Source organism: Pristis pectinata, chromosome 3, assembly GCF_009764475.1.
Source record: "Pristis pectinata isolate sPriPec2 chromosome 3, sPriPec2.1.pri, whole genome shotgun sequence".
Taxonomy (NCBI): domain Eukaryota; kingdom Metazoa; phylum Chordata; class Chondrichthyes; order Rhinopristiformes; family Pristidae; genus Pristis; species Pristis pectinata.
This window is the reverse complement of record NC_067407.1, coordinates 76,242,825-76,303,772: the sequence shown is the minus strand read 5'-3', so window position 1 is coordinate 76,303,772 and position 60,948 is coordinate 76,242,825. Positions and strand designations below refer to the sequence as shown.

At 44.3% G+C, this 60,948-nt stretch overlaps 1 protein-coding gene across 1 annotated transcript; it reads left to right on the top strand.

The window, feature by feature from the left end:
* The first annotated feature begins 10,117 nt into the window (after positions 1-10,117).
* Positions 10,118-44,703, top strand: LOC127568581 (solute carrier family 22 member 3-like). Its single transcript, XM_052012504.1, has 11 exons — positions 10,118-10,735; positions 16,232-16,335; positions 16,419-16,573; positions 28,349-28,517; positions 28,614-28,731; positions 31,292-31,398; positions 33,712-33,926; positions 38,573-38,681; positions 40,900-41,012; positions 43,595-43,694; positions 43,790-44,703. The coding sequence occupies exons 1-11, from the start codon at positions 10,325-10,327 to the stop codon at positions 43,848-43,850; spliced, it is 1,662 nt and encodes a 553-aa protein (XP_051868464.1). The 5' UTR covers positions 10,118-10,324; the 3' UTR covers positions 43,851-44,703.
* The last annotated feature ends 16,245 nt before the right edge of the window (positions 44,704-60,948 follow it).

Here is a 60,948-nt window from a genome sequence, read left to right as displayed (position 1 = left end):
AAACAAGGTAAAAAATTTTAAAAGAGCCTTTGACACCGTCTTGGCCTTAATATTTCTAAGGGGTATTGCCTCTGGAAATCTAGAAGTGGCACACATAATGGTTAACAAATACTGATTTCCAGTCTTAGACTTTGGTAATGGGCCAACACAGTCCACAATCACCTTCGAAAAGGGTTCACCAAAAGCAGGAATTGGTTTCAACGGAGCCACAGGGGGTTTTTGATTTGGTTTACCTACCATCTGACATGTGTGACAGGTTCGACAAAACATCACCACATCTTTTCTCAAACCAGGCCAATAGAATTGTTTCAAGATCTTCCCTACAGTTTTATTCACCCCAAAATGACCACCCAAAGGCATACTATGGGCCAGGTTTAAAATTTCATCCCTATAAACTTTTGGAACAACAACCTGATGAATAACTTCCCATTCCTCATTAACAGGAACATGAGGAGGTCTCCATTTCCTCATTAACACACCATTTTTGACATAATATCCCATTGGCACTTTTTCAATCTCCTCACATGAGAGTGCTTTTTCTTTCAATTCTGTCAACTCAGGGTCCTTTGTCTGTTCCACCATAAAATCCTTCCTCGACAAAGACAAATCTTTAAATTCAGGCTCACTATAAGGATGTTGATCCTCCAGTGAAGACAGAAAAGTCTCAGATAAGGCATCATAATTTTCTTCCTGTTTAGGACTGTCACAAGGAACCACATCAGACTGCACCGGACTGTCTGTCTTGGCTAATTCTTTAGCTCTAGCTCGAGTCACCGCACATGATGGGTAAACATCTGGATCATTCTCAGACTCATCAATCCTTGGTTTGGTTGTTAACCGTACCACAGGAACAATTTCTCCATCTGCAAGGTCATTTCCTAATAACAAAGAAACTCCTTCCACTGGCAACCTAGGTCTTATCCCTACCTTGACTGGTCCTTCTACGAACTTTGACTTTAAAATCACCCTGTGTAAAGGGACAGATATGGTGTCATCTGTAACGCCTTGCACTAGATTTACCTCACCAGTGTCACTTTCTTCACCAAAATTTAAAACACTGTCCAGCAAGAGAGATTGGCAAGCCCCAGTATCTCTAAGAATTTTCACTGGCACCTGGGGTGACTCATCATTCAGTGAAACAAAACCCTCTGACACATAAGAACAGAATTCCTTTCTCACCTCCTCCAACTTTTCCGCTTTTACCTCTTGCAAGGACTGATCTTTAACAGCATCTCCTAAACCTTTTTGATTTTTAATTGCCTGAAAGCAAGCATTAGGCACAGCTTCCTTCCTTTTCTTCAAAAGGGCACAATTAGATATCACATGGCCAGGTTTCTTACAGTAATAACAAGTACGCTCAACAGGTTTCTCCAGCCCTGGCTTCTTTTCATCCTTTCCTTTTTGATTACCTCCCAATTTAATCTCCGGTTTACCTGGATTGTCCTTGTAACTCTTTTGAAAGGTTTTAGGTTGTCCCCATTTGGATTATGGGTTAAAGCATAATCATCTGCCAACCTAGCAGTTTCTTGTAAAGTTTCCACTGCCTTTCTCATAGACTGCTTTACTTCTGTAAGGTTTAGCTTTGTAGCAATCTTTATCAAATCATCCTTTTTCGCCACCTCCAATCCCTGTAGGGTTGGTGACTCCAAAAATGCCTTAATATCCATTGCTGCTGGTTTCCACACACACAAGCCAATTAAAAAGAATTTATCAAACCTCCCTCAAAAATCTTTGGATTGAATCCCGAACAAATCTCGTCAATCTGGGGAATGATCCCAGACGACACTCGTTAATCTTTGGATTGGATCCCGGACGAATCTCGTCAATCTTGGGAACTATCCCGGACGAGCCCCCAATTTTGTCACGAACCAGCAACAAAAGAAACACACTGAGCATGATTCAGTGTTAAAAACTATTTTATTAATCACTACTTATGATAATACGTAAAATAAAAGTAAAAATGTTAGTATGTTAGACTTCAAAAATGTTAAACCTTGAACGTTAACCCCAAACCTAAACTCTTTGTGTGTGTGTGTGGGTGACAAAGTCCAAAACTCCCAGTTCCGGAATGGTTCTTAAAGTTCAGTTCCGCAAGCCATAAGGTGAAACATGAGCAAGGGCTTCTTCAACAACCACCGTTGTCTGAAGATAAAACGTAGACGTAGAGAAACATAGAGAGAGTAAATACGAAATCCAAATGTTCCACGATGGAACCCCAGCGACACTTCAGTGTTTACTCGGTAGTGACTTCCTCACCCCGAAAAGCATCCGAATCGTGGTCGTCCACACACAAATACCTGTTTCCTTCTACAGGTCAGCAACAAAGTGAACTCCACCGGATTACTTCCAACTTCCATACATGGATTTCAGTGGCAGACACAGTTATTGTTTCTCATCCATCGATAGAGAAAACAAGCAGGCTGGTGTCTCTCTCCCTTCTCTCTCTCTCTCCTTCTTCTTCTTCTTACTACTTCAACAACGTCATTACATCCTTTATCTTCTATTGACGTAAGCACGCCCCACACACACAAATACACACACTCTCTATCTTAAAGGGACTTTCACTGAGTCCGTAACAACATACTTCATTCTATGCAGCATTTTTATGTAAGGAATATGAAAATGAGCTAACGAACCTTACTCTTTATGTCTTAGTGACCTTCATTCAATAGATCATCCTTCAGAATTTCCACCAGCTCCAGCAACATTCCACCACCAGACACATATCCTCTCCCCCTTCCAGCATTTCGGAAGGATGGTTCCCTTTGCAACTCCCTGGTCCACTCTTCCGTCCCGCCTTCCACTCCCTGTCTTATAGCACTCCCATGCAGCCACAGGAGACGGGATGCCTGTTCTTTCACCTCTTCCCTTCCCACCATCCAGCAACCCAGGCGAAGCAGCCTTGCACTTCTTCCAATCTAGAGTACAGCATCTGGGTTTTCACAACATGGTTTCCTCTACATCGGAGAAACCAAACGCAGATTGGGTGACTACTTTGCAGAACATGTCCTCTTGGTCCACAGGAGTGACCCTGAGATTCACATCACCTGCCACTTTAATTCCCCATCCTACTCCCACTCTGACCCATCGGTCTGTGACCTCCTGTACTGTCACAGTGAGGCCCAACACAAGCTTGAGGAACAGCACCTTGTTTTCGGTCTGGGCACGTTGCAGCCCTCTGGACTTGATTTCGAATCGTCAAACTTTAGATCACTCACTTTGACTATATCAGAACCAGCTGGTTTTGCTGTAAGGAATCTATGTGTAAGATAAGCTCAGCTATTCCCCCTTCATCAAACTGGAAAAGTTTTCTAATAAAAAGATGCTGGAAAGTTTATCTTGTGTAAAGTTAAAGTCTTTTGCATTTAAAATTTCTTCACCTCGTGGTCTTAAACAGCATGGAGATGGAGTGGTGACATCTTGACCTGCTATTTGCAACAGATCACATTTCTTTATCACCCTGTAAACGACACATTAACAATTCATCCCCATAGCAACACTAGCCTCACCTTATCACGGAGATTGGCTTTGCCCTATCTATCCTTCCCCCCCATCTTCTCTGCAATGGAAAACTGCCTTTTTCTTCTGCTCTTTCCCACTTCAGATGCTGAAACGTTAACTGCTTCTCTCTCCGCTGATGCTGCCTGACCTGCTGAGCGCTTCAGCATTTTTTTCTCTGGTTTGTGTCCATGTGCGGTTCCACAGGTGAGGGGCAGTACTGCCTCACCATGTCACATGGGGAATTCTGGGCTAATAATACTGGGATGTTCAGAACATCGAGCACAGAACAGTGCAGTACAGGAGCAGGACCCTTGGCCCATAATGTCTGCACCAAACATATACCAAATTAAACTAAATCTCTTCTGCCTGCACATGATCCATATCCTTCCGTTCTCTGCATATTCATCCATCTATCTAACAGCCTCTTAAACACCACGATTGTTGATGTAATTTATCCAATGCCTTTTACCGCCATAAATATTTTACAGGTGGTGAATATTTCCAAAGTCATTGCTTAAAGGAAAGGAAGTGGGAGAGCCAGGGTGTCGTATCTTTTTAAAAATCTAGGACCACTGTGTAGACTATCTCCATTATTTTAATAAATAAACAAGATATAAAAGAGAGGTACTTAAAAACAAATTCAATTTTGATGCCACATGAAATATTATGCAAGGGTTCCAATTTGGGTCTAGTTCAGATATCTTTTGACTTCCTTTTAACCTGCAGTTGAGTCACGCAAGGATCAACCTTGGTTCAATGAGTTGTGCAGAAGGGCGTTCCGGGGCAGCGAATGGTGGAGGACAATTAAAGAGCTAATTTGCGGAGGAGGCACTAGGAACATCCCCATCTGCAATGATGGTGGGGATGGGGATGATGGTGGTGGGGCCCAGCATTTAGGTGAGAAGACTGAAGCCTTCATGGACGTGGTCATCCAGAGGTGGCGAGAGGGAGATCCACCTCCCCTCCTAAGATCCCCACCAATGCACAAGCCAGATCACTTCAAATGATAACGGGAATCTGCTGGAGCAGGGATGGTTAAGGGGGGGATTTAATAGACGCAGGCAAAATAAAGGGGGACTTTGATGAAGTAAGGAAGGGGAGACTGTTTTTGCTGGTAACCAGAGGCTGCAGCTTTAAGATAATTGTAAAACTGGAAGGGAGAGAACAATTTTTTCAAAGGGGCGAGATGTGAGGATGGGGACGGCTCTGCCTGCAGGATTTGAGGGAGCAAACTCAAGAAGGAGTCGGATAAGTAACTGATGGGGAATTGTTTACAGGATCAAGGAAAGGGACAGGGATTGGGACCAGTGGAGACTCCTTCAAAGGATAGCACAGGCACAAAGGGCTGAATTGTCTTCTTCTCTGGCCTAAGAATCCATGGGTTTGGAGGTTAATCTGGACAAGTATTAGGCATTGCACTTTGAGAGGTCAAACACAAGTGTACAGGAAATGGCAGGACCCTTAGGAGCATTGATGCACAGAGGGATCTTGGGGTGCAAGTCCATAGCTCCCTGAAAGTGGCAACATAAGTCGATAGGGTGGTGAAGAAGGTGCATGGCATGCTTGGCTTCATCATTTGGGGCACTGATGAAGAATCAGGAAGTCATGTTGCAGCTGTATAAAACTTTGGTCAGGCCACATTTAGAGTATTGTTTGCAGTTCCGGTCACTGCATTACAAGAAGGATGTGGAAGCTTTGGAGAGGGTGCAGAGGAGGTTCACCAGGAAATTGCCTGGATTGGAGAGTATTAGCTATAACGAGAGGTTGGACAAACTTGGATTGTTTTCTCTGGAGTATCGGAGGATGAGGGGTAACCTGATAGAGGTTTATAAAATTATGAGAGGCATGGATAGGGTAGATAGCTGGGGTGGAAATATCAAATACTAGAGGGCATAGCCTTAAGCTGAGAGGGGGAACGTTTAAAGGAATTTATGAGGCAAGTTTTATACACAGAGAGGGGTAGGTGCCTGGAATGCGCTGCCAGGGGCAGTGGTGGAAGCAGATATGATAGTGGTGTTTAAGAGGCTTTTAGCCTCTGATACTGTTCTTGAATTAGTTCATTACAGACACAGTGGCCCGAATGGCCTCCCTCATTGCTGTGAATTCTCCACAATTCTGAACAATATTCAGCATCTGCATATCAAATGGAATAACACTTTGGAAATAGATCACAACTCATAGCTGCCTCTATGTCTGGAGTGTCGGAGGCTGGGGGGAGAAGTATATAAAATTAGATTCAGATTCATTTTCAGATTAGTCTGATGTCATATACACCAGGGTGCAATGAAATTCCTTGCTCGCATGAAGCTGACAGAGTAAACAGTACACGTGGTAATAATAAATACCACAATAATGCAGCGATGAATGCAAGACAACAGAATGGTGCAAATGTTGTGTGATCTGAAGTGGTGCAAAAGGAAATTATGAGAGGCATCGATAGGTAGCCAGTGTCTCTGTCCCAGGGTGGAAATGTCAAATACCAGACTGCATTTGTTGTCACTTGTCACTTGTTCTTGAGTAAGACCATGACATCCAGTCTACAATGTTGTGATCTGTATGGGAATGGCCGATTAGACCAACCTGGGCTCGAAGGTGACAGAGGAGCAGGGATGCTGTAGCATCAGTGGTTCTTGATTTCTGAGATTCTCTTTTCTCCTTTGCTTCCTCATTTAAGTGAGCACTGCTTTTTATGTGGGTAAACCAAATGGGATGATCCCTCACCAATTTTTATTGATGCACCATAGAAAGCATCCTCTCTGGATGCATCACGGCTTGGTATGGCAACTGATCTGCCCGTGATTGCAAGAAACTGCAGAGAGTTGTGGACACAGCTCAGCGCATCACGGAAAGCAGCCTCCCCTCCATGGACTCTGTTTGCACTTTCAGCAAAGCAGCTAACATAATCAAAGACCCCTCCCACCGCAGACATTCTCTCTTCTCCCTCCTCCCATTGGGCAGAAGATAAAAAAGCCTGAAAGCATGTACCATCAGACTCAAGGACACCTTCTATCCCGTTGTTGTAAGACTATTGAACAGTCCCCTAGTACGTTAAGATGAACTCTTGACCTCACAATCTACCTCAGCATGGCCTTGCACCTTATTGTCTGCCTGCACTGCACTTTCTCTGCAACTGTAACATTACATTCTGCATTCTGTTATTGCTTTTCCCTTGTACTGCCTCACTGTACTGATGTGATGAAATGATATGAATGGATGGCATGCAAAAAAATGTTTTTCACTGTATCTCGGTACTTGTGACAATAATGAACCAATTTACCAGTCCAGTCCAGTGCTTGCTGTTCCCAGTGGTATGTGTCAATGTTGAAACTCTCCAGGGATGTCGTAAGAGAGTATTTAAATCTCTTTTTCTGTCCACTGCGTGATTGTTTGCCCTCAGCCAGCTCTCCATAAAGCAGCTGCTTTGGTACTTTGTCTTCAGACATTCTGCTGACAGGTCCCATTAGTGCTGCTGTTAGGGATGTGAGTTCGATCCCGACATTGGGTGTCATCTGCATGGCTAGAGGGCAACGCTTTATGACGAGAGGGGGGAAAGTTTAAAGGAGGTTTACGAGATAGCAGTAGGTGCCTGGAGGACACTGCCAGAGGAAGTGGTGGAAGTGGATATGACAGCAATGTTTAAGAGGCATTTAGACAGGCAGGTGGACAGACAGGGAATAAAGGGATATAGGCCATGTGCAGGCAGATGGTTGGCACTGTCACCGTGGGCTGAAGGGCCTGTTCCTGTGCTGTACGTTTCCATGTTCCATCTCACACTTCTCAGGGGCACATGCAAGTTTGAATTTTGACCCACATCCTTTGCTGGGACATCTGCAGTTTAACAGTCAACAATCCCATGGTGAGTGGATTAGCAGTTGGGCGCTGAAATTCACTGCAAAAACTTGCAAAGTCCAAAGACAAAGAAGGTCCAGGAAATGCTTAATACTTGAGGGGAGTAATATCATGTACATGGAAAATGAAAGGTATCTGGGATCTTGACTGACAATAAATTGAAAGTACTATGGCAGTGCTTGTTGGTAATAATTAAAGCAAATGAGATATTCATTGGATTAAGTGTTCAATAATGAGCCACTTGATAACTCACAGCTGGAGCTGTACTTTGAAAGCTCAAGTCAAGACGAGTCAAATCGAGTTTGTCACATGCACAAGTACATGTAAGCACAGGTGCAATGAAAAACTTACTTGCAGCAGCACCACAGGCACACAGTATCGTATAAGCAGTGTTCATGAGAAAAACATGAATTAAACATAAATTATACACAATTTTTACAAGAAAGAACACAATTAGAACAAAAAATAGTAAAGCCCATTGTAGTGCAAAGTGATCAAAGTGGTCAGTGTTAGTAAACTGTAGTGATTAGGGTTTTGCTGGTTGGTTCGAGAACCGAATGGTTGAATGTGCACAGTTCTGTCACTGTGTGAAAAGTGATAGTTGGGTGATTGAAAGGACTGAGGGACTGGACTATGAGGAGCAACTTGCATCCTATCCGAATATCCTCAGTCCCTTCAATCACCCAGCTTCACTTTTCCTGCATCCCATTTCTGGGTCCATCCACTTGGTACGGTAACTGCTCTGCCCGAGACCTTAAGAAACTGCAGAGAGTTGTGGACACAGCTCAGCACATCATGGAAACCAGCCTCCGCTGCATGGACACTTCTCTACACTTCTTGCTGCCTCGGTAAAGCAGCCAACATAATCAAAGACCCCACCCACCCCGGACATTCTCTCTTCTCCTGCCTTCCATCAGGCAGAAAATACAAAAGCCCGAAAGCACGTACCACCAGGCTCAAGGACAGCTTCTATCCTGCTGTTGTAAGACTATTGAACAGTCCCCTAGTAAGTTAAGATAGACTCTTGACCTCACAATCTAACTCATTATGGCCTTGCCCCTTATTGTCTGCCTGCATGTCCTCTGTAACTGTAACACTTTATTTTGCATTCTGTATTGCTTTCCCTTGTACTACCTCGATGTACTGTTATAATACAACTGCTGGTTCTCATGCTTCCACTGACATTATGAAAACCACATCTAGGTATTTCACAATAGAGCCAGGGGGTAAAGTCTCCGCCTGCACAGGACAACTCCATGGAGCCGGAAGAACGATTTAATGATTGTGGAGAAGGCTCTGAATGGAACATTGGAGGCAGGTTGTACTGATTCACTCGAATGCAAATCAGATATACGTCAGCCAGGAAACAACATTTTGCAATGGTGTGAGTGGGAGGTTTCGAACGTGACCAAGTCAGTGCGGCAGGCTTGGGAGGAACATCTGACAGTGGACCTTTCCCTCACGAAACTCTCCACCTGTGGAGTTTCCCCGCACTGAGTTGCAGATTAATTGATAGCTGATGACTATGATTTCAGCTCCATGATTTTTTATCACTAACCACCAAGGTGGTGGTGTGCAGACGGTGTTCTATTTCACTCTGCACTTCAATATCTCTCTATCCTACTACACTCTCAGTCTAACTATCTTCCATCATATCAGTTTCACAGAAAAATTAACCGATATGGTTTTCAAAATAATGGTCATTTTTAAAAGTGTTCAATTTAATCAAAACTGAATTTAATTTATTAAGACGCAAGAGGGACTGCAGATGATGGAATCTGGAGCAAGACGCAAAGGAGCTGGAGGAACTCAGCGGGTCAGGCAGCATCTTATGAAAGGAAATGGACAGTCGACGTTTCAGGTCAAGACCCTCCATCTGGATTACGTGAATGAAAGGTCTCAATCCAAAACGTCGACTGTCCATTTCCCTCCACAGATGCTGCCTGACCAGCTGAGTTCCTCCAACGATTTGTTTGAATTTAACTTATACATTTGCTCATTAATCTTTTCCCTCCAGCACTTAGTATCAATGCTTGCACTGTGTGTCTTCACCGGGATACACTGTGTCATCTCACAAGGCTCCTCCAACGGTGACTTCCACACCTCTTCCAGCACTTGGAAGGAAAAGGCCAGTTTATCCACTGGAGCACTGTCACCCCGAATTTTGCATTCAAGTATCCAACATCTATCATCGTTCTTTCATGGACAAGATCCTAACATTTCAAATGTACCGTGTTGGTTGTACAATGCCTCTGGGACATCCTGAAAGATGGTCTTAGAGTGTGAGTCTTCCTTATTGTTTTAGAGCTGCCCACCACCCATAGGTTCATCTCCACTATCTTGTCCTGGAACGGTAGCACCTTATTGTCTGCCTGCACTGCACTTTCTCTGTAACTGTAACACTTTATTCTGCATTCTGTTACTGCTTTTCCTTTGTAAGACCTCAATGTACTGTTGTGATGAAATGATCTGTATGGATGGCATGCAAGGCAAAGTTTTCACTGTGCCTCGGTACATGTGACAATAATAAACCAATTTGCCAGTTTATTTACCAATTTATCAGTGGCCTTTCATTGTTGCCAGGTCTAAATCCTGAAACTGTCTCCCAAGCAACACTGTGGGAGCACCTTCAGCAGAAGGACCGCAGCGGTTCAAGAAGGCAGCTTGCCACCACCTTCTCAAGGGCAGTTGGGAATGGGCAATAGACACAGGCCTTGCCAGTGATGTCCATATCCTGATGATTAACGCTTAGTACAGTCGCTGGGATGTGCTGGACTTGTGTGTGAGCTTTGATTGATGTTTCGAAGCTGTTTGTGGAAACTTCACAAGATGCTGTGTATATGAACTCTGTACCGGCTCCACTCTGCACCAGTGAACCGCAACATCTCAGAGGAAGGAACACGAGCCTGCAAGGTTGAAGATAAGCCAATCCTTGTCTCTTCACACAGGGCACTGTGCCACGCAGCCAGACGAGATGGTAACATTTGATAATGTTTTAAGGGACATCGGAGAGTTTGGAAGATGTCAGAAGTGGATTGCCCTGCTTTTGTCTTTGTGTGGGCTGACTTTTTCATTCCTGACGGCTGTATTTGTTTTTCTGGGAGTGATTCCAAACCACTGGTGCCGGGTCCCACCTGCCCTTGTGGGACTTCGAGAAAAGTGTGGGTGGTCTCTGGAAGAGGAGAGAAATTACACGGTGCCTCCGGAAAAGCCTGGGAGCTCCTCATATAGTCAGTGTGAAAGTTACGATATAGACTGGAATCTGACTTCACTCAGCTGCGAATATCCAGAGGCATTAATCGCGAACAGTTCTGGCGAGGCACTCCGCACAGCTTGTAGGGACGGCTGGTTTTTTGACAGTTCACGTACAACAATCGTAAGCGAGGTAAACGATTGCATATCTTTCACTAAGATATGCCAGGATTTACATTATTACATTGGTAATATTATCACTGGTTCCTTTTGGTACATGGTTGCTTAATCATAAAAGCTTTTCTAAAATTGAGCAGATTAACTTTAGAGCTTCATGAAATTACAGCATTGTAGAACACGGACTGAGCCCACTCAGCCCATCATGCCTGGGCTAGCTCCTTGGAATAGCTGTCCAACTTGTTCCCCATAAACATGCACAGTAGGTTCCTTCAAACACACGTCTTGACTTGAGCTTCCAAAGTGCAGCTCCAGCTGTGGGTTATCAAGTCTCAATACTGAACATTTAATCCAGCAAACATCTCATTTGCTCTAATTATTACCAACAAGCACTGCCATAGTAGTTTCAATCTATTGTCAATCAAGATCCCAGATACCTTTCAATTTCTACGCACATGATTTTACTCCCTTCAAGTATTCTGGAATTTCTACGGAAGTTGCTTCCTGTATTCTCTCAGATCTTAATGACTCTCTGCATGAAATAATTTCTCTTCAGTCCCTCTCCACTGGTACAGCAGTTACTCGGTTTATGAAAGGGGTGAGTTACTGGAAAACATTTCCTCAAATGAAATGTTGTGAATTGAAAAGACTGGGCAGGTTGGATCATGGGCACTTTGGTACAATGCTAATCGGCATGGCAAAAAATAGCTTCATAACTCAAAGCTACCTAGCCCAAAGAGCCAGTGGTGTTATTTTGAAAATTTGTGTATTTATTGCTGGGTTACTTGAAGTCTGTGAGCTCTGGTTTCTTACTTGCTCCATTCATAATCGTGAAGGCTCTGTTATCACTTGACCTCTGCTCCCCATCCAACCCTGGTATCCCAGTAAACCAATGATAGCAAGTTCCGACCAGAAGAAAAGTAACAGATTATTCTTTCCTCCTGGTGTCTGATAATGCAGAGTCCCATTTATAATTCACAGAAATCCACCTGACATAATTCACATGATGCTTACATTTGTGTTTCCTAAAATGTCCTTTTATGCCCATGGGATGGGAGCCCAGTACTATTGAAAAACCCTCAGTTTTAGCCTGACAATGAACCATTCCTGAGGAGCTTAATTGCAGGGTGCAGGTCCAAAATGTTATTTCCTTCTCTCCCTGCCGTAGAATTTGGACTTTACTTGATTCTAGTTCATGTGTAATTCTCTCCCCCTTGCCTATCTGCTTTCGGGTGTTTTGTATAAGAAAAACTTCATAATCTAAATTGTGCCAATGAAGCAGAGTGATTAAGGGACAAGTTAACAGATGTGCAATACTATTCCTTGGAATGACTAACTAATGTTTAATGTTTCCATCCTCTGCCTAAGGTAGCAAATGTTTACCTAAATTAATCATTTTTTTATAAATCATATTGTAAAGTATTGGTATTGGTATTGGTACTGGTTTATTATTGTCATTTGTACCGAGGTACAGTGAAAAACTTGTCTTGCATACCGATCGCACAGGTCAATTCATTACACAGTGCAGTTACATTGAATTAGTACAGAGTGCATTGATGTAGTACAGGTAAAAACAATAACAGTGCAGAGTAACGTGTCACAGCTACAGAGAAAGTGCAGTGCAATAAGGTGCAAGGTCATAACAAGGTAGATTGTGAGATCAGAGTCCATCTCATCATATAAGGAAACCGTTCAATAGTCTTGTCACAGTGGGGTAGAAGCTGTCCTTGAGCCTGGTGGTACGTGCCCTCAGGCTCCTGTATCTTCTACCTGATGGAAGAAGAGAGAAGAGAGAATGACCCAGGTGGGTGGGGTCCCCACCATCACACCTCTAGTCTTTTACATCTGTACATTCCCCTCTCCACTATGTTCCATTCTGGAGCTGCTTACTTCTCTGAAGAGAAAGCTCTCCTATATTGGCACGCATTCCTTCTGCACGTTGATGTAACGATCTTTTGAAGGAACCACCTTCCATTGCTCCGTGTTGTGTCACCAGCGTTTTCCTCCGTCATGATGTGGGGAAGGTTTAGTGTCATTCACAGCTGCTTTGAGAATGGAATAGTCCATTCCAGGGCCCTAGTAATATATCCACGCTTGTCCTGATAAGTGGCAGGTAAAGCCCCAAGAGACTGGCCTCCTTCATTATTGCGGGAAAAAAAATTGACTCTGGTGTAATTAGCAATTTTGTTGAAAGAATGGAAGCTACAGCATCAGATGGTCCAGCAAGGTGCAGCACCAGTGGCCTGTCTTTTTGACAGGTTTATTTGTGGGTGCTTAGATTGCAACACTGCGTGCTCACAAGTTTGCTGGGACTGTGACCTGATGATGAGGGAAAGAGTGTCCGGGACCTTGGTGCGCAGAAGGACCAGTAGTTCAAGTTGTTAACCAGTGATGCTGTAAAACTGAGAAATAAAAAGGAAAAGGACTGGGAGGAGGGTAAGTTTGTGGGGGCGAGTTCAGTGAAGAATCAGGCACAGAAGGAGAGCAAGAGCAGGATTGGATTATAAGGATGAAACTACAGAACAGAAGAAAAGGAAAACTAATGCAAGACCTTTAACTTTTATATTCTTCCATCGTTCACAACTTGAAGGAATGAGAGTGGACAATCATCAGACTATTACCGTTTTTGTTGAAGGTATACAAGTGCTCGAACTTTCTGTGTTGTGCTTAACAGGTCATTAAGGCTCAAATGAAGCAACACCATTAACCCGATAAGACCATTAGAGAGCACAATTAGGCCATTTGGCCCATTGAGTCTGCTCCACCATTCAGTCACGGCTGTTTCTGTTCCAACCGCATTCTCTCACCTTTTCCCCATAATCCTTAACCCCCTTACCAATCAAGAACCTATCAATCTCTGCCTTAAATACACTCAATGACTTGGCCTCCACAGCCCTCTGTGGCAATGAATTCCACAGGTTCACCACACTCTGGCTGAAGAAGTTCCTCTTCATCTCAGATTTAAAGGGACATTCCTTTATTCTGAGTCTGTGCCCTCGGATTCTACACCCTTCCACTAATAGAAACATCCTCTTCACGTCCACTCTGTCCAGGCTTTTCAGTATCTGGTAGTTTTAATGTGATTCCCCCCTCATCTTTCTGAACTCCATCAAATACAGGCCCAGAGACATCAAACGCTCCTCATATGTTAACCCTTTCATTCCCGGAATCACTTGATGGTGAAGTTAAGGGCATGATGGTGCTGGCTAATGACAGAGCACAGTGATTGGCCTGCAGCTTGTGATGTCACGTCATCCAAGGGCCTTCTCTTTCTTCTTACAAGTTGCTGGCTTATTTGTGCATTAGGAAGGGTGTAAGCCATTCAGATACTATTATTTTTCTCAGTGAAGGAAACCTCAGCAACCTTGCAGGGACAGGGGTTAGTGTGTGGAGTGGGGTCTCAAAGTACATATGCAATACAAGATAACTGGTGATAGAAGCAGATGGAAATGTCAAGGGTTTTATTCTTCTCAGCATATTGTATTGATTTTAATTGCACTGGAAACTGGTTGAATGGTTCCATCAAAAATATCTGAAGAGGAGAAAAAAATTTCAGGAAAAGGGAAAGAGCCCCGGAGTGGGATTAATTATATAGCTCTCTCAATGAGCTACCACTGGCATGATGAGATAAATGTATCTGTTGCACTCAGGATTATATCAAAAACTAATTTATCTTTCATTCTGATAGTTTTTGTTAAGCAACAAATGTCTGCCAGAAGATTTGCGGAGAACGTTGCATTGTTTTTCAAGAGCATTTACATCTATTGGAAAAGGTAGTACTCTTCACAAACAGATATGAAAGTTAGCACGGTCATTGAAAAGACTGAAAAATTCATTTGTAAGATGAGAATAAAATTATATTTTATGACTTCAAAAGTCAGCTAATGAAAGTTCCATACAAGGGACCTCTAGCTGATAAAGGAATTGAGAATTTGTTAAACTATATTGCTGGATGAAATCAAGCAGTGTACGCCCTTAGAATTCCCGACAGGTTCTTACTGGTGATTTGTTGACTCTGCTCCCACACTTGGCTCCTCGCGGAAGCCCTGTGGTCAGGGAATCAATGTCCCAGCTATGGAATCGATCCACTGAACCTGCTTCAGGCTCAGCATCTCCATTCATCTCATAGGAGAGGAACGGCTGTGAGGAAGAGAGGTAAATTTCAGGTGAATTACATTGTTTCAAGCTAAATGAGGAAGCTTAAAGATATTGAATAGTTTTCAACTTTTTTCATTTGTTTATTATTTTTACTGATTCTAGATAAGTTTAATTTATAGTTTATAGTTTTTGAAAGTTTTTGGCTGTTTCTGTATGTAAAGGCATTCCCAAATATTCAAACTCTTGACAGTATTGGCAGCTGGTTTGCTTGGCACCACAACATAGCCAAGTGTCAAAGTGTTTCTGTGGGCATGGCTTGGCATTTACAGCCAACGACTGCTGATCTCCACTGGATCTCTCTCACTGGCTTGGAGCTAGCTTCGCTCAGACAGCTGCTGGAAGATCTGCTTATAGCGAGCAAGAACTGATGGATAGGGGAATCAGTGTGTGTGATCTGGAAACTCTGGGCCATTTATTCTGATTAAGTGACTGCTTAACCAATGTTGAACCTCTGCTGCCCACAGCAACACTTTGACATTTGGATGAGCCAAGGATAATCGACTGTCAAAACTGAATGTTCAATAACATGCAAAGTCATTCAGAAACTAATTACCTGAAGATTTTTGTGGTGAAGGCAGTGGGTGTACACATAATATGTTCACATGCAGCCTTCTTTTTGCTCTTTATCAATGGAGTGAGCTCATTTAGCCAATACTAAAGGAATACCATTGAGCACATTGTTCAAGTTTATTGTTGTCATAGGCAGACATTTAAGGGATATAAATGCCATGAAAAGTAGCTTTTTGTAGCAGAAGCACAGTACATTACAAGATGAGGACAAACATATTAACATAAACTTAAATTAGCATAAATTATACATAACTTGCACATGTGCAAAATGAACAACAAAATAAACATAATGACACGAGTGCAAGATTGAGAGAGAGAAGAAATATAGTTCAAGGCAGCATTAAGGTTCTTCAGCTCGGTTGAAGAACCTAATGGCAGTGGGGAAGAGGCTGTTGTTGAACCTTGAGGTGTGGGTCTTCAGGTTCCTGTACCTCCTGTCTGATGGCAGCATCGAGAAGAGGGCATGGCCCGGATGGTGGGGTTCCCTGATGATGGATGTTGCCTTCCTGAGACATTGCCTCTTGTGGATCTCCTCAATGGTGGAGAGAGCTGTACTCGTGATGGAACTGCCTGAGTCCACCACTCTCTGTAGCCTTTTGCTTTCCTGTGTATTGGAGTTTCCATATTAAGTTCACATATTAAGTTTTCATCTGTTAACGGTGCCCAGTGTAACTTCTAGAATTTTGTATACACTGTCTATAGCAGTTAATACTTGTGATGACATTGAAAATCCTTATAAACGATGAACAACTGTTTCATCTCCCTCTACTTGCCTCCTCCAAAGTATGAGCTCGTATGCAATGATGCCTGGAAAGTGGATATGTCCCAAGGCTGTATTCAAATCGGCTTTTTCCTTGGAGTACTAATCACAGGCTATGCTGCGGATAGGTACGTGACACCTGCAATCTGACCATTACTTTGTCCCCCTGGCTCCTTCCCTAACTAAGCAAAACAAATGCTTCTGTTTTAAGGTTTGGTCGCAAGCTTTGCTTACTGACCTGTCTGGGCGGTACAGGAGTTGCTGGGATTTTTGTCGCCATTGCACCAATTTATCCGGTGTTTGTGATTTTCCGAATCCTGCAGGGCTTGTTTGGAAGGGGGATATCTGTCATCATTGCCGTCACTGGTAAGCCTCAAAGCTGAATGCAATTGACTAAAGTGAATGCTTTACAAGGAAATAATTTTCATCTGTGACTGTATACAATGTTAAGGCTAAATGAACATTTTAAATGTTCCAAAAGGACAACATCCTTCAATCAACGACATATCATTCATTTATTTTCCTTGTAAAATGCTAATTGGGTGCATTGATCGAGTTACTAACTAGTCAGGGTAAAAACGCAACTATTAGATGATGAGATAGGAATTAGCTGGCATTGCAATTGTTTTTTTTTCTTTTGTCTTTGTCTTCAGGCATGCAGGGGTATTACAAACAGGCTCAGATCACAGTCTACCCTGTGTCCCTATACTGGAGTTACCATTGTATTCCATTCACCATCTTCAATAAGGATTAATCAGGAGAATATGTGATGTACTTTGATCTTCTCTGTTGCAATATTTCATAACTTTGCTATAGACTCAAGTCAATTTTATTGTCATGTGCACAGTACAGTGAGGTACAGATACAATGAAAATCTTGCTTGCAGCAGCATCACAGGCATGTAGGTACAGACAACACACAGAATATAAATTTTGCATAAATTATACATAAAATTATACCATACAGTGAAAAATAAAAATAAAGACTGTCCAAATGCAAGATCTTAGTGCAAAATAAGGCAAAGACACAATCAAAGACAAGTTCATGGTAACGCAAGAGGTGTTGGAGGAGAAGACCTACCAGAGGAAAGCTGCAGTGACCAGGTGTCTATCTCTGAGCCTGGTCGTGTGGCTCAGAAGGGAAGGGGGGAGAAGAAGAGAGCCATAGTGATAGGGGATTCCACAGTAAGGGGGCCAGACAGGAGATTCTGTGGACGTGAAAGAGACGCCTGGATGGTATGTTGCCTCCTGGGTGCCAGGATCAGGGACGTCTTGGATCAGGTCCACAGCATTCTGACGGGGGAGGGTGAACAGCCAGAGGTCATGGTACATATTGGTACCAATGACATAGGTAGGAAAAGAGATGAGGTCCTGAAGAGGGAATATAGGGAGCTAGGTAGGAAGCTGAAAAGCAGGACCTCAATCTCTGGATTTCTGCCTGTGTCACGCACCAGCGGGGGTAAGAATAGGTTGATTGACCAGATGAATGTGTGGTTGAGGATTTGGTGCAGAGGGCAGGGTTTCAGATTTGTTGATCATTGGGATCTCTTCTGGGGAAGGTACGACCTGTACACAAAGGACGGATTACACCTGAATTGGAGGGAGACCAGTATTCTTGTGGGCAGGTTTGCTAAAGCTGTTGGTGAGGGTTTAAACTAATTTGGCAAGGGAATGGGAACCCAAGTCATAGGTCAGAGGTTGGTGCATTTAATGTACAAGTAGATGCAGCATGTAGAATGACAGTGAAGAAGGATAGGCAGTGAAAGGGCAAAATTGCAGTCAGTTGGATGGGCTGAAGTGTGTCTACTTTAATTGCGAGAAGTATCAGGAACAAGGCTGATGAACTTAGAGTGTGGGTAAGTAAATGGAACTACGACGTTGTGGCCATTACAGAGACTTGGCTGTCACGAGGGTGGGAATGGCTGCTGGATATTCCGGGATTTAGATGTTTCAAAAGGGACAGGGATGGAGGTAAAAGAGGTGGGGGTGTGGCTTTGCTGATCAGGGACAGTGTCACAACTGTAGAAAGGGAGGATGTCCTGGAGGGATTGTCTACTGAGTCAGTGTGGGTGGAAGTCAGAAACAGGAAGGAAGTGATCACTCTGTTGGGAGTATTCTACAGACCCCCCCCCCCCCCCCCAATAGCAGCAGAGACACTGAGGAGCAGATCAGGAGGCAGATTTTGGAGAGGTGCAAAAACAACAGGGTTGTTGTCATGGGTGATTTCGACTTCCCTGATATTGATTGGCACCTCCTTAGTGTAAAGGGGATAGATGGGGCAGGGTTTGTTAGGACTGTCCAGGAATGATCCTTGACACAGTATGTGGGCAGGCCAACTAGAGGAAAGGCCATACTGGACCTGGTACAAGGCAACGAGCCTGATCAGGCTTCAGATCTCTCAGTGGGAGAGCATTTTGGGGACAGTGACCATAACTCAGGTCAAGGAGCCTCAAAGAGGGATAGGAGCAGACGATATGGGAAAGTATTTAATTGGGGGAGGGGGAATTATGATTGTATTAGGCAGGAACTTGGGAGTGTAAATTGGCAACAGATGTTCTTGGGGACATACACAACAGAAATGTGGAGGTTGTTTAGGGAGTACTTGCATGGGGGTCTGGATAGGTTTGTCCCATTGAGGCAGGGTAAGGATGGTAGAGTGAAGGAACCGTTGTTGACAGGAGGTATAGAATATCTTGTCAAGAGGAAGAAAGAAGCTTACCTAAGGTTTAGAAAGCAAGGATTGGACAAGGCTCTGGAGAGTTACAAGGTAACCAAGAGGGAGCTTAAGAATGGACTTAGGAGAGCTAGAAGGCAGCATGAGAAGCCTTGGGGAGTAGCATTAAGGAAAACCCCAAGGCATTCTACATGTATGTGAAGAATAGGAGGATGACCAGAGTGAGGGTAGGATCGATCAGGGATAAAAGAGGAAACATGTGTCTGGAGTCAGAAGAGGTAGGAGAGGTCCTTAATGAATACTTTGCTTCAGTATTCACCGAGAGAGACCTTGACATTTGTGAAGATGGCGTACAACATCTATGCTGGGGCATGTTGACATGAGGAAAGAGGATGTGTTGGAACTTTTGAAAAACATTAGGGTAGATAAGTCACCAGGGCCAGACGGGATACATCCAAGGTTATTACAGGAAGTGAGGGAAGAGATTGCTGCGCCTTTGGCGATGATCTTTGTGTCCTCACTGGCCACAGGAGTAGTGCCAGATGATTGGAGGGTGGCAGATGTTGTTCCTTTGTTCAAGAAAGGGAGTAGGGATAACCCTGGGAATTACAGGCCAGTGAGTCATACTTCAGGCATGGGCAAATTACTGGAGAAGATTCTTAGAGACAGGATTTATGGGCATTTGGAGAAGCATAGGCTGATTAGGGACAGTCAGCATGGCTTTGTGAGGGGCAGGTCGTGAATTCTTTGAGGATGTGACAAAGTACATTGATGAAGGTAGAGCAGTGGATGTAGTATACATGGATTTTAGTAAGGCATTTGATAAGGTTCCTCATGGAAGGTTCATTCAGAAAGACAGGAGGCATGGGATCCAGGGAAACCTGGCTGTGTGGATTCAGAATTGGCTCGCCCATAGAAGACAGAAGGTGGTGATAGATGGAGCATATTCTGCCTGGAAGACAGTGACCAGTGGTGTCCTGCAGGGATCTGTTGTGGGACCCCTGTTCTTTGTGATTTTTATAAATGATTTGGATGAGGATGTGGAAGGGTGGGTTAGTAAGTTTGCAGATGACACGAAGGTTGGTGGTGTTGTGGATAGTGTAGAAGGTTGCTGTAGGTTACAAAAGGACATTGATAGCATGCAGAGCTGGGCTGAGAAGTGGCAGATGGAGTTCAATCAGGATAAGTGTGAAGTGATACACTTTGGAAGATTGAATTTTGAAGGCAGAATACAAGGTTAATGGCAGGACTCTTAGCAGTGTGGAGGAACAGAGGAGTCTTGGGGTCCAAGTCCATAGATCCCTGAAGGTTGCCGTGCAGGTTGAGAGGGTTTTTAAGAAGACATATGGTGCGTTGGCCTTCATTAGTCAGGGTATTGAGTTCAAGAGCCACCAGGTAATGTTGCAGCTCTATAAAACTCTGGTTAGACCACACTTGGAGTATTGTGTTCAGTTCTGGTCGCCTCATTATAGGAAGGATGTGGAAGCTATAGAGAGGGTGCAGAGGAGATTTACCAGGATGCTGCCTGAATTGGAGAACATGTCTTAGGTTGAGTGAGCTAGAGCTTTTCTCTTTGGACGATGAGAGGTGACTTGATAGACGTGTACAAGGTGATAAGAGGCATAGATCGAGTGGCCAGTCAGAGACTTTTTCCCACAGTGACAATGGCTAACACAAGGGTGCATAATTTTAAGGTGATTGGAGGAAGGTATAGGGGTGGATGTCAGGGGTAAGTTTTTTACACAGAGAGTGGTGGGTGCATGGAAAGCACTGCCAGCAGAGGCGGTGGAGGCAGATACATTAGGGACATTTAAGAGGCTCTTAGATAGACACATGAATGATAGAAAAATGGAGGGCTATGTGGGAGAGAAGGGTTAGATAGATCTTAGAGCAGCACAGCATTGTGGGCCGAAGGGCCTGTACTGTGCTGTAATATTCTATGTTCTACGGTCTGTTGTATTCCATTGCTGAGGTAGGATTAGGGTTGTGCAGGTTGGCTTAAGAACCTGATGGTTGTAGGAAAGTAACTGTTCCTGAACCTGGTGGTGCAGGACTTCAGGCTTCTGTACCTCCTGCCAGATGGTAGCAGCGTGAAGGGGACATGACCTGGATGGTGGGGATCCTTGATGATAGATGTCAGCTGCTTGAGGCAGCACCTCCTGTAGAATCTGTCAACAGTGGGAAGGGCTGTGCCCGTGATGGACCGGGCTGTGTCCGCTACTCTCTGCAGCCTCCTGTATTCCTGTGCATTGGAATTGCCATACAAGGCCTTGATGCATCCAGTCAAGATACTTTCAACTGTGCACCTGTAGAAGTTTGTTACAGTATTTGGTGACATGCTAAAGCTCCTATTTATGAATTATAGATTTTGATTCATAACTTGAGATTGCACCAATAGATCTCTGTTGGTGAAGGTAACTACACTTACAGTTTTTGCATGCTTTTACATTATATCTTCTCATTGGGTGACAAATCATTGATAGCTCTGCATATAAACCATATATAAATTATTAATCACAATGTACCATTTTTACCCAATATCTGGTGACAAGGGTGGAGCAGAAGATTCCTGCCACTGTACTCTGATTTAATGGCATATATCACTTTGTGATCTCCTCATTTTCAGCAGGTGACTGAGGACTTCCTCTTGAGCTGTTCAAGTTTTCCATTGAAACTTGCAATATTGGACCTTCATCCACTTTTACCCCTGATGATCAACTAACGTTCCTTTTGATGGATATCAGTAGTACCCACACCAGCAGGGACAGAGCTGTCTCCAAACTGCTGCTTGTAGTAGTCATGCTTCATGCATTGTAGTTCTTGCCATAGCAACACTAAATATGGGCAATTGCCATCCAGAAGAATCTGGTGGTCAACAATTCATCCCTCCTTCTTGATTGGTTTGCTTTTTGAAGGAGATTATTACATGCATCATCAGTTTTTTGGTGATTGTGGTTGGGATCCCAGTATCCAGCACAGTTAGCACAGGGGACAAGATCACCTCAGGCAACACAACCAATGCCCGAGCCATCAGAAGCTGAACAATCTCCTTTTCCCAGCACCACCCCAGGTTCCTGAGTGCATAAGTTAATTCCATTGGGAGATGACCGATGATATGGAAACAGATATAGAAGCAGAGCAACAGTCGGCAGTGGATTCAGGAATGATGATCCTGCAGTGCCCAGGTAACAAGCCAATGTGCTAACTCTTCCTGCCAATGGGACTTTGCAACAGTGTTGGGACCCAAGTTCAAAATCCTAACCACTGGCCATGTATCTGATAACCTCCTTCAAAACGCCGAGCTGAGGCAAGCAAACTCAAGATGGAAGGACAAGTTGATGACCAGAAATCTTCCGGATGACAAATTTGAATATTTCGTAACTTCCTGATTCCTAATGTTTACGAATTTGATCCCATGTATCAGTAATCCCACTTTGTAAGAGTTGGTGGGAAGGGCATTCAGCTTCCTGGCCTATAACATCCTCTTTGTCTTGTTCCAGGAAATGTACTTGTTTTAATTCTTTTCCTAATGCCTTCCCTCTTCCTTGATCCAGGAGTGAGTTCAATTCTCTTTTGGATGATGCAGCAATTCCACAGAATTCACTGCCCAAATTTCAGTCTGTTTCAACTGCTTCAGATCTGGAGCTAACTCCTTTGTTTGTCCTTCATGTACAGAGGCACTCCCCAGTTTTAGGGAGTCATTGGCTCATACAGCACGGAAACGGGACCTTCAGCCCACTGAGTCCACACTGATCATCAACCCATTTTCACTAATCCTTCATTAAACCCATTTTATTCTTCCTTCCACATTTCCTTCAACTCCCCCCAGCACCACCAGACTCTACCACTCACCTACACATAAGAGACAATTTACTTTGGTCAATTAACCTATCAACCTTTGGGATCTGGGAGGAAACCAGAGCACCCGGGGGAAACCCACACAGTCCCAGGGATAACGTGCAAACTCCACACCAACAGCACCTGGGTGAAACCTGGATGGCTGGAGTTGTGAGGTAGCAGCACTACCTGCTGCACCACTCTGCCACCTATACTGGCTTTGTGTCAAGCATCTGTTGCTCATGTCATCAATTCTGCTTTGCAGTTTAATAAACTTGAATTGTGATCCTTCCAGTTTTGTATTTTTCCAGTACAAAACTGGGCTGATTTCTTAATGTTGCTTGTGACCCACAGTGTTAAAACTCTTGTTAATCTTTAGCAATATTGTTTAGCATTATGCAAAAGGATATCCAAGTGGTGTTGATTATGCTGAAAGATTATTTGTTAAATGTTCTGACAAATAAATGGAGTGTTTCTTGCAATAATCATTATTGGACTTTCCAGGTTGATTGTACAGTTGAATGGCAAAACAAAATGCTTTATTTATTGTCAAGCCAATTGTAACACTGGTTTTTAATTAAACAGAATAAAATGTAAAAAATGTTCTGATTCAAACATCAGGAAAATGTTATTACTTATTAATTTCTTTTTCCAGTGTTTCCTTGGCAAGAATGAGGTGGGCATATGGGGGAGGGGAGGGGAAGCAGCAGGTTGGATCATGAGTGTGTGGGGTTATGGACTAACCGGGGCATGTGGTGAATATGGAATGAGGAGAAAGGGATCTGGTCGGATTCTGGGTTAACTCAGGGACAAGGAGTGAATTTCTGGGATGTCTCAAGGGTGGAGGAAGGACCCCAGTCAAATTCAGTGGGGGCAAGGGCTTTGGTCAAATTCTGGATGTCTCAGGGTGCCAATAAGCAACTTGTAGCCATTTGCAGAATGTAGAGTGAAGGACACGGGGAAAAAGATGCCCACTATATGGATTCGAGTGCTGTTTCTGCAGGAGAGTATATGGGTGGGGATTCACTGCCTCTGCTGCGGTGCACCAGGTTAAATCACTGACTGGATCGTTCCTTCATTGAATCATTATCTGGAGTTATTTTGTCTGGGTTGATTTGGGACATTAATTTTTAGAGTATTTAGAATATGCTGAGGGCGTGCTGAGTATACGCCTGATCTTTGACAATGGGGTCCTGAACCCACCTGAGGTCTTTAGTGTGGTTGAGTGTCAGTGGTGTATTTCCTCCCAAATTAATCTCAAACCTGCTTACTTCAACTACCCATTTCTAGTAATGATGATCACGTTCTGTAATTACATATCTCCCAGCCCCACCAACTCTCACCCACTTAAGCCAATGAATTTTTAAAGTCTCTACCAGCAATGAAAGGAGGGCGTCATTTGCCATTGTCATGGTGATAACATTGCAGGGAGAGTCAGGAGGGGGAGATTCACTGGAAGGCACTTGGTCTCATGTTACATGGCTGGGATCCTGGGTCATTTGATCAGTGGGATCACAGGTTGATGGAGTTACTGTAGGAGCAGAAGCAGGAGAAGTCATGAGGAAACTCATCCCTAATACATTTTACTTTATGCAATGCAAGTCAAACATAAAGATTAGAGTGCCGCTCTGCACTAACCCGACTACTTGTGAAATCACAATACAATTCCAAATACTTATTTCCAATGCTCAAAAGAGCTAAAGCACCTACATATAAAATTAACACAGTGAATTATGTTACAGCTTGCAAATATACAGCATCTCCAGCAGAGTAATGAGACCAGGGCTGGATCTTTGACTCTGTGGTCCTGAACCTGCTGAGGTTTTGGTGTGGGGCAGTGTCAGTGGTACCATCCCCAATCAGTTAATCTCAAACCTGTTACTTCAACCACCCATTTTTGCAAACAAAGATTCCCCTTTCACCTCATGCAATAAGGTATCTCCTGGCCATGCCAACTCTCACTCGTTTAAGCCAACAAAATTTTAAAACGTCCTCCAGCAAGAATGAGTGGCAGCACCTGCCCCAAGTTCATGGTGATTGTTTTGCAGTGAGAGTAGTGCAGGGACATTGGGAGTGCTGGTGGGTTTACAGGGAGGGGCAGATGGTGGACAGATTAGAAAACACGGAGCATGAAATAATGCCGTTCAACTCTCACAGTGTGATGGAGTCAGGATATGGGCAGCAAGGTTTCGGATGGAGTCAAGCTTAGAGGGAACGCTGGGCATGGGTGCATTATCCTACGTTGGAATTCATTGGTTTTATCATCTGCTTGAATGTGATAACATTGGAATTTGTGCATGTTAATGTATGTTCCATCTGACTTCAGCCTTCTGTCTGGCCACAATTAGAGGGTGCACAATGTTTTAGAATACTTATAACGAGATCCACAAATTCATATCCACAAAATGAATGATATTAACATTATAAATTCAAGCAATTGATATTTATACCCATAGACTTCCTTTATCAGTTATAGTTAGACCTGGTAGAAGTCAAGTTTTTCTTTTTAATAATTATAACAGATAACAAAATGTTTACTTTTGGATATTTCCATTTTTTTTAACAGCTTAGATCTTCAAATTTAAGTGTGCAAGGCACAATTTACCATAATATTTTCATTTAATCAAATATCAAAATATGTAAATTTGAATATATCAGTAAATCATAGCTGCTTTAATTCATCTTGTTTGTTTGACAGGAAAATTGTGTTCCTGTCAAAGGGGGGGAGTTGCACAACTAGTCAGGGACAATATCGCAGCTGTACTCAGAGGGGACATAATGGAGGGCTCATCCACTGAGTCTATATGGGTAGAGCTCAAAAATAAGAAAGGTGCATTCATTCTGATGGGATTATACAACAGACCTCCCCCCCTCCCCCACCCCCATAGCCACCGGGACATTGAGGAACAGATATGCAGGCAGATTAGGGGAAGGTGTAAAACTAATAGGGTTGTTGTCGTGGGGGACTTCAACTTCCCTAAAATAAACTGGGACCTCCTTAGTGTAAGAGGTTTAGACAGGGTAGAATTTGTTAGGTGCATCCAGGAGGGTTTCTTAAATCAATATGTAGATAGTCCAACGAGAGGAGGTGCCGTACTAGACCTGGTGTTGGGTAACGAACCTGGCTAGATGACCAATCTTTCAGTGGGAGAACAGTTAGGGAACAGTGACCACAACTCCTTAAGTGTTAAGATTGCTATAGATAAACATAAGTATGGACATTGTGGGAGAGTATTTCATTGGAGCAGGGCAAATTACAAGAGCATTAGGCAGGAACTAGGGAGAATAATTGAGAAGAGCTTTTTTGGGCAAGTCCACATCTGACATGTGAAGGGTGTTTAAAGACCAACTGCATAGAGTACAGGACAGGTATGTTCCAGTACAAAGGAAGGACAAGGGAGGCAAGGTAAGGGAACCTTGGATGTCGAGAGAGGTGGTGAATTTAGTCAAGAAAAAGAAGGAAAAGTATGTAAAGCTTAGGAAGGTAGGATCAATCAGAGCACTTGAGGATTATAAAGACGCCAGAAAGGAACTCAAGAAGGGAATTAGGAAAGCCAAGAGGGGCCATGAAAAGTCTTTGGCAAGCAGCATTAAAGAGAACCCCTAGACATTCTATACATACATCAAGAGCAAGAGGATAACTAGGGAGAGGGTAGGACTACTGTGGGTGAGGTCTTTAATGAGTACTTTGAATCAGTATTTACCAAGGAAAAGGAACTGGAGGATAGGGAGATCAGTGTGGAGCATGCTGATATGCTAGGGCATTTCAAGATAAAGGTGGAGGTTGTGTTGGGTCTCTTAAAGAGCATTAAGGTAGATAAGTCCTCAGGGCCTGATGGGATATACTTCAGGTTATTGAGAGAGGCAAGAAATAAGATTGCTGGTACTTTGATCAATATCTTCGTGTCCTTTCTAGCCACAGGCGAGGTCCCAGAGAACTGGTGAGTAACTACTGTTATTCCATTATTCTAGAAGGGAAACAGGGATAATCCTGGTAACTATAGAGCAGTGAGTCTCACGTCAATGGTAGGGAAGTTACTGGAGAGGATTCTCTGGGATAGGACTATGAGCATTTAGAAAACCATAGCCTAATTAGGGACAGTCAACATGGTTTTGTGGGGGGCAAGTCATGCCTTACTAACTTGATTGAGTTTTTTGACGAGGTGACGAGGGTGATTAATGAAGGCAGAGCTGTGGATGTTGTCTACATGGATCTTAATAAGGTGTTTGACAAGGTCCCTCATGGGAGGCTCATCCAGATGATAAGATGCATTGAATCCACGGTGAATTGGCTGTTTGGATTCAGAACTCGCTTGCCTGTAGAAGACAGAGGGTGGTGGTTGATGGGACTCATTCTGGCTGGAGGTCTGTGACTAATGGTGTTCCTCAGGGATCCGTACTGGGACGTCTGCTGTTTGCGATGTATATAAATGACCTGGATGAAAATGTACATGGGTGGGTTAGTAAGTCTGCAGATGATACGAAGATCAGTGGTGTTGTGGATAGCGTAGAAGACTGGTAAAGGATACAGCAGGATATAGATCAGTTGCAGATATGGGCTGAGAAATGGCAGATTGAGTTAAACCCGGCCAAATGTGAAGTGTTGCACTTTGGGAGATCAAATATAAAGAGACAGTACACTGTTAATGGCAAGACCCTTAACAGTGTTGATAAGCAGAGGGATCTTGGGGTCCAAGTTCATGGCTCCCTGAAAGTGGCTACACAGGTTGATAGGGCTGTAAAGAAGGCTTATGGCATGCTTGCCTTCATTAGTCGAGGCATTGAGTTCAAGAGTCGGGAAGTTATGTTGCAGCTTTATAAAACCTTAGTTAGGCAGCATCTGGAGTATTGCATTCAGTTCTGGTTGCCCCATTATAGGAAGGATGTCGAGGCTTTGGAGAGGATGCAGAAGAGGTTTACCAAGATGTTGCCTGGATTAGAGGGCATGTGCTATGAGGAGAGGTTAGACAAACTTGGGTTGTAGGCTAAGGGGAGATCTGATAGAGGTTTATAAGATTATGAGAGACGTAGATACAGTAGACAGCCAATATCTTTTCCCCAGGGTTGAAATAATACCAGAGGGCATGCATTTAAGGTGATAGGAGGTAGGTTCAAAGGAGATGTGTGGGGCAAGTTTTTTTACACAGAGGGTAGTGGGTGCCTGGAATGCTCTTACTGGGGTGGTGTTGGAGACAAATACAATAGGGGTGTTCAAGAATCTCTTAGATAGGCACATGAATATGAGGGAAGTGGTAGGATATGGACATTGTGTAGGCAGAAGGGATTAGTTTAGTTGGGCATTTTATTACTAATGCAATTGGTTCGGCACAAGACTGTGGGCCGAAGGGCCTGTTCCGGTGCTGTACTGTTCTATGTTCTATAAGAGAACAAAAGTGAAAATGCAGAAAATGCTTTTTTTGTTACAACATACGGGGTGGACACATTAATAAGTGCCAGTTATTAATTATGGAGATACTTTAAGTTTGAGGCAAAATTGTTATCTATTGCCGTTTACCAATCAAAATCTCAAATCTAATTATCGTCAAGTACAATTAACCATATATCCTTGATGTGTCATTGTGTATTGACAATGATCATGTCCAAAGAAATGACATTGTTATTTCTTTTCAGCCACAGAAATTGTTGGATGCAGATACAGAAGAGTTGTTATAGTAGTAACACAGGCAGTTTTCTCCTTGGGTGCAATGTTACTTCCTGGTTTTGCATACATGATAAAATCTTGGAAAGGAATCCAAATGGCCATTACTGTCCCCAATTTCGTCTTGCTGCTTTACTGCTGGTAATTTCGATTTACTGCAAACTTTCCCATCGATGAATGGTGCACAATGATCACAGTGTTGATTCATTTCACAAATTGGACCTGTTCTACTTTTAGCCTAATCCCTGAGTCTCCTCGGTGGTTGTTATCCCGCAAGAGAATCAAAGAAGCATTGAAAGTTGCCCAGGAGATGGCAGAACAGAATGGAAAGTGTCTCCCGTCAACCTACAAAGAGGTAATTGATTTGAGGCAAGGAATTTTGGAAAGTCATGGCAGAATTTTAAGTGCCCCAGTGTTGGTTGCACATAGGACATAAACACAAGATTGGTTAAAGCTTTTTTGACACATGGATGTGCAAAATTGCTTATCTTTTGTTGCAGTTTGAATGAGGTAACATGAGATTAAATGAGAAGAAACATTAATATCTCAGCATTTCAACTAACAACTATTATAATGAAGAGAAACTTGGGTACATAGTTGACCTTGAATACTTTGAGAGTGATTCTTGTGTTGCTACAGCTATGATTCCACCATAAAATGGGCAGTAGTAGCACTGACATACCAATTAGCCACGCCATCCTCAAAGTTCAGTGGTGACCCTCCCACTAGAACTAAGTGCCAGTCTCGTAAATATCTGCTCACTAGGGCTAATGATGTTGTTATAATCCTCATTCCCACCAGCTCATGCACCCACCAACCAAACATGTGCGACTGGAATCAGAGGTAACCATTAGTGAGACTTCTAACACTCGGACAAATCTGCCAGCAGGTCTGGTACTTGTCCTTACTGCAGCCTCTTGTGGACTGTGTGCCAATAATTCATCTCATTGTCTGATGCTCAGAACCCCGTCCGCTTTTGCTACTGATATTCCTGTCCCTGATAAGGTGGTGTAGCTGGGGGAGAACAGCAGGGCAGCACAGTGGCGCAGCTAGTAGAGCCACTGCCTCACAGTGACAGAGATCAGGGTTCAATCCTGACCTCGGGTACTGTCTGTGTGGTGTTCTCCCTGTGTGGGTTTCTCCTGGGTCCTCTGGTTTCTCCCCACATCCTAAAGACATGCAGGTTGGCAGGTTAATTGTCCACTGTGAATTGTCCCTAGTGTGTAGGTGAACGATAGGTTCTGGGTGAAGTTGATGGGAATGTGGGGAGAATAAAAAAATGGGATTGTCAGATTAGTGTAATGGGTGTTTGATGGTCGAGGTGGATTTGATGGGCCGAAGGGCTGTACCTCTCTATGACTCTGTAACTCTGAGAATCACCCAGCCCATTGGATTTCCCAAAGATTGGCAGGGAAAGAAACTGCAAGAGAAATATGCCATTATACAGAGGGGTGTGGAGTACAAAATCCCAACTTTGACAACTCGGGGCACTGCACTTTGAAAAGCTGTCAAGACCTTGGAAAGTTTGTGAATCAACTTAGCAGGATGGTATCAGGGAAGGGAGATTTTCTTTGGGTGGAGCACCTGGGGAAGGTGGGGACCGTTGTCCTTAGACCACAGAATGATTTTACAGGAATGTTGATGGTATTGGGTAGATCAGGCAAAACAGTCTCCTGTGTGATATTTGGCCAAGAGGTCAAAGGGGTGGCAATGTGTTGAACTGTTTTACCTTAGAGTGAGGTGAGAGGGAGGTGAGGCCAGGTTGGAGGGTAATGCAACATTTACAACATTCTGCAGAGGGCGGACTGGTTTGTAACCTGTTGTAGAGTGGGGACAATGGTCTGAGAGACCTCCCTCTGTGCTGTCATGATTCTACACCTGACAACACGGCCTCCTTCAGGCTCCTGGGTGGGAGCCTGACTGTGTGCTCAGGTACCTGGTGCAAGGCCTGAAACTAGAAGCTCGACCAGAGGCGAGAATGCTGGGCGGGCAGGTACTGGGCTGCGGAGACCACAGCTGCAGGAGCCCTGAACTGCCAGGGGAGCTGTGCCGGTCTTCCATCGAAAGTTTGGTGGGAGACTTAAAGAGCCCCTCTTTCTCAATCTCCCAATGAAGGTTTAATCAATGCTCCTTACTGACCCATAGCCTGTGTACCCATAACCCAGCAGAGCAGCACTCAACAAACTGCTCTGCAGATTTTCACCCAGGCTGCTCTGAGAGCACCTCCTAAATCCGTGACCTCTACAACCCAGGAACACCTCCACTTGCAGGTTCCCCTCCAAGTCACACGACGTCCTGCCTTGGAAGTACATCAAACAATCCTTCCTCATCACTGGGTCTAAATCCTGGACCTCCCTGCCCAATAGCTCCATGGGAGTAGGTACCTGCACAGGAAGGACTGCAACAGTTCAGGAAGGCAGCTCAGCCTACTTCACAAGGGCAATAAATGCTTGCATTATCAGTGATGTTCAGATCCTGAGAAGGAAGAAAAAAAAACTCTCTGCCATTTTTAGGGGGTTCTGACTGTTACAGAGATATGTCAGGAAATTAGGAGCAGCTCTGATGGGACACCTGGTTGGGATATAAAGGTTCCAGGGCTGCTTGTGGATGGTACCCTGAGCTCATGTTCTCCCCGGGGTCACCATGAACCAAGTGGACATACAACAATGTTCAATACAAGAATCAGCTCGAATGATTTGCAGCATCTGCTGTTAATCTTCCCTGAAGACAACATTTTGTTGATTCAAACCAGAAGGTGAGATTTATCTTCACCCAGATTGACTCCATCTCATATTGTTGCTGCCTTAGTATGAGGGTCCGTGGCAAATGTGGAATTTTATGGGATCTGTTTTTGGTGATCACAACTAAGAATCATAGCTTTACTTCCAATGACGTGACTCACCTGTGTCTTCCAGATGATAATAGGGGAGAGTGGCCCTGAAGAGGTGAAGAATCCTTCCTTCCTGGACTTGTTCAGGACACCACAGATGAGAAGACACGCACTAATTTTAATGTACTCCTGGTAGGTTTATAATTGAGATTACACATGGCTCTGTTGGTCAGAGGCAAAATCAGAGTTGTACAGCTCAGAAACGGGCCCTTCAACCCACCATGTCCACTCCCATCTTGTTGCCCATCTATAAGATTCCCATTTGCCCACATTGGAACCATATCCTTCCATGCCTTACCTATTCAATGCCTGACTAAATGTCTCTTAAACCCAGTGATTGTATCTGATTCCACCACCTCCTCTGGCAGCATGTTCCAGATATTAACCACTCTCCACTCAGCTCCCTGTAAAACTTCGTCCTCTCACCTTAAACCTATGCCCTCTTGTTTTTGATAGCCCTGCCATAGCTAAATGTAATACGTATGATAGTTTAGTTGGGGGTGGGAAGGCAGTGGTTAAACTGGATAAGTTGGAGAAACTATACAAATATTTTGTGCCTATCTTCATGGAAGGAGATAGACAACCTCCCAGGAATAATGGTGAACCACAGGTCTGAAGTAAATGAGGAAATCAAAGAAATTAGCAACAGTAAACAAATTAGTATTCTGGAAACTAATGGGATTGAGAGGCGATAAATCTCCAGAGTCTGATGATCTGCCTCCTGGGAGCTGGCTCTGAGGATAACAGACGCACAGATTACTGATTTCCAAAATTCAAGAACTGCTCCCACAGATTAGAAGGTGGAAAATATAACCTAATATTTAAGAAAGGGGAGAGAAAAAAACAGGTAACTATAGACTGGATGGCCTAACATGAATGGTAGGGAAAATGCCAAATATTAGATTAGATTAGATTAGTTTATTGTCATATACACCAGGGTGCAATGAAATTCCTTGCTTGCATGAGCTCACAGAATGAATAGTATGCATGGCAATCATCAATACAACAATAAGGAACAGGTCAGTTAGGAACTAACAATAGGACTGGATGGTGTCCTCGTATAAATTGATTTATGAAAAAGAAATCATGTTTGACAAATCTATTGGAATGTTTTGAAGATTTAACCAGCAAAATAGATAAGGGTGAACCAATTGATGTCAATTTGGACTTTCAGAAGGCCTTTTGTAATGATGTACACAAGAGATTAGAGTGCATTGAATTGGTAGTAATATAGTGGTATGAATTGAGGATTGGTTAATAGATAGAAATGGAGGGGGCAGGTTATTTACAGAGTTTGGGGCTGTGACTAGTGAGATGCTACAGCAATTGGGGTTGGGGCATTAGCTGTTCAATTCAATATTAATGATTTGGATGAGCAGATCAAGTAAAATAAATCCAAGTCTGCTGGTGATAGAAAGCCAGTGTGGGCAGTGAGGAGGATGCAGGGAGGATTCAGGGGGATATAAGCAGGCTAAGTGAATGGGTAAGGACTTGGTTGATGAAATATTACATGGAAAAAAATGTAAGTTCATCCACATTGGTAGAAATATTTTTAAATGGTGAGAGGTTGAAGAGTGCTGTTTTGCAAATGGATCCACATGTCCTTGTGTACGAATCACAGAAAGTTAACATCGAGCAATTCAGAATATCAACTGTACATTGGCTTTTATTGCAAGAGGATTTGAGTACAGGAATAGAGATGGCTTTCTCCAAATATATAGAGCATTGGTGAGGCCATACATGGGATATTGTGTACTGGAAGGATAGAGTTGTTGTGGAGTTTGTGTAAAAATGTGTTGGGATGAAGAAGTGAGGTCCCGCAAGTTCTGTGTTCCACCTCCGGTGCGTCATTTGAAAGATCCTTACAAACTCATTTTGCTGCCTTCTAAACTATTCCCAGGTTTTCCTCCATATCGCAGGATCTGCTTAATCTCCCCTGTCTCTCTTAACCAAACATTGGCGGGCCTTCAAAGAGAAGGAAGTTATCCCTCAAGAGGAGAGCGGCACAGTGGCACAGTTGGTAGAGCTGCTGCCTCGTGGCTTCAGAGACTGGGGTTCAATTCTGACTTCGGGTGCTGACTGTGTGGAGTTCGCACGTTCTCCCTGTGACTGAGTGGATTGGTGGGTTACTTGGCCACTGTAAACCACCCCTAGTATGAATGCTAGAATCTGTGGGGAGCTGATGGGGACGTGCGGAGAATATAGTGGGATCAATGTAGGATTATTATAATTGGATGATGCATAATGGTCGGTACAGACTTAGTGGGCCAAAGGGTCCGTTTTTGTGCTATATGACTCCAAGCTGAGTTTGTATTCGAACACAGTCTAGATGCGGAGTGAATAATGAAGGTGTCGAATGATCAGTGCATGAACTGGGCTCGATGAGAAGCATGGTTTTTCAGGGGAAACTGCTATAACTATCTGTTCCTCTTCCACGATGTTCAGGTTCACAAGCAGCGTGGTGTACTTGGGGCTTATCTTGCGCCTGGGGTTCCAGGGCAGTGAGAGTTACAGCGATATCTTCGTAGCCGGAGCGGTGGAACTGCCAGCAACCATGCTCGGCCTTCTAGTTGTTCACCGTGTGGGCCGGCGCAGTCCCTTCGTGGCCTCCAGTGCTCTGGCCGGAGCCTTCTGTCTGATAGCAGCATGTATTTCTGAAGGTAGGTACAGAACTCTTCCACAGAGGGAACGTCAAAGGGTGGCCTGCAGTGCTGAGCTGCTGAGTATGTTCAGGGCTGAGATGTTCCGGTCTGTAGGAACACCAAGGGGTATGGGGAACAGGCAGGAATCTGAAGCTGGGGCCAAGTCAGATCAGCCATGATCTCACTGAATGGTGTAGTAGTGCTGGAGAGCCAAATGGCCTCCTCCTACTTCTGTTCTAACCTGTCCTAAACTCTCCTCTTTCTCCCTCTCTTCCTTTTTTCTCTCTATTTCTTTCTCTCTTTCATTCTCTCTCTTTCTCTTTCTCTTTCCCCTCTATTCTTTCTCCTTTTCTCTCTCTCCTCTCATCTTTCTCTCCCTTTTGCTCTCTTTTGCTTGTGCTTTTTCTCTCTCTTTTTCTATCTCTCTTTCTTTCCTTCTTTCTCTCTTCTCTCTCCTCCTTTCTCTCTCTTTCTCTCTTCTTTCCTTATCTTTCTCTCCTTCTCACTCTTTTGCTCTCTCTCTCTCTCTCTCTCTCTTTCTCTCTCTCTCCCTCCCTCCCTCCCCTTCCCTGGCAGCCTCTGACCCCACCACCAGGACAGGCACAGTGATACTGCCGTCTGGCTGGCAAGGGGAGTGTGCCTCTAAGGGCTGCACCATCGCAGCCAGGTGTCAGCAGCTGCGTTGAGTTGGTGAGGTCCCCCAGGAAACGGGCAGCTCCCCTTTTTGGCGGGTGTCCCGAATGGATGAGGTGAAGTCCAACTTCTACACTGCAGAGTGTGGCCAATCAGATGGCATCAGGGAAAATGTTCGGAGGGTGATGATTGTTCCAGGAAGTGGCCGACACAAGAAAAACTTCAAATGCGGGAACTCTGGAGCAACACACAAGATGCTGGAGGAACTCAACGGGTCACGAAGCATCTATGGAGGGAAATAGACAGTCGACGTTTCAGGTCCAGACCCTTCATCAAGACTGGAAAGAAAGAGGGGAGAGAGTCAGCATAAAAAGGTGGGGGGAAGGGGTGGAGTGAGAGCTGGCAGGTGATAGGTGGATCCAGGTGAGGGGGGTGACATGCAGATGAGGGGATGATGTCAGAAGCTGAGAGGTGATAGGTGGGAGTGACGAAGGGCTGAAGCAGGTGAATCTGACTGGAGAGGACGGTGGAGCATGGAAACAAGGGAAAGAGGTGAGGAGGGGAACCAGAAGGAGGAAGGTGTGGGTGATGGGCAGATCGACAGGGCAGGGGAGGGGAAAGAGAAGAGGTGATGGGGCCGGTGGGATAAGAGAAAACAAAGAATAAAGGAAAACAAAATCCCACCCCCAGACATAACAGGGATAGGGTCCCCTTGTCCTCACCTACCACCCCACGAGCCTCCACATCTAACACATCATTCTCTGAAACTTCCTTCATCTCCAAAAGGATCCCAGCACCAGGCACATCTTCTCCTCCCCTCCCGTTTCCTCTTTCCGCAGGGATCACTCTCTCTGTAACTCCCTTGTCCGCTTGTCCCTCCCCACCAATCCCCCTCCAGGCACTTATCCCTGCAACTGTGCTATGTGTTACACCTGCCCCTACACCTCCTCCCTCACCACCATTCAGGGCCCTAAACAGTCCTTCCAGGTGAGGCAGTCCTTCACCTGTGAATCCATCAATGGCACTTATTGCATCTGGTGCTCCCGGTGAGACCTGATGCAGACTGGGGGGGTGGGGGTGCATGGAATCGCTTCTTCGAGCACCTTCACTCCATCTGCCGTAACAGCTAGGATCTCCCGGTGGCCACCCATTTTAATTCCACTTCCCATTCCCACACCAACATGTCTGTCCAGGGCCTCCTCTACTGCCAAGTTGAGGCTAGACGCAGGTTAGAGGAACCACACCTCATATTCTGTTTTGTTAGTCTCCAACCTGATGCCATGAACATACAATTCTCTAACTTCCAGTAACCACTCCCCTCTGTCCCCCCCCCCCCCCCCGTTTTCCCTTATCCCACTGGGCCCCATCACCCCTTCTCTTGCCCCTCCCCTGCCCTCTCCATCCGCCCATCACCCACACCTTCTTCCCTCCGGTTCCCCTCCTCACCTCCTTCCCTTTATTCCATGGTCCACCGTCCTCTCCAATCAGATTCCACTTTCTTCAGCCCTTTGTCACTTCCACCTATCACCTCCCAGCTTCCCACATCATTCCCCCTCTCCCCCCCCCCAATCACCTGCCTATCACCCCCCTCACCTGGATCCACCTATCACCCTCCAGCTCTCACTCCACCCCTTCCCCCCACCTTTTTACACTGAGTCTTTCCCCTCTTTCTTTCCAGTCCTGATGAAGGGTCTCAACCTGAAACATCGACTGTCCATTTCCCTCCATAGATGCTGCCCGACCCGCTGAGTTCCTCCATCGTTTTGTGTGTTGCTGCAGGAATTGGCCGGTTGCATTTCACGTGAAGCTCCACTAACTCTGGCACTTAAACTGCTCATGCTCTGAGCTCAAGGAGGGCTGGTGCCTGTAGTGATAGTTAGGCCTCATTGGCTGGCTAATTGTGTCAGCTGTGGTTTGCTTCTCCTGGCTTGGGACAGGTAGACAAGTGGTGACAGGGTGGCGAAAAAGGCATTTAGCACGCTGGACTTCATTAGGCAGAGCACTGAGTTGGGACATTATGTTGCAGTTGCATAAATCGTTGGTGAGGCCACACTTGGAGTACTGTATACAGTTTTGTTCACCCTGTTATAGGAAAGATGTGGTTAAACTGGAAAGAGTGCAGAAAAAGATTTACGAGGATGTTGCTAAGACTAGAGGGCCTGAGTTATAGGGAGAGGTTGGCCAGGTTAGGGCTTTATTCCTTGGAACGTAGGAGAATGAGGGGCGACCTTATAGAGGTTTATAAAATCATGAGGGGCATAGATAAAGTGGATGGTAACAGTATTTACCCCAGGGTAAGGGAGTCCAAATCTAGGGGGCATAGATTTAGGGTGAGGGGGGAAAGATTTAAAAGGGATCTGAGGGGCAACTTTTTCATGCAGAGGGTGATGAGTATATGGAACGAGCTGCCAGAGGAAGTGGTTGAGGCAGGTACAATAGTATCATTTATGAAGCAGTTGGATAGGTACATGCCAGGGTGGGGCTTAGATGGAGATGGGCCAAATGCAGGAAATTGGATCTAGCTGGGTGGGCACCATGGTCGGCATGGACTGGTTGGGCCGAAGGGCCTGTATCCATGCTGTATTGCTCTGTGACTCTATGCTGGTGCCCTGGGCTAGAGAGAAGCAGTTTCTGCCCTGGGAATCCCCTACCCTCATTGGGTGACAGTCCAAGTTTCTAAGCTGTGACTCCTTCCTCTGAACCAGTTGCATTTCTGTGGCCTCAGTGCTGTGCCACTTCTGTCTGGAAAACCAATGGAGCTGTTCAGATCGTGGGCAGCTGCAGGGCAGAAACCCATCCAAAGTAATGTCCTGAGAAATAGGGGTCCACATTCCAGGAACTGGATGTCATTCATTTTAACATCAGAATCCTTGGTGAGTATTTCTCATCAGTCTTGACCCATTGCTTCCCTGCTGAAGTTCTTGCAGGATTGGAATATTTTCATTTCTAAATCAAAATCGTCTTTAGAAATCTCTGGGGCGAAACTCTCTAAAATGTATTAATGTAGGATACTCAGCAGGTCAGGCAGCACCTGTGGGGAGAGAAACATGGTTTCCAGTCCTTGACTCTTCATCATTGAAGGGCCATGGAGCTGAAAAGTTAACTGTTTCTCCCACCACAGATGCTGCCTGATCTGCTGAGTATTTTTTGGTATTTTCTGTTATTATTTGAGATTTACAATGTCTGGAGTTTTTCTCCTAATTTCATATCAGTGTTGGAGATGGCCACTGCATTAATCCATTGAAATAACGTAAGTTCTGGGTACTAGAGAATAAATGGGGTGTGGGACGAGAATTATCAGCTCATCACCACCTTACTGAGCAGAAGCATCATTCACCTTGGACCATTAGTCTCTTGTAACTGTCCAAGCAGAATAAATAATTAGACAATAATGGTAGGTGTATTTTCTGCAGGGAAGATTCAAGTTCAAGTTCGTTTATTGTCATTGACCCAGGGTATAAATGTCATGAAAATTAGCTTTTTGCAACAGCAGCACGGTACGTTACAAACATGACAAACATAAGTTAACATAAATATAAATTAACATAAATTATACATACATATGCAAAAAAACCCAACAAAATAAGCATAACAACACTAGTGCAAGTTAAGAGAGAGAGAAAGAAATATAGTCTGATATCTTGAACCTAGATAGAATATAAGTTCAAGATAAAGTCACCACTGGATAAGTTTGAAACCAATCAGGTTGGTGATAGGATGAGGTGGCGGTTGGAACATTTAGTTACCTGCCATGGTCACCACTGATGAAACTTCCTCCCAAGTGCTTGTGATTAACACCTGCAGCACACAAAATGTAAGTCAGAGAGGAGCTGACAGCTTCCTTTAAAAGTCAATCATTTTGGTGGTGGGTTTACCTTTGGGCATTCTGTTCATCACCTACTCTAAGACTGAGCTTTAAAGGAGAGGCTGGATTCCGAGGCTTATTTGGAGGTAGTCTTGTACTAATGCAACCAGCTACTGCCCTTGTGGAGTAAACTTTACCTTTTTGCTTGTGTTTTACCTCCTCAAAGAAATGCACAGGCTCAAAACCGCTGTCACCACACTGGCCAGATTCGGAATAACGATCTCACTCAGCATACTCTTCCTAGTGACCAACGAGCTGCATCCCACATCCATCAGGTAACCAAAGGAACCTTTCCCATGATCTTGAGTTGTATGAGGAGTCACAGAGCCATACAGCACGGAAACACACCCTTCAGCCTATCGAGTTCGTGCTGACCATCAACCATCCATTTACACTAAACCTGCACCAATCCCATTTTCGTTCTCCCCACCTTCCCATCAAGTTCCCCTGATTCTACCCCTCACCTACACACTAGGGGCAATCTACAGTGGACAATTAACCCAGCAACCCAGAAGATGTGGGAGGAAATTGGAGCACCCTGGGGGAAACCCACACGGTCACAGGGAGAACATGCAAACTCCGCACAGGCAGCACTGGAGGTCAGGATCAAACCAGGATGTCTGGTACTGTGAGACAGTGTCTCTCCTAGCTGCACTACTGGGGCACCCCGAAGGCTGGGTGACACCAAGGGTGGCTGTGTTACTACCGGGCACTCAGCACTGATGTTATTTCTGCAGATTATTAGCTCGACGGTGGTGCAGGGCGATGAACTGTAGAATTATAGAACAGAGAACCAGACCAACCAGACCATTTGTCCCATCCGTCCCTGGCTGTTCCCCACTGGATCTCTCTACAGCATCCTACATTACGGATCACACCACTCGCTCTGTGAGAAAGCCCTCATCTGCTTAATTTGCACCAGTGGCCCCTGGTTACTCACTCAACGGCCAACAAAATATTTCTTCCTCTTGACTCTCTCCTAATTTGAGCAGCTGATAACCCCAGCTCTTCAGCTACACTAGGAGTTAATTGGAACAGATTCTTAGGGGTTCAAAGAGAACCCAGTCGATGCCATGTAATGTGATTGAATGTGATTAATGTGCTTGAGTGATGTTCAGTGTGGTCTGTAATTGTAGCGAAAAAAACCAAACTGCTGGAGGAACTCAGTGGGTCAGGCAGCATGTGTGGAGGGAAGTGGACAGACAATGTTTCGGGTCGAGACCCTTCATCTGGACCAAAATCTAGAGGGGAGATGGCCAGTATAGCGAAGGAAGGGGTGGAGCAGGACCTGGCAAGTGAGAAGTGGATCCAGGTGAGGAGGGGTGAGAGGCGGATGGAGGAGGGGAGAGTGGAGATAGCGACAGAGGCTGGGAGGTGATGGGGGAGGCAACAAAGGGCTGCAGATGGTGGGATTTGAGAGGGAAGGAAGGTGCAAACTGGAATTAAGTGACGGAGGTGGGGACGGCAGGTGGGAACAGTGGGGGGAGGGCAGCCAATGGGAGGAGAGTGTGGGAGATGGGCAGGGGAGTGGGTGGAGGAGGGGAAAGAAACTGGGTGATAGGGGGCTGGGGTGAGGGGTTTGTTACTGACCCATCTCCCCTGGAGTAATCAGAGCGTAAATCCAATGTAGGGGAGGGGGAGGAGGAACTTGGCAAGGGCACAGTTTGAGATAGCTGTGGAAAGAAGTAAGGAGGGAGGAAGGTTCATGTTTATAATGTTTACAAAATTATGAGGGGTATAGACAGAGTAAATGCGAGTAGGCTCTTTCCACCTAGATTAGGAGAGATAAGTACGAGAGGACATAGCTTTAGGGTGAAAGGGGAAAGATTTAGGGGGAACGTTAGTGGGAACTTCTCCACTCAGAGAGTGGTGGGAGTGTGGAACGGGCTGCCATCTGACGTGGTAAATGCAGGCTCACTCTGAAGTTTTAAGAATAAATTGGATAGATACATGGATGGGAGAGGTCTGGAGGGTTATGGACTGGGTGCAGGTCAATGGGACAAGCGGAATAAAGTTTTGGCACAGACTAGAAGGGCCGAATGGCCTGTTTTCTGTGCTGTAGTGTTCTATGGTTCAGAAGGATATGGGCCAAATGCGGGCAAATGGATTCAGCTTGGATGGGCACCTTGGTCGGCATGGACCAGTAGGGCTGAAGGGCCTGTTTCCATGCAACATGATTCTATGACTCTATGACTCTATCTGCTTTGAAACTTTAACTTATTGATAGAACTTTTCAAAAAATAAGTTGCCCAGCATATATCTGAGCTTGTGCCTGGCTTCATCCATCTTTGCCATCTCGTGCCCCTGAACCTCTCCTTCTCCTTCCCCCCTTCCTTCTTTTTCCTGTCCTCTGTCAGTCCCTCAGCTTTCTTTGGCTTCCCTTGCTGCTCTTATTCTCTCTCCCTCTCTCTCTGGTTTGTCGTCTTCCCCCACCAGATAGGTGGGGACCAGTTTGTGATCTGATCATTATCTTCCCTCCAAAAACTGAGACAGGAATTTCGGAGTTTCGGTGTGCCTGTCACTGGGTGACATTGGTGGGATTGCAGCACCTTTCATGCTCTATAGATTAACGACTGTTTGGACGGAACTACCTCTGGTGATTTTTGGTGAGTTTTCAGAAGTGCTCAAATAAATAGATGAATATTTTATCAATTAGCTGGGTGGAGGGAGAATAGATGAACCAAGGCCATTTCACTCCTCAGGACAGAGTCCACAGCACTGAGGTCCTGCTTGCACACAATTGGTGTCATTGGTCAGGGTTCCCCACACCAGACTCCCTGAGTGTCAAGTCGAATGTATTGTCATGTGCACAAGTACAGTGAGATACAATGAAAAACTTGCTTGCAGCAGCATCACAGGCATGTAGATTGAGACAACAACACACAAAATAAGTTATACATAAATTATACAAGACGGTGAAGAAAAAGATAGTGGAAAACAAAACATTAGTGCAAAAAAAAACCACAATCAGAGACAAATCCATGGCAGTGCAAGAGGTGGTCCGTAGTGTTCTGTTGCTGAGGTAGAGTTAGGGTTGTGCAGGTCGGTTTAAGAACCTGATGGTTGTAGGAAAGTAGGTGTTCCTGAACCTGGAGGTGTAGGACTTTAGGCTTCTGTACCTCCTGCCGGATGGTAGCAGCAAGAAGAGGGCATGATCCAGATGATGGGGATCCTGGATGATAGATGTCGCCTTTCTGAGGCAGTGCCTCCTGTAGCTGCTCATGGGAAGACATTACCAGGTTCAACCATGTCCTTAAAGTCTCTCTGAAGAAATACAGCAGCCTGACTGCAGGGCCTCTGTGGCCCATGACCACACAAAGAGCATTCAAGATGGCATTGGGAGCATGCAGTGGCCCCGTGTAAGGGGTATGAGGATGGGACCACCTCATAAACTACCCACCCACCCCAATAGTCACCTCCTGCCCTGCCTGTGGAAGAGTCAGCAGGTCCCACATTGACCTCATCAGTCACCTCACAACCCACAGAACAGACCGAGTGCAAATGTATCACCCTAGGTCCTGAAGCACTGCCTATGAAGAACAAGTACTTAGATAGTCATAGGGTCATAGAGCAAAGAAACAGTCCCTTTGGCCCACTATGTCCATGCTGACCTTTTTGCCAATCTACACTATGAGATAAGACAAAATAAGATCTTTATCAGTCACATGTACATCGAAACACACAGTGAAATGCATCTTTTGCGTAGAGTGTTCTGGGGGCAGCCCGCAAGTGTCGCCACGCTTCCGGCACCAACTTCCTAACCCATACGTCTTTGGAATGTGGGAGGAAACCGGAGCACCCAGAGGAAACCCATGCAGACACAGGGAGAACATACAAACTCATTACAGACAGCGGCTGGAATTGAACCCAAGTCACTGGCACTGTAATAGTGTTACGCTAACTGCTACATTTAGGACCATATCCATCTATGCCTTTGCCTATTTAATTGTCTGTCTAAATGCCTCTTAAACGTGGTAATTGTATCTGACTGCACCACCTCCTGTGGCAGTGAGTTCCAGATATCACCTTTCTTTGTGTGTAAAACAAAACTTACTCCTAAGATCCTAGAACTCCCTCCTCTCACCTTAAACCTATGCCCTCTTGTTTTGATACCCCTACCAAGGGAAAAAGATTCTGACCATCTACCCTATCTATACCTCTTATATACCTCTATCAGGTCACCCCTCAGCCTCCTTCGCTCCAGAGAAAACAAGCCCAGCTTTTCCAATCTCTTCCCATAACTAAAGTTGTCCAATCCAGGCCACATCCTGGTTACTTTCCTCTGCACTCTCTCCAGTGCAATCACATCCTTCCTATACTCCAACTGTTGCCTAACCAGTGTTCTGTAAAATTGCAAAGCATTTTGTAAATTTGCAAAGCCTTTTATTGTTCACAAGCTGAACTTAAAGAAACAGCACTGAGATACCTCCAAAAGCTGCTGAGGCTGGATCAGCTGAGAGCTTCAAAACTGGAAGTGGAGTATTTTTGTAAAGTGAAGATATTAGTTACAGCTGCAGAAATCTCTGGTTAAACCATATCTGAACCACTTTGTAGACTTGCACTCCAGATCAGAAAGAAAAAGGAGTGGGAAATGAGGGCTCCGCCATTATACTGTGAGGAGTGAGTACACAGACAAGGTTGGCATTCTGTGGAATGTGAAAAGCCTTGGGATCTGTCTGAGACTTTTATCGATTTGGAAAGATTGGGCGGGATAAATTAAAGCATTTTCCGCAATTGCAGTTCCTTGAAGAGGAGAGGACACACGCTTGGAAACAGAGTCAGGTGTTCAAGAGAGAAAGCCAGAAGGATTTGCACTTGTTTAGAATCTGTTGCACTCTGATGAACTAAAGGATTCCACGGTAACTGGCAAGACTCTGTATTTATCCCCATACTGAGAGAGGGCCATGGATTTCCAAGTTGAACTGCTACCATTGTTTTGATACAACTGACCAACTTACTGGGTCATTTCAGAAGATAATCAGGAGTCAGCCACATTGACTATTGTTACTTGCAAGGTACACTTTAACTTACCTGTGGCAGCCAAGGTTATGCATTAATTTTCCACACATTCAACAGCCAATAGATTAGACATGTTTCCTAACCTAGGCCTATCTAATTGTGAACTCTACATGTCACTGTGTCGAAAAGCAAATAAAGAGGATTGTAATTGGTTTGCATGTTACCCCAGGTGCACTTGCTCTGGTAGCTGGTGGATTAATGATGCTTTTGCCTGAGACGAGGGGAATGAGGTTACCAGAAACTGTCAGCGATGTGGAAAACATGATGAGGTAACTATCAATAGAGAATGCTCTGAGCCAGTATCTGCACTTCCTTCCAAATCTGTGACAAATGGGTCATGCTCTGTTCCACCTTGTACCCACAGGCTTTACAAACATGACCAGGATGACTGTAAAGAGATGATCAACCTTCGAACATCAACCTAGGGAAGAGAAACAAAGCGTACCTGGGAAAGTGTCCTGGTGTAGAGTTTGTAATCAGAGCTAAAAAAAACAAAATATTACTTATCAATCAAAATATAACCAGTTGTCTTCATTCTGGTGGTCAAAGCTCATGCAAATAGAACATTGAATAATAAGCAGGATGTTTGACATTTTGATTACAAAATTGTATATTGTGTATGCGGATTATTCTAGTGAAAGTGAAATCAATTTTCCAATCATAATAAAGTTTGAATTGGATGGTAGTGTTAGTTCCAGGGGTTTTATTGTGTGGTTCTGACAGCTGGGGTGATCCACATTGTGGTGTTATTTTACCTTGCAGTTCAGTCTGCAGTCATACTGGGCTCTGTAACATGGAACCTAGAATATATGCATGAGGCGTGGCTGTGTGGGGCTGGTTAAAATACCAAGTCTCAACACAGGTAGTGTGGTCAGCCACATTGTCTGATAAGGTGCATCATTGGAACATTACAGGAATAGATAACTCACCTGACATGACATAATAATAAGAAAATTAACTTTAATTATGAACTCTAACAATTCTACAGTATAAGAAAAACTTGCTATAAAAAACAATAATAACAGTGGTCTTATGTTTTTGTAAAGAAAGTAATGTGATTCTAAAATCAAATAATATTCCAAAGCAAATGATAGGAAAAAATGAAAACCCTGTATCAATTAAAGATATCAAAGTTAAAAATCCTACTGGAATGAAGATAAACATTTCGTACATATTAAAATTAAATGTGTTGCTAGCAAGATATTGCGCCATTATTTTGCTATGTGTTTTTTTTTGTGGTAGAGTCCCCATATTGTTCCTACCAGTGTGACAGAGGGTGGAATAAAATGAAATAGTGCAAACAGATATTGAATTCTCAGTGTCTGTCATGTCAAAGACACAATGAGTGTCATGCAGCCTCTGTCCACTATACCTGGGTCTAAAGTACTAATCAGGCAGTGGAACGGCTCATTCCCTTACAATCCCAATCCAAATCCCAATCCCAAACCCAATGCTCAGAAGATGGTAGGCCTTATACCAAAGGTCCTTCCCCAACTTCCCCTGCTGCACCACATTGACCATAATATTCAGGGTGCAACTTTGGAAAACACGAAACATTTCTGGTACTGAGGAAGCCACCTCTTGGTGAAGGTCGACATCGATGATGGAATTCACCACCGCCTTCAAATGACCAGCACTGCTTGGTAATTGGTAATTGGTTTATTATTGTCACATGTACCGAGGTATGGTGAAAAACTTAGTTCTGCATGTCATCCATGCAGATCATTTTACCACATCGGTACACTGAGGTGGTACAAGGGAAAAGCAATAACAGAATGCAGAATACAGTATTATAGTCAAGTTACAGAGCAAGTGTGAGGTCAAAAGTCCATTTTATCATACAAAGGGAATGTTCAATAGTCTTATAATAGCGGGTTAGAAGCTGTCTTTGAGCCTGGTGATACATGCTTTCAGGCTTTGGTATCTTCTGCCCGATGGGAGGGGGAGAAGAGAGAATGTCTGAGGTGTGAGTGGTCTTTGATTATGTTGGCTGTTTTACCAAGGCAGCAAGAAGCGTAGACAAAGTCCATGGAGGGAAGGCTGTTTTCTGTGATGTGCTGAGTTGTGTCCACAACTCTCTGCAGATTTTTGAGTTCTTGGGCAGAGCAGCTGCCATATCAAGCAGTGATGCATCCAGATAGGATGCTTTCTGTGGTGCATTGATAAAAATTGGTGAGGGTCGAAGGGGACATGCCAAATTTCTTTAGCCTCCTAAGGAAGAAGAGGCACTGGTGAGCTTTCTTGGCCCTGGCATCTACGTGGTTGGACCATGACAGGCTTTTGGTGACATTCACTCCTAGGAACTTGAAGCTCTCAACTCTCTTGACCTCAGCACCATTGATGTAAACAGGAGCCTGTGTACCGCCTCCCCTTCCTGAAGTCAATGACCGGCTATTTTGTTTTGCTGACATTGAGGGTAATGTTGTTGTCATGACACCGTGTCACTGGGCTCTCTATCTCTTTCCTATGTCTACCTAGGGGAGCCAATATCAATGTCCTCTCTCAGGCCAATATCTCCAACATTTGTGGGCTCCATGGGGCAGGTTGCGGTTCTCACATGACTGACAGTGGCCTCCAGAAAAATTCTACTCCGGACTCTGACATGGGAAGAAACTTCCAGGTAGAAAGAGGAAACAATTCAAGGGCATTCTCAAAGCTTCCTCAGAAAAGCGTAACGTCCTCACCGAGTTGTGGGAACCTCCAGCCCATGCCCACTCTAGGTTGAGAAGGGGCAGTCATGATGGCACTGACAGCCTCGACTCTGGACAACAGGAGCACACAGAGACTCTGCACCAGCAGTGTGGGGAGTGGCCCCACACCTCCCAAATTACACCCCGCCCATGCCATCAGGAACCTCTGCCCCACCTGTGGCAGAGTCTGTGGGTCCCCCATTGAACTCATCAGGATCCACGGAACCAGAGCAGAAACAAGTCATCCTCGATCCCGAGGGACTGCAGGAGGAAGGAAGAGGAAGAGAACTGAGTGAGCACTACATAGTGATCCCTACTCCCATTGCCATGTCCTTACCTTGATTCCTGAGTTAGGTTATAACACTCAGAACACCAGTTGCAGAGTTGAATTTTCAAGAAATGTTAAAATTCACCAAATTTATAAATAAAGTCCTGTCCATTTCACCCACATTTAATATTAAAAAGCTGTTCATTTGAAAAATCTTACACCTGCTTACTCGAGGGCTAAGGGAATTCCTGCCTGTTTGCCTCATCGGTAGCCCTCACTGGTAAATGCTGGGGCTGATAAGGTTTGGTATTGGTTTATTATTGTTACATGTACCAAGATACAATGAAAAGCTTTGTGCCATCCAGACTGATCATTCTACACATAATTACATCAAGGTATTAAAAAGAAAACTGAATGCAGTGTTACAGTTACGGAGAAAGTGCAATGCAGGTAGACAAATAAGGTGCAAGGGCCACGACAAGGTAGACTGAGAGATCAGGAGTTCATCTTTAGCATTTAAGAGGTCTGTTCATGAGTCTTATAATAGCGGGACAGAAGCTGTCCTTGAACCTGGTGGTATGTTCTCTCAAGCTTTTGTAACTTCTACCCGACAGGAGGGGCGAGAAGAGAGAATGACCAGGGTGGGAGGGGCCTCTGATTATGTTGGCTGCTTTCCTGAGGCAGTGGGAAGTGTAGATGGAGTCAGTGGGGGGAGGTTGGTTTGTGCAACTGACTGATCTGTGTTCACTTCTGTTCACAGAACAGGCCCTTCGGCCCACAATGTTGTGCCGACATAGCTATTCCCTCCGACATAGCAATTCCTTGCAGTCTTGGGCAGAGCAGTTGCCATACCAAGCTGTGATACATCCACAAAGGATGCTTTCTATGGTGCATCTGTAAAACTTGGTAAGAGTCATTGGGGACATGCTGCAGAGGTTGGGTTGGGGGAGGAGACCAGAAAGGGAGCTGACTGTAGATGCCAGGAGGCTTCAGGGGCTGGGAAGAGCTCTACTTGAAGGTAAGAGAATAACAATTTTGCTTACCTCTCAAATGTAACCGTGTCTTGAAAACCACGGCACTCATAACGTGACTGCCTCCACAGGGTCTCACAAGAGAAGTGTGAAGCCCGTTATTTGAATAAAGAACAGATTCATAATCACCTGTTTCTTCAGTATCTATATGTGTCTCTTGCTGTGGACATCTAACCTGTATGGACATTTCTGATGATGACTTCTGATAGACAGTATCTTTTCAGACCATATGTTTGGACCAGTTGCCATGGTTGAGGCTCAGACCTCTTTGCTGCTCTGATAACTCAAAGTCTCTCACACAGTCGCAAGTACTTCTTTCTTTCATGAGTCTTCTACTTCAGTTGCTGCTACAAAGCTCAGACCAGTACAAATCCATTATGTTGGTGAGGCCGCACCTGGAGTATTGTGTACAGTTTGGTTACCCTGTTATAGGAAAGACATCATTAAGCTGGAAAGAGTTCAAAGAAGATTACAAGAATGCTTTCAGGACTCGAGGCCTGAGTTATAAGGAGAGGTTGGGGAGGCTAGGACATTATTCCTTCCAGTGTAGGAGACAGAGGGGTGACCTTACTGAGGTGTACAGGATCATGAGGGGCATAGATCGAGTGAATGCACAAATCTTTTTTCCCGCGGAAGGGGAACAAAAACTAGAGGGCATAGGTTTAAGGTGAGAGGGGTGAGATTTAAAAGGGACCTGAGGCACAACTTCTTCATGCAGGGGGTGGTGCACATATGGAACGAGCTGCCAGAGGAAGAGGAAGAGGCAGGTACAGTAACAACATCTGGACAGGTACAGGATAGGAATGGTTTAGAGGGAGATGGGCAAATGGGACTAGCTTAGATAGACACCTTGGTCAGCATGGGCGAGTTGGGTCGAGGGATCTGTTTCCATGCTCTATGACTCTATGACTCTAATTTATCGACAGCTCTGCTAAGTAAACCAGTGGCAGAGCGTGGAGCTGGATGGTACTTAAACAAGATGTTAGCCAATGGATTCACTGTGAAGCTCAAGTAACCTTCGGATATTTGCTTGTTCAAGGCTTCTTTTAACACATGTATTCTGCTGTGTTGTGGACTTTGCATCGATCCTAAGCCTTTATAAACTTGTCCTGAACACGTCTGATGAAGAGATTTGTTGGAAATCTCAGAAGAGTTCTGATGAAAGACCATCAACCTGAAATGTTAACTCTGTTTCTCTCTCCTCAGATGCTGCCTGACCTGCGGAGTGTTTCCAGCATTTTCTATGTTAATTTCAGGTTTCCAGCATCTGCAGTTTTTTGCTTTTCAAAGTCATAAGACTGACCTTGTTCCTAGCTAAGGATGAATGATTGAACTGCTTGTTATGTGTATCTTTCTCCACAAGGCAGCTGTGTCTGTCTGCATGTGACTGAGCTCAGCTTATTGCTTTCTCTTGAGCAAGTGCATCATTAATTAACAGAGTCACTTCTCCACCTTGTCTAGCTTCCTGTCCTTCCTCAATGACACATAATCCTCTAATAAATTAGGTCTCAATCTCTGAATTCCAACAGGCATATCTCTGTGACAGCTGTCACCGCAGACTTATTCTTCCCCACAGTTCTTGAACCAGCCTGAAAAACCATAACACTACCTCAGATTATACTTCTTTCTTCTCTCAACTTTCACTTACGTTGTTATGTTCATTTTAGTTTATTTTTGTCTGTTTTAGTTATTTTGTCGTGTAATTATGTCTTCATTTATGTTAATTTAAGGTTATGTTAACTTGTTGCCATGTCTGTAACGTACTGTACAGCTGCTGCAAAAGCTAATTTTCATGTCATTTATACCCTGGGTATGTATGCCCATGACAATGAACTTGAACTTAATTTTAAATATAATCTCAGATCATTTGCCCTGTTTTGAACACTACATTTCAGGTACAGAGCCTTCATTTTTAACCTTTTATTTCTTCTGTAACCTCTATTTAGTTGCTGAGTTACTCTTAAATTTATACTCTCTATATTTCTTCCTGTCATAGTCTGTTTATCATTGCCCACACTGCTGCTGGTCTCTCCTGCCTTGTCTCCGCTCTTTGATTAATCACATCGTCCCAGCTTTGACTCCTTGCCCCCACTATTGAGTTGAAAATCCTCTGCTCCCCGGTCATGCAGCCTGCTGGTACACGAGGTGTGCACTGTCCCAAACTCCTGCTTTCCCCAGTGAAACTGCCAGTGTCCCACGAGCTAGAACCCACTGCCACTGCGCCAGTCTTTGCACTACTGGTTAATTTCTCCTAATCTTACTTGCCCTGTGGCTCAATCGATAACCAGAGATTACCAGCTTTGTGGTTCTGCTTCTTAATTTGGTGCCTAGATCCTCATTTTAAAAAAAAACTCAGATAATCTGGCACCCAGGTGATGCCAGAGCAGCAGATTTTCTGGACTATTCGATGTTGTTCATGTTAATGTCCAAACAAACACATTTTTATTTCACTTTCTTTTTACATGTTTTGCAGCAGTAAATACATTTTCCAGTGAGCCTGGTGGGTTTAAGGGAGTGCGAAACATACAAGTGCTCTGGCCCTGGTTCCGGCTGCGATCCTGCCCACATTGCTGACTTCTGGTGTTCTGGATCTCAGCCCTGGCCTTGGCTGCACATCTGGCCCACCGTCCAGAACATGTTCCCAGCTGCACTATGGAACCCTGGCTCTAGACACACACCCCCCTTGCAGTCTGGAGCCCCAGCTCAGATTCCAGAGTAATGAGTGAGCCAGATGTCAGACCATCATTGCAGATGACACCAAGACTGGAGGTATAAGTGACAGTGAAGAAGGTTGTCTGAGATTACAACAGGATCTAGATAACTGGGGATGTGGGCCAAGGAAAGGCAGGTGGGATTTGACTTGGGCAAGTGCAAAGTGTTGCATTTTGGAAGATAACCCAGGGTAGACTGACACAGTAAATGGCAGGGTTCTGGGGGGCATTCTAAAACAGAGAGACCTCGGGGTACAAGTACATAGTTCCCTGAAAGTGGCACCCTTTTGAGCAAGGGTGCATATCTTCTGCCTTTTGTCTCCAGGTAAGTTTGGAAGGTTATGTTAAACCCTACCACAACCTCCACCCCAACTTCCTCAGCAAGATAGGATGCATATTTCTCATTACTTCTCACATTTCCTTAGTGCACAGAATGAGTCCATTCAGCCCATCTAGTCAATGCTGGCTCTCAGAGCACACTTATCAGTCTTATTCCCCCACTTATTTCCCCAGACCCTCCTCTTTCTCACATGCCCATCCCTGCCATTCTCTTGCTTCCCTAGATTAAGGGTAATCCAGGTAGACAGGGTGGTGAAGAAGGTGTTTGGCACGCTGGTCTTCATCAGTCAGTGCACTGAGTACGAGAGTTGGGACATCATTACTACTGCTGTACAAGACCTCTGGTCTAATTGAGATAGAGCAGCACAATGACGCAGCAGCCTCACAAGTTCCAGAGACCCAGGTTCGATCCTGACCTCAGGTGCTGTCTGTGGAGAGTTTGCACATTCTCGCTATGACCATGTGGGTTTTCCCCCAGGTGCTCCAGTTTCCTCTGACATCCCAAAGGTGTGTTGGTGCATTACCTGATCATTGTAACTTACCCTTAATCTAGATAAGCAAGAGAATGGCAGGGATGGGCATGTGAGAAAGAGGAGGGTCTGGGGAAATAAGTGGGGGAATGAGACTGATCAGTGTGCTCTGAGAGCCAGCATTGACTAGGTGGGCTGAATGGACTCATTCTGTGCACTAAGGAAATGTGAGAAGTAATGAGAAATATGCATCCTATCTTGCTGAGGAAGTTGGGGTGGAGGTTGTGGTAGGGTCTAACATAACCTTCCAAACTTACATAGAGACAGAATGCCAGAAAATATGCACCCTTGTTCAAAAGTGGGTGGAGGGGCACACCCACCACCGAAAGTCAGTCAGTGTGTTGTGAGCAAGCGTTTAGAAGCATTGATCAGGGGAGAAGAATGAAAGGCACTTGCAGAAGTTCCAACTAGACAGGGCAGCACAGGTTTGTTAAAGGCAAACGGAAACACCAGAGACTGCAGATGCTGGAATCTGGAGCAAAAAAAAAACTAGCTGCTGGAGGACCTCAGTGCGTCAGGCAGCGTCTGTGGAGGGAAATGGACAGTCAACATTTTGGATCGAGACCCTTCATCCAGACTGTTGAAGGGAAACTGTGTTTGACCAGCTTGATAGAAATTTTGGATGAGATAACAAAGGAGATTAATGAAAAACATACAAAAGCTTGAAAACACGTCCACCAGGGTCAAGGACAGCTTCTATCCCGCTGTTATAAGACTATTGAACATTCCCTGGTATGTTAAGATGGACTCTTGACCTCACAATCTACCTCGTTATGGCCTTGCCTGCACTGCACTTTCTCTGTAACTGTAACACTTTATTCTACGTTCTGTTATTGCTTTTTCCCTGTACTACCTCGATGCACTAATGTGATTAAATGATCTGTATGGATGACATGCAAAACAAAGTTTTTCACTGCACCTTGTGTTAGGGAATTGTCGGACTTGGGCCATCTTTTAGGGATTTTGGAATAGGGGTGGCAGGTATTAATACAAACAAGAACCAACCAGTCTTCAAAAAACCTCTTAAAATGTAAAGTACAAGCAGTAATCAGTTTTGAAACTGTGTCTGCAGAGCACAGGCTGCTGGCCCACAGCAGGAGGCTGGCTGCTCAGTAGATATGCTTTGCAAAGTGATGTGACCGTGAGATGTTAAGATAAGTTTTCTTTATTAGTCACATGTACATCGAAACACACAGCAAAATGCATCTTTTGCGTAGACTGTTCTGGGGGCAGCCCGCAAGTGTCACCACACTTCCGGCGCCAACATAGCATGCCCACAACTTCCTAACCTGTACAACTTTGGAAAGTGGGAGGAAACCGGAGCACTTGGAGGAAACCCACGCAGACACTGGGAGAACGTACAAATTCCTTACAGACAGCAGCTGGAATTGAACCCGGATCGCTGGCGCTGTAATAGTGTTACACTAACCGCTACACTACCATGCCTGTCAGCATCAGCCAAACACATAAGACAATGGGGCTATGTCAATTGGCCTAAATCAAACAAGGTACCTACAGCTAAGTTATTTTGCACCCCTTCTTCCAGAGATCAAGGAGGGCTGCCGAACCAGACTAAATTTTGTCACTTATCACATCAAACATGTTCATGGGCATATTTGCTCTATTAGGATATTTGAGTACTCAGAGAGTCAGCCCTCAACAGTAATCTTGGGTGTCTGGTTCTCTGTCCTCAGAAGCTTTCGGACAATCCATGTGAATTAGTTTGTCCCAACAAAGGTGCTTGAACCTTCAGAGATGTCCTGTCAGCTGCAAAGTGCTCCCACCGTAAATATGTATTTCAATGAAACTATTTGTCAAAGACAAAATATTGAAGTAAACAATGTCATTGTAGTTATTGAAATTGTATTGAATCACCTACTGTTACCATTGTCCTAAGAGCAGAAAATCTTGATGTACTTTAAGTTTGGGAGACTCTGCTGAGAGGGTCTCCAGATAATGTCTGCTTCTCATCATGAATAAAGACTTTCATATCCACCAGCTTCTCCAGTGACTTAGTCACAGTCACAACAACTTGGTACCAAAACAAAAATAATAGATGTCACACAAAAAAAAGGTTCACAAAATAGAGACACATAGAATTCAAAGGTCAGTAGCAGGAGAAGGCAGAAAGCAGTGGGGAATGCCTGTTATTCTGAATGAAGAATGGTAGATGGTGAAGGAAAACCTCATCGAGGCAGAGAGGAGATACGACTGGGAGCTCATGGTCAAGAAATGTGGTGGAGGCAGAACCAATCAGGCCTTTTCAAAAAGGGGATTGAATCAGCCCAGGAGGGAATGTTGTTCATGGGGCAAAGGGGAAAGGGGAGAGGTTGTAGTGTGATGCAGAAGATGGCAAGAACTCTGTAACTGGTTTAGACTACAATATTATACATTCTACTTCATATATTAAAACATTATGATAACATTATTAAGAACCACTGCTACTGTAATAGCTAATGTGTTAAACAACTTAATTAAAGCTAATTTACTATAGTGATTTGCCACGTGACAAGGTCATCATATGACAAGAAGTTAATTGATCATGTGTATAAAAGGACATTTTGTCATTGATGGAGAGAACTTCACTTTTGGATTAGGATTGTGACTGGTGCCAAGGGCCATAAACAGAAGATGCTCTTACATTTGCTGTTGCCAGGAGTCCAGAACAGCAGAAGGAATGTGAGAACACCGTTTCATGCAAGAACTGTTTAGTTCTTGGATTAATTGAGTGGACCTCCCTTCTGAACTCTGATCATGAGTATGGTATTAAGGACTATTGACCACTCTTACTTTAGCAGTATGGCTATGCAAGTTGTATTTACTTTAATAGGGCAAACTGTTTTCTCCTTGTTACGAATCACTTGTTCTCATTTGTTACAGTTTTCTCAAGCATTGATTGGATCAGAATCATATTTTGCATTTTTGCAACATTGGCAGAATTGCTTTGCCAGCAGAGGCTCGAGGACTGAATGGCTTCCTTGGAGTTCACCATAAGAGGAAATCACTGAGGCACGTTTCAGATGAGAAGGCGTTTGAGATGTGGGTATTGAGGATTGTGGATTTATTAAATCTCTGTGTGCTGATATAAATGACCTTGGACACATCCTCAGCAGGAGCAAAGGATTGGAAATCACCTTGGTAAAGAATGAATTTTGGCTCATTCAGATTTTGAGTTCAGTTTGGTCAATGAAAGATTTAGAAGTTGCAGGAGGTTCAGAGGCTAGGATTTTATTCCACGCACAGAAGTCACATTGGTGATGGTAATAAGGACACCCACATTACCTTCAATTTTAAGAAGAGATCAGTATCACTAAAGAGAGCTGAAGAAGCTATGTAATAGTTTTATTAAACCAGAGTTCAGAACAACTAAGTAGAGCATTTGCTTGGGGAAAAATTTTATTGTATTTTGAAATATAGTCAAGATGCTAGTGCCTCCTGAATACTATTGCAAGAAAGCTGAACAGCACAATAGGAATTACATGTGAATCTCCGCACTATAATACCAATAGAGGCGCAGACAGACACAGCAAAGGCACTTCATTTGACGGGAAGATCTGGTGCTCATTTCTTCGAGCAATTACATTTTTCCAATAACATTGTCTTTTCCCAGGGACGACAGTACACCTCTAACTCACATGTCTGAAAATAGAGGAGAACATTTTCAAGACTTACTCTAACGTGAAATGTTACACAGTTATAGCATTCACTTTGTATTGTTGCTGTTGAAATCACTAATATTCTAACCTGGCACTACCAAACTGAGAAGGGAGCTACACAGTCAGCATTTTGCTACTCAGTAATTAATGCTTGATTACCACTCCATGAACACAATAATGTTATTGAAGGTTATTCAATTTATTATCGAAGCGGGTGACTGCTGAATTTAGTTTTGCACTTTCCTGTGATTAGGTGTGGAATAAGACTTCTTTTATTGAGTAATACAGTCCAGAAACAGGCCCTTCTGTCCACTGAGTCTGTGCTGACCACTAGCACTAACCCTACACTAATCCCATTTTCTCTCCCCTCATTCCCATCAACTCCCCGAAGATTCTACTACTCACTGACGCACTAGGTCCAATTAACCATCCAACTGCACATTTTTGGGATGTGGGAGGAAACCGGAACACCCGCAGGAAACCCACACAGTCGCAGGGAGAACATGCAAACTCCACACAGACAGCACCTGACATCAGGATCGGACCAGTCTGCTGGAGCTGTGAGGCAGCAGCTCGATGAGCTTCAAAGGCTAACAATGTATCAGTCTGGGGGACTGAGGCTTCCTGTTATCTGCGGCAGCCTCTTTGAGAGCAATGGCTGTCTGTGCTCAGGACTGACTTGAAACTGTTCCCACAATTTGAGCTTCATTCAACTGGTAGGGGAAAGAAAGTTTATCCTGCTGCTTAAGACTTTGAGTGATTGAGACTTTAAGATAAGATAAGATTTCTTTATTAGTCACATGTACATCAAAACACACAGTGAAATGCATCTTTTGCGTAGAATGTTCTGGGGGAAGCCCGCAAGGTGTCGCCGTGCTTCCGGTGCCAACATAGCATGCCCACAACTTCCTAACCCGTACGTCTTTGGAATGTTGGAGGAAACTGGAGCACCCGGAGGAAACCCACGCAGACACAGAGAGAACGTACAAACTCCTTACAGACAGTGGCCGGAATTGAACCCTGGTCGCTGGCGCTGTAATAGCATTACACTAACCACTTTCAGGGTCATATCAGTTAATCCTTCAATATGAGCACTTCTGTAAACTAATGGGCTTCTCATTTTATCCACTGTGTATGACAGGAGACCTGGTACTACCAAAAAGAATATGAACACCCTATATGAATCCTGTTCTAAAATATGTAATACTGCGTCAAGCTCAAATAAATTGGTAGGAGGAGAAAGGGAGGATATTTCAATGTACGCAAGAAAACAGGAGCAGGAGAGGGACACTTGGCCCCTCGAGCCTGCCCACCGTTCAATATGATCACGGCTGATCTATGCCGGCCTCAACTCCACTTCTGTACCAGTTCCCCCTCACCTTCTATTCATTGATCTTTCAAATACTTATCTATCTCCACCCTAAATATATCTAATGATTTGGGCTCCACCTCCCACGAGGGGGAGAGAATTCCAGAGATTCACTACCCTCTGCAAAAAGAAGTTTCTCTGCCCCTCAGTTTTATGTCCCCTCATTTGAGTGTCTCACTAGTGAAAGCATCTCAACATCTACTCTGTCATGCCCCCTGAGGACCTTGTATGTTTGAATAAGGTCACATTTTTTCTTCTAAACTCCAAGGATTACAGACACAAACTATCTCACCTCTCTTGATAGAACAACCCTCTCATTCCAGGAATTAGCCTGGTTAACCTAGGAAACCAATACTGTTGATTTTCTATAAGCTGTATGTTGATACTTTGTTCCACCAGGGCCCGGAGTCCAGCCGCATCAGATTCCTACCCCAGCTCCAACTGGTGGGAGACAGGGTGAGGTTAGCGGTCTAACCATGCCAGAAAGAAACATCTACACTGCCACCCACCATTGAGTGAAACAAGAGGAAACATTTCTTACCATTTTTAGGGGAAAGTTGCTATGTTCATTCTTTTCAATCTCCATTGACAAATAATAATAAACTCCAGCAACAACCTGATCAGAATAACACAAGGAATTTTAGTCAATATCAACAGCACAATATTTATATATCCATAACAATAACACATTATTAAATCTTTTGATGTTCCTGTAATCTCAATGTATCAACTGTCCTGGATAGTGTTATATCACAACTGAGGGCTGATGATTAGCTAAGATTTGAAGTTATGTTGATTAGGTTACTTGAATGTTTATCTTATCCCTGGAATGTATTTTGTGTTTCTGACATCTATAATGCACCTTTAATGTGATAAAAGATCTTTGCTTTGCAGGATTACCATCAGATAAGATCCACCAGCACAGGTTAACCAGCACTGGTTCAAGTTACCAGACTCTTGGACAATAGAGGTAGGCTTTAAGCAGCATCGTAAGGAGAACTGAAACAGGAGGCCTGAGAAGGGAATTCCAGAGCTGAAGGACCAAACAGTTGAAGACGCAGCTGCCAAAATTTATGGTGAAGAAAATCAGACCAGAAGAAAGCAGAACTCTTGCAAGATTGGGGAGCTGACAGAGCTTACAGAGACAGGGAGGTGAAGGTCACTGTGGGACACAAACGTGTTAAGATAAAACAGGCCCTGTTTGCAACTTTGAGTAATTAGAACCAGGATGAATACCTGGTTAAATCCGAGTAGTGAGTTTAAAGACTTAAACATAAACTTTGTATGCAAGGACATCAGAGTGCTTCACATTTCAGAAAAAGAATTTTAAATTATAACACTTCTGCAATGTAGGAAAACGTAGTAGCTATTTTGTGCACACTGGCATCAACAAACAGCTATAAGACAAATCCAACTTATTTGCTTTGGTGTTAGTTTTATGGGATATGTAGAATTGGTTGTGAAATGATATTGATTACTTTAAGGCTGTTGCCTCTATTGGTACCATGTGGAGTGGTGAACTATTCCTTGTATTGCTGCATTGTTTGCAGGGAAGCTCCCAGAGCCAGTCTGCGAGCAACTCTAGTAATAAGCAGCCCTGCCTGTTAGTTGCTCCTGAAGTCTACATCAACACCTCAGCTCACAGTCCAACAGAGAACCCACACGCTTCAGGTTGCGAGATAACTGTTGGGCAGGACATGGGGAGAATTTCTTTGAGGTATACCATGGAATATTTTGCGTTTATCTGGCAAGTGGTCAAAGCCTTAGTTTAAAGTCTTGTGCGAAAGATGACTTTGGCTTACTCTGAAACTACTGCCTGACTCAGACATGAGAGTGATACCATTGAGCTTACATTTTGTCTTTTAAACCTAATGTGACATTAAAATGGGCTTCCATTCAATTACCATGAAGGAGAAGTTCCCAGTTATCCATAGTTATGGGATGATAGAGTCATACAGCACAGAACCAGGCCCTTTGGTCCTTGCCAAACAAAAGAGCTGGTCATTGACTTCAGGAAAGGGGGCAGTGTACATGCACCTGTCTACGTCAATGGTGCTGAGGTTGAGAGGGTTGAGAGCTTCAAGTTCCTGGGAGTGAACATCACCAACAGCCTGTCCTGGTCAAATCACGTAGAAGCCATGGCCAAGAAAGCTCACCAGCGCCTCTACTTCCTCAGGAGGCTAAAGGAATTTAGTTTGTCCCCTTTGACTCTCACCAACTTTTACAGATGCACCATAGAAAGCATCCTATCTGATGTATCACGGCTTGGTATGGCAACTGCTCTGCCCAGGACCGCAAGAAACTGTAGAGAGTTGTGGACACAGCCCAGTGCATTACGGACACCAGCCTCCCCTTCTTGGACTCTGTCTTTACCTCTCGCTGTCTTGGTGAAGCAGCCAGCATAATCAAAGACCCCACCCACCCGGAACATTCTCTCTTCTCTCCTCTTCCATTGGGTAGAAGATACAGGTGCCTGAGTGCACGTACCACCAGACTTAAGGACAGCTTCTACCCCACTGTGATAAGACTATTGAACAGTTCCCTTATACAATGAGATGGACTATGACCTCACGATCTACCTTGTTGTGACCTTGCACCTTATCGCACTGCACTTTCTCTGTAGCTGTGACACTTTTACTCTGTACTGTTATTGTTTTTACCTGTACTACATCAATGCACTTTGTACTAACTCAATGTAACTGCACTGTGTAATGAATTGACCTGTACGATTGGTTTGTAAGACAAGCTTTTCACTGTACCTCGGTACTAGTGACAATAATAAACCAGTACCAATACCAACCAACGTCATTTACACCAATCTCATTTTATACTTCACACATTCCCATCAAATGCTCCCAGATTCTACCACATTAGGAGAAAGTTACAGTGGCCAATTAACCTACCAATCTACAGGTCTTTGGGATGTGGGAGGAAACCGGAGCACCTGCAGGAAACACACATGGTCGCAGGGAGAACGTACAAACTCCACACAGACAGCGGCCGAGGTCAGGATCAAACCCAAGTCTCTGGAGTTGCGAGGTAGCAGCTCTACCAGCTGCGCCACTGTGTCGCCCATTCTGCTTTGTATGTGAAGTCTGTGATGTAATCTCCACTGATGATGTTGGCACACTGGAGCAGACACCCAGCACATAAAATGAGCACCAGCTAGCGGGTTGTTGGCCACCAGGAATAAAGATGCTGTTTCTGATCCCCTCAGGGAACCGACCTATATTGGTCAGAGTGATGAAGACCAAACTACTGCTGAACACTGGAATGCACTGCCTGGGTGGGTGCTAAAGGCAGAGACTCTCACAACATTTAAGACGTATCTTGACAAGCTCTTGAGTTGCCAAAATGTTGAAGGCTGTGGGCCGAGTGCTGGTAAATGGGATTAGTGTAGATCGATGATTAATGGACAGCATGAATTTGGTGGGCCAAAGGGCCTGTTGTTGCACTATACAACTCTGTGACTACCTCATGAGAGATGTGGGCAAACCCCTTTTCCATGGAAAATGAGGCAATGAGGTGTGACTGTGACACAGACTAGCGGGATCTAAAGGATTGTCAGCAGTGTGCAAGTAGAAACTGTTGGCCGTCTCACCCGAACATTAATGTACAAAAGTTTCTAGGAGAAGACGATCTACCATCCTCCAGTTATTAAATAAACTTGGTAACAGTTTCCCTTCCATCAATGAACTTGAATTCTATTTTAAAAGATGACACTCCAGGATTTTACAAGCACGTTGGGCTTTGTTCTCTGCTCTTCTATTCATTTTTCCATAAAAGTGGAAATTTCGGTGCATGTGATATATGGACAGCCGGCAGGAATTGATTCAACGTGGTTCCAATCTTTCTCACAATCCGCATCTATGGAGTATCTCAGCAACGTACTTTAAGTCTACCAGCCTCCCCTGCATGGATTCTGTCAACACTCCCCACTGCCTTGGCAAAGCAGCCGATGTAATCAAAGACCCCACTCACCTTGAACGTTCTCTCTTCTCCCCTCTCCCATCGGGCAGAAGATACAAAAGCCTGAAAGCACGTACCACCGGGCTCAAGGACGGCTTCTTTGTTAGACTATTGAGAGGCCCCCTAGTGGACTCTTGACCTCACAATCTACCTCAATGTAGCCTTGCACCTTACTGTCTCCCTGCACCTTCTCTGTAGCTATAATACTTTATTCTGCAAGTTTTCCCTTGTACTACCTCAATGCACTGTTTTCATGAAATTATCTTGTACCTCGGTACAAGTGATAATAATAAACCAATCTACCAATTTAAAAAAATCTGAGACAGTAGATCTTTGCATACCAAAGAATAATTAGTAACTTTGGGTTTGTTGAATTACAAACCAGTGAAAGCCTCAGATGAAATGCACAAGGCTCACTGCTGGGCAGCAATGTTTTGGGACAACATAAACTGGGGAAAACTGTAGATAAATCATTCAAAAGAGCAATCACTGGGCAGGAATCAATTTTAAATTTTGGCCAGAATCGTACTGAGAAGGGAGTCAAGAAAAATCCCTCATCACCCACATCCCTGTGCAGTTCTGGTTAAAGAGAAGAACAGATGTAGGCAGAGCCCACCACAGACTATTACCTTCTTTTCAGCTGAAGTTACTTCCATCAGTTTGTAGTTATGGTTGAACTCAAGTGCTTGAAAAGCAAACAAGGCGGCTTCTTGAATGTTCCTGTCAAACACATCTACAGGCTCAATGGTACCAAAGAAAATGTCATCGTCAGAGGTGGAAACGGAGAAAGAAGCAGAAAGAAGGACACACACACACAGCCAGGTGATTGCCATCTTTCACTCTTCCAACAAGTGATAGAAGTGATGTGCTGATGGCTGGCTTTATATTGTGTTTCTGGAGAAGGGCGCTTTGAAGTAAATTGTCATATAACAGTATCATTCACCTTTCCCTCAAATTCTA

Bases quoted from the DNA above. Each gene is read 5' to 3' on its own strand.
- LOC127568581 (XM_052012504.1), top strand. From the start codon at position 10,325: ATGGTAACATTTGATAATGTTTTAAGGGACATCGGAGAGTTTGGAAGA. The intron at 10,736-16,231 runs GTAAACGATTGC...CCTCCTCCAAAG, and splicing joins GTACAACAATCGTAAGCGAG to TATGAGCTCGTATGCAATGA. The intron at 31,399-33,711 runs GTAGGTTTATAA...CACGATGTTCAG, and splicing joins CTAATTTTAATGTACTCCTG to GTTCACAAGCAGCGTGGTGT.